General features: G+C 63.1%; 1 protein-coding gene across 1 annotated transcript; it reads right to left on the bottom strand.

Annotated features, from left to right (window-relative positions):
* Window positions 1-32,305: 32,305 nt before the first annotated feature.
* LOC144676885 (uncharacterized) lies at window positions 32,306-54,320 on the bottom strand (the record flags this gene model as incomplete). The annotated part of the gene is made up of 7 exons (XM_078537203.1): window positions 32,306-32,371; window positions 36,253-36,373; window positions 46,873-46,940; window positions 47,451-47,541; window positions 50,573-50,656; window positions 50,857-50,912; window positions 54,192-54,320. Coding segments are annotated over 7 exons (615 nt in total), but the record flags the coding sequence as incomplete, so codon positions are not given.
* Between the last annotated feature and the right edge of the window lie 3,860 nt (window positions 54,321-58,180).

Below are 58,180 nucleotides of genomic sequence, written 5' to 3'. Positions count from 1 at the left end.
CCTTGATCCCCCGACCTCCCCTTGATCCCCCGACCGCCCCTTGAACCCCGACCTCCCCATGATCCCCCGACCTCCCCTTGATCCCCCGACCGCCCCTTGATCCCACGACATCCACTTGAACCCCCGATCTCCCCTTGAACCCCCGTCTATCACTTGATCCCCCGACTTCCCTTTGATCCTCCGAACTCCCCATGAGCCAGCGACTTCCCTTGGATCCCCCTAACTCACCTTGAAACCCCAACCTCCCCTTGATCCCACGACCTACCCTTGATCCCCCGACCTCCCCTTGATCCCCCGACCTCCCCTTGATCCCCCGAACTCCCCGTTATCCCCCGACCTCCCATTGATCCCCCGAACTCCCCTTGATCCCCCAACCTCCCCTTGATCCCCCGACCACCCCTTGATCCCCCGTCCACCCCTTCAAACCCCGACCGCCACTTGATCCCCCGACCACCCCTTGATCCCCCGCCCACCCCTTGATGCCCCGACGTCCCCTTGATCCCCCGACCTCCCCTTGATCCCCCGACCTCCCCTTGATCCCCCAACCTCCCCTTGATACTCCGACCTCCCCTTGATCCCCCAACCTCCCCTTCATTCCCCGTCCTCCCCTTCAACACCGACCACCCCTTCATCCCCCGACATCCCCTTCATCCCCCGACCTCCCCTTCATCCCGAGACCTCCCCTTGATCCCTTGACATCCACTTCAACCCCAACCACACCTTGAAACACCCGACCTTCCTTGATGCCCCGACATCCGCTTCATCTGCCGACCTCCCCTTGATCCTCCGTTCTCCCCTTGATCCTTCCGACATCCCCTTGACAAACGACATCCCCTTGACCCCCGACCTCCCATCGAACCCCAATCACCACTTGAATCCCCCGACCACCCCTTGAATCCCCTGACTGCCCGTTGATCCCCCGACATCTCATTGATCCCCCGACCTCTCCATGTTCCCCCGACCACCCCTTGATCACCCGACCACCCCTTGATCACCCGACCTTCCCTTGATCACGCGAACTCCCCTTGATCCCCCGACCTCCACTTGATGCCCCGACCTACCCTTGATGCCCCAAACTACCATTGATGCCCCGACTTCCCCTTGATCCCCCGCCCTCCCCTTGATGCACCGACCTCCCCTTGATGCCCCGACATCCCCTTGATGCCCCGAGCTCCCCTTGATGCCACGACCGCCCCTTGATGCCCCGAGCTACCCTTGATCCACCGACCACCCCTTGATCCCCCGACCACCCCTTGATCCCCCGACCTCCCCTTGATCTCCCGACCTCCGCTTGATCCCCCTGACCTCCCCTTGATCCCCCGAACTCCTCTTGATCCCCCGACCACCCCTTGATACCCCGACCTCCCCTTGATCCCCCGAACTCCCCTTGACCCACGACCTCCCATTGAACCCCAATCACCCCTTGAAACGCCCGACCTCCCCTTGAATCCCCCGACCGCCCATTGATCTCCCGACATCTCCTTGATCCCCCGACCTCCACTTGATCCCCCGACCACCCCTTGATCCCCCGAACTCCCCTTGATCGCCCGACCTCCCCTTGATCCCCCGAACTCCCCGTTATCCCCCGACCTCCCCTTGATCCCCCGACCTCCCCTTGATCCCCCGAACTCCCCTTGATCCCCCGACCACCCCTTGATCCCCCGACCACCCCTTGATCCCCCGACCTCCTCTTGATCCCCCGACCACCCCTTGATCCCCCGACCTCCCCTTGATCCCCCGACCTCCCCTTGACCCACGACCTCCCATTGAACCCCAATCACCCCTTGAAACGCCCGACCTCCCCTTGAATCCCCCGACCGCCCATTGATCTCCCGACATCTCCTTGATCCCCCGACCTCCACTTGATCCCCCTACCACCCCTTGATCCCCCGAACACCCCTTGATCCCCCGACCTCCCCTTGATCCCCCGAACTCCCCGTTATCCCCCGACATCCCCTTGATCCCCCGACCTCCGCTTGATCCCCCGAACTCCCCTTGATCCCCCGACCACCCCTTGATCCCCCGACCTCCCCTTGCTCCCCCGACCTCCCCTTGACCCACGACCTCCCATTGACCCACGACCTCCCATTGAACCCCAATCACCCCTTGAAACCCCCGACCTCCCCTTAAATCCCCCGTCCGCCCGTTGATCACCCGACATCTTGATCCCCCGACATCTCGATGTTCCACCGACCTCCCCATGGTCACCCGACCACCCCTTGATCACCCAACCTCCCCTTGATCATCCGACCAACCGTTGATCCCTCGACCTCCCCTTGATCCTCCGACCTCCCCTTGATCCCCCGACCACCCCTTGATCTCCCGACCTCCCCTTGATCTCCCGATCTCCCCTTGATCGCCCGACCTCCCCTTGATCCCCCGACCTCCCCTTGATCCCCCGACCTCCCCTTGATCCCCCGACCTCCCCTTGATCCCCCGACCTCCCCTTGATCCCCCGACCACCCCTTGATCCCCAGACATCCCCTTGATCCTCCGACCTCCCATTGATCCCCCGACCTCACCTTGATCCCCCGACCTCACCTTGATCTCCCGACCTCCCCTTGATCCCCCGAACTCCCCTTGACCCACGACCTCCCATTGACCCACGACCTCCCATTGAACCCCAATCACCCTTTGAAACCCCCGACCTCCCCTTGAATACCCCGTCCGCCCGTTGATCCCCCGACATCTTGATCCCCCGACCTCTCGATGTTCCCCCGACCTCCCCATGATCACCCGACCACCCCTTGATCACCCAACCTCCCCTTGATCATCCGACCAACCGTTGATCCCTCGACCTCCCCTTGATCCCCCGACCTCCCCTTGATCCCCCGACCACCCCTTGATCTCCCGACCTCCACTTGATCTCCCGATCTCCCCTTGAACCCCCGACCTCCCCTTGATCCCCCGACCTCCCCTTGATCCCCCGACCTCCCCTTGATCCCCGACCACCCCTTGATCCCCCGACATCCACTTGAACCCCCGATCTCCCCTTGATCCCCAGACATCCCCTTGATCCTCCGACCACCCATTGATCCCCCGACCTCACCTTGATCCCCCGACCTCACCTTGATCTCCCGACCTCCCCTTGATCCCCCGACCACCCCTTCATCCCCCGACCTCCTCTTGATCCCCCGACCTCCCCTTGATCCCCCGACCTCCCCTTGATCCCCCGACCTCCCCTTGATCCCCCGACCTCCCCTTGATCCCCCGACCTCCCCTTGATACCCCGACCTCCCCTGCATTCCCCGACCTTCCCTTGATCCCCCGACCTCCCCTTGATCCCCCAACCTCCCTTTGATACTCCGACCTCCCCTTGATCCCCCAACCTCCTCTTCATTCCCCGACCTCCCCTTCAACACCGACCACCCCTTCATCCCCCGACATCCCCTTCATCCCCCGACCTCCCCTTCATCCCGAGACCTCCCCTTGATCCCTTGACATCCACTTCAACCCCAACCACCCCTTGAAACACCCGACCTTCCCTTGATGCCCCGACATCCGCTTCATCTGCCGACCTCCCCTTGATCCTCCGTTCTCCCCTTGATCCTTCCGACATCCCCTTGACAAACGACATCCCCTTGACCCCCGACCTCCACTTGACCCACGACCTCCCATTGAACCCCAATCACCACTTGAATCCCCCGACCTCCCCTTGAATCCCCTGACTGCCCGTTGATCCCCCGACATCTCCTTGATCCCCCGACCTCTCCATGTTCCCCCGACCACCCCTTGATCACCCGACCACCCCTTGATCACCCGACCTTCCCTTGATTACCCGAACTCCCCTTGATCCCCCGACCTCCACTTGATGCCCCGACCTACCCTTGATGCCCCAAACTACCATTGATGCCCCGACTTCCCCTTGATCCCCCGCCCTCCCCTTGATGCACCGACCTCCCCTTGATGCCCCGACATCCCCTTGATGCCCCGAGCTCACCTTGATGCCCCGACCGCCCCTTGATGCCCCGAGCTACCCTTGATCCACCGACCACCCCTTGATCCCCCGACCACCCCTTGATCCCCCGACCTCCCCTTGATCTCCCGACCTCCCCTTGATCCCCTGATCTCCCCTTCATCCCCCGAACTCCTATTGATCCCCCGACCACCCCTTGATCCCCCGACCTCCCCTTGATCCCCCGACCGCCCCTTGACCCACGACCTCCCATTGAACCCCAATCACCCCTTGAAACGCCCGACCTCTCCTTGAATCCCCCGACCGCCCAATGATCTCCCGACATCTCCTTGATCCCCCGACCTCCACTTGATCCCCCGACCACCCCTTGATCCCCCGAACTCCCCTTGATCCCCCGACCTCCCCTTGATCCCCCGAACTCCCCGTTATCCCCCGACCTCCCCTTGATCCCCCGACCTCCCCTTGATCCCCCGAACTCCCCTTGATCCCCCGACCACCCCTTGATCCCCCGACCACCCCTTGATCCCCCGAACTCCTCTTGATCCCCCGACCACCCCTTGATCCCCCGACCTCCCCTTGATCCCCCGACCTCCCCTTGACCCACGACCTCCCATTGAACCCCAATCACCCCTTGAAACCCCCGACCTCCCCTTGAATCCCCCGTCCGCCCGTTGATCCCCCGACATCTTGATCCCCCGACATCTCGATGTTCCCCCGACCTCCCCATGGTCACCCGACCACCCCTTGATCACCCAACCTCCCCTTGATCATCCGACCAACCGTTGATCCCTCGACCTCCCCTTGATCCTCCGACCTCCCCTTGATCCCCCGACCACCCCTTGATCTCCCGACCTCCCCTTGATCTCCCGATCTCCCCTTGATCCCCCGACCTCCCCTTGATCCCCCGACCTCCCCTTGATCCCCCGACCACCCCTTGAACCCCCGACCTCCCCTTGATCCCCCGACCACCCCTTGATCCCCAGACATCCCCTTGATCCTCCGACCTCCCATTGATCCACCGACCTCACCTTGATCCCCCGACCTCACCTTGATCTCCCGACCTCCCCTTGATCCCCCGACCACCCCTTCATCCCCCGACCTCCTCTTGATCCCCCGACCTCCACTTGATCCCCCGACCTCCCCTTGATCCCCCGACCTCCCCTTGATCCCCCGACCTCCCCTTGATACCCCGACCTCCCCTTCATTCTCCGTCCACCCCTTCAAACCCCGACCTCCCCTTGATCCCCCGACCTCCCCTTGATCCCCCAACCTCCCTTTGATCCTCCGACCTCCCCTTGATCCCCCGACCACTCCTTGATCCCCCGACCTCCCCTTGATCTCCCGACCACCCCTTGATCCCCCGAACTCCCCTTGACCCACGACCTCCCATTGACCCACGACCTCCCATTGAACCCCAATCACCCCTTGAAACCCCCGACCTCCCCTTGAATACCCCGTCCGCCCGTTGATCCCCCGACATCTTGATCCCCCGACCTCTCGATGTTCCCCCGACCTCCCCATGATCACCCGACCACCCCTTGATCACCCAACCTCCCCTTGATCATCCGACCAACCGTTGATCCCTCGACCTCCCCTTGATCCCCCGACCTCCCCTTGATCCCCCGACCACACCTTGATCTCCCGACCTCCACTTGATCTCCCGATCTCCCCTTGAACCCCCGACCTCCCCTTGATCCGCCGACCTCCCCTTGATCCCCCGACCTCCCCTTGATCCCCGACCACCCCTTGATCCCCCGACATCCACTTGAACCCCCGATCTCCCCTTGATCCCCAGACATCCCCTTGATCCTCCGACCACCCATTGATCCCCCGACCTCACCTTGATCCCCCGACCTCACCTTGATCTCCCGACCTCCCCTTGATCCCCCGACCACCCCTTCATCCCCCGACCTCCTCTTGATCCCCCGACCTCCCCTTGATCCCCCGACCTCCCCTTGATCCCCCGACATCCCCTTGATCCCCCGACCTCCCCTTGATCCCCCGACCTCCCCTTGATACCCCGACCTCCCCTTCATTCCCCGACCTCCCCTTGATCCCCCGACCTCCCCTTGATCCCCCAACCTCCCTTTGATACTCCGACCTCCCCTTGATCCCCCAACCTCCCCTTCATTCCCCGACCTCCCCTTCAACACCGACCACCCCTTCATCCCCCGACATCCCCTTCATCCCCCGACCTCCCCTTCATCCCGAGACCTCCCCTTGATCCCTTGACATCCACTTCAACCCCAACCACCCCTTGAAACCCCCGACCTTCCCTTGATGCCCTGACATCCGCTTCATCTGCCGACCTCCCCTTGATCCTCCGTTCTCCCCTTGATCCTTCCGACATCCCCTTGACAAACGACATCCCCTTGACCCCCGACCTCCACTTGACCCACGACCTCCCATTGAACCCCAATCACCACTTGAATCCCCCGACCTCCCCTTGAATCCCCTGACTGCCCGTTGATCCCCCGACATCTCCTTGATCCCCCGACCTCTCCATGTTCCCCCGACCACCCCTTGATCACCCGACCACCCCTTGATCACCCGACCTTCCCTTGATCACCCGAACTCCCCTTGATCCCCCGACCTCCACTTGATGCCCCGACCTACCCTTGATGCCCCAAACTACCATTGATGCCCCGACTTCCCCTTGATCCCCCGCCCTCCCCTTGATGCACCGACCTCCCCTTGATGCCCCGACATCCCCTTGATGCCCCGAGCTCCCCTTGATGCCCCGACCGCCCCTTGATGCCCCGAGCTACCCTTGATCCACCGACCACCCCTTGATCCCCCGACCACCCTTTGATCCCCCGACCTCCCCTTGATCTCCCGACCTCCCCTTGATCCCCTGATCTCCCCTTGATCCCCCGAACTCCTCTTGATCCCCCGACCACCCCTTGATCCCCCGACCTCCCCTTGATCCCCCGACCTCCCCTTGACCCACGACCTCCCATTGAACCCCAATCACCCCTTGAAACGCCCGACCTCTCCTTGAATCCCCCGACCGCCCATTGATCTCCCGACATCTCCTTGATCCCCCGACCTCCACTTGATCCCCCGACCACCCCTTGATCCCCCGAACTCCCCTTGATCCCCCGACCTCCCCATGATCCCCCGAACTCCCCGTTATCCCCCGACCTCCCCTTGATCCCCCGACCTCCCCTTGATCCCCCGAACTCCCCTTGATCCCCCGACCACCCCGTGATCCCCCGACCACCCCTTGATCCCCCGAACTCCTCTTGATCCCCCGACCACCCCTTGATCCCCCGACCTCCCCTTGATCCCCCGACCTCCCCTTGACCCACGACCTCCCATTGAACCCCAATCACCCCTTGAAACGCCCGACCTCCCCTTGAATCCCCCGACCTCCCCTTGATCCCCCAACCTCCCCTTCATTCCCCGACCTCCCCTTCAACACCGACCACCCCTTCATCCCCCGACATCCCCTTCATCCCCCTACCTCCCCTTCATCCCGCGACCTCCCCTTGATCGCTTGACATCCACTTCAACCCCAACCACCCCTTGAAACCCCCGACCTTCCCTTGATGCCCTGACATCCGCTTCATCTGCCGACCTCCCCTTGATCCTCCGTTCTCCCCTTGATCCTTCCGACATCCCCTTGACAAACGACATCCCCTTGACCCCCGACCTCCACGTGACCCACGACCTCCCATTGAACCCCAATCACCACTTGAATCCCCCGACCTCCCCTTGAATCCCCTGACTTCCCGTTGGTCCCCCGACATCTCCTTGATCCCCCGACCTCTCCATGTTCCCCCGACCACCCCTTGATCACCCGACCTCCCCTTGATCACCCAACCTCCCCTTGATCATCCGACCAACAGTTGATCCCCCGACCTCCCCTTGATCCCCCGACCTCCCCTTGATCCCCCGACCTCCCCTTGATCCCACGACCTCCCCTTGACCCACGACCTCCCATTGAACCCCAATCACCCCTTGAAACACCCGACCTCCCCTTGAATCCCCCGACCGCCCATTGATCTCCCGACATCTCCTTGATCCCCCGACCTCCACTTGATCCCCCTACCACCCCTTGATCCCCCGAACACCCCTTGATCCCCCGACTTCCCCTTGATCCCCCGAACTCCCCGTTATCCCCCGACCTCCCCTTGATCCCCCGACCTCCCCTTGATCCCCCGAACTCCCCTTGATCCCCCGACCACCCCTTGATCCCCCGACCTCCCCTTGCTCCCCCGACCTCCCCTTGACCCACGACCTCCCATTGACCCACGACCTCCCATTGAACCCCAATCACCCCTTGAAACCCCCGACCTCCCCTTGAATCCCCCGTCCGCCCGTTGATCCCCCGACATCTTGATCCCCCGACATCTCGATGTTCCCCCGACCTCCCCATGGTCACCCGACCACCCCTTGATCACCCAACCTCCCCTTGATCATCCGACCAACCGTTGATCCCTCGACCTCCCCTTGATCCTCCGACCTCCCCTTGATCCCCCGACCACCCCTTGATCTCCCGACCTCCCCTTGATCTCCCGATCACCCCTTGATCCCCCGACCTCCCCTTGATCCCCCGACCTCCCCTTGATCCCCCGACCTCCCCTTGATCCCCGACCACCCCTTGATCCCCCGACATCCACTTGAACCCCCGATCTCCCCTTGATCCCCAGACATCCCCTTGATCCTCCGACCTCCCATTGATCCCCCGACCTCACCTTGATCCCCCGACCTCACCTTGATCTCCCGACCTCCCCTTGATCCCCCGACCACCCCTTCATCCCCCGACCTCCTCTTGATCCCCCGACCTCCCCTTGATCCCCCGACCACCCCTTGATCCCCCGACCTCCCCTTGATCCCCCGACCTCCCCTTGATACCCCGACCTCCCCTTCATTCTCCGTCCACCCCTTCAATCCCCGACCTCCTCTTGATCCCCCGACCTCCCCTTGATCCCCCAACCTCCCTTTGATACTCCGACCTCCCCTTGATCCCCCAACCTCCCCTTCATTCCCCGACCTCCCCTTCAACACCGACCACCCCTTCATCCCCCGACATCCCCTTCATCCCCCTACCTCCCCTTCATCCCGCGACCTCCCCTTGATCGCTTGACATCCACTTCAACCCCAACCACCCCTTGAAACCCCCGACCTTCCCTTGATGCCCTGACATCCGCTTCATCTGCCGACCTCCCCTTGATCCTCCGTTCTCCCCTTGATCCTTCCGACATCCCCTTGACAAACGACATCCCCTTGACCCCCGACCTCCACGTGACCCACGACCTCCCATTGAACCCCAATCACCACTTGAATCCCCCGACCTCCCCTTGAATCCCCTGACTGCCCGTTGGTCCCCCGACATCTCCTTGATCCCCCGACCTCTCCATGTTCCCCCGACCACCCCTTGATCACCCGACCTCCCCTTGATCACCCAACCTCCCCTTGATCATCCGACCAACAGTTGATGCCCCGACCTCCCCTTGATCCCCCGACCTCCCCTTGATCTCCCGACCTCCCCTTGATCCCCCGACCTCCCCTTGATCCCCCGACCTACCCTTGATCCCCCGACCTCCCCTTGATCCCCTGACCACCCCTTGATTCCCCGACAAAAACTTGAACCCGCGATCTCCCCTTGAACCCCCGATCTCCCCTTGAACCCCCGACTGCCCTTTGATCCTCCGAACTCCCCATGAGCCATCGACTTCCCTTGGATCCCCCTAACTCACCTTGAACCCCCAACCTCCCCTTGATCCCCCAACCTACCCTTGATCCCCCGACCTCCCCTTGATCCCCCGACCTCCAATTGATCCCCCGACCTCCACTTGATCCCCCGACCTCCCCTTGATCCCCCGACCTACCCTTGATCCCCCGACCGCCCCTTGATCCCCCGACCTCCCCATGATCCCCCGACCTACCCTTGATCCCCCGACCACCCCTTGATCCCACGACATCCACTTGAACCCCCGATCTCCCCTTGAACCCCCGTCTATCCCTTGATCCCCCGACTTCCCTTTGATCCTCCGAACTCCCCATGAGCCACCGACTTCCCTTGGATCCCCCTAACTCACCTTGAAACCCCAACCTCCCCTTGATCCCATGACCTACCCTTGATCCCCCGACCTCCCCTTGATCCCCCGACCTCCCCTTGATCCCCCGAACTCCCCGTTATCCCCCGACCTCCCCTTGATCCCCCGAACTCCCCTTGATCCCCCAACCTCCCCTTGATCCCCCGACCACCCCTTGATCCCCCGACCACCCCTTGATCCCCCGACCTCCCCTTGACCCCCGACCTCCCCTTGACCCACGACCTCCCATTGATCCCCAATCACCCCTTGAAACCCCCGACCTCCCCTTGAATCCCCCGACCGCCCGTTGATCCCCCGACATCTTGATCCCCCGACCTCTCGATGTTCCCCCGACCACCCCATGATCACCCGACCACCCCTTGATCACCCAACCTCCCCTTGATCATCCGACCAACCGTTGATCCCCCGACCTCCCCTTGATCCCACGACCTCCCCTTGATCTCTCGACCTCCCCTTGATCTCCCGACCTCCCCTTGATCTCCCGATCTCCCCTTGATCCCCCGACCTCCCCTTGATCCCCCGACCTCCCCTTGAACCCCCGACCTCCCCTTGATCCCCCGACCTCCCCGTGATCCCCCGACCACCCCTTGATCCCCCGACATCCACTTGAACCCCCGATCTCCCCTTGATCCCCCGTACTCCCCTCAATACCCCGACCTCCCCTTGACCTCCGACCTCCTATTGATCCCCCGACCTCTCTATGTTCCCCCCACCACCCCATGATCACCCGACCTCCCCTTGATCACCCAACCACCCCATTATCATCCGACCAACCGTTGATCCCCCGACCTCCCCTTGATCCCCCGACCACCCCTTGAATCCCCTGACTGCCCGTTGATCCCCCGACATCTCCTTGATCCCCCGACCTCTCCATGTTCCCCCGACCACCCCTTGATCACCCGACCGCCCCTTGATCACCCGACCTCCCCTTGATCACCCGACCAAATCTTGATGCCCTGACCTCCCCTTGATGCTACGAGCTCGCCTTGGTGCCCCGACTTCCCCTTGATCCCCCGCCATCCCCTTGATGCCCCGACGTCCCATTGATGCCCCGACCTCCCCTTGATGCCCCGACTTCCCCTTGATGACCCGACCTCCCCTTGATGCCCCGACCTCCCCTTGATGCCCCGACCTCCCCTTGATCCCCCGAGCACCCCTTGATCCCCTGAACTCCCCTTGATCCCCCGACCACCCCTTGATCCCCCGACACCCCTTGATCCCCCGACCTCCCCTTGACCCACGACCTCCCATTGAACCCCAATCATCCCTTGAAACGCCCGACCTCCCCTTGAATCCCCCGACCGCCCGTTGATCCCCCGACATCTCCTTGATCCCCCGACCTCTCCTTGATCCCCCGACCTCCCCTTGAACCCCCGACCTCCCCTTGATCCCCCGACCTCCCCTTGATCCCCCGACCAACCGTTGATCCCCCGACCACCCCTTCATCCCCCAACATCCTCTTGATCCCCCGACCACCCCTTGATCCCCCGACCTCCCCTTGATCCCCCGACCTCCCATTGATCCCCCGACCTCCCCTTGATCCCCCGACCTCCCCTTGATCCCCCGACCTCCCCTTGATACCCCGACCTCCCCTTGATACCCCGACCTCCCCTTCATTCCCCGTCCACCCCTTCAAACCCCGACCGCCCCTTGATCCCCCGACCACCCCTTGATCCCCCGCCCACTCCTTGATGCCCCGACGTCCCCTTGATCCCCCGACCTCCCCTTGATCCCCCGACCTCCCGTTGATCCCCCAACCTCCCCTTGATACTCCGACCACCCCTTGATCCCCCAACCTCCCCTTCATTCCCCGTCCTCCCCTTCAACACCGACCAACCCTTCATCCCCCGACATCCCCTTCATCCCCCGACCTCCCCTTCATCCCGAGACCTCCCCTTGATCCCTTGACATCCACTTCAACCCCAACCATCCCTTGATGCCCCGACATCCGCTTCATCTGCCGACCTCCCCTTGATTCTCCGTTCTCCCCTTGATCCTTCCGACATCCCCTTGACAAACGACATCCCCTTGACCCCCGACCTCCACTTGACCCACGACCTCCCATTGAACCCCAATCACCACTTGAATCCCCCGTCCTCCCCTTGAATCCCCTGACTGCCCGTTGATCCCCCGACATCTCCTTGATCCCCCGACCTCTCCATGTTCCCCCGACCACCCCTTGATCACCCGACCACCCCTTGATCACCCGACCTTCCCTTGATCACCCGAACTCCCCTTGATCCCCCGACCTCCACTTGATGCCCCGACCTACCCTTGATGATCCGACCTACCCTTGATGCCCCGACTTCCCCTTGATCCCCCGCCCTCCCCTTGATGCACCGACCTCCCCTTGATGCCCCGACATCCCCTTGATGCCCCGACCTCCACTTGATGCCCCGACCACCCCTTGATGCGCCGAGCTCCCCTTGATGCCCCGAGCTACCCTTGATCCACCGACCACCCCTTGATCCCCCGACATCTCCTTGATCCCCCGACCTCTCCTTGATCCCCCGACCTCCACTTGATCCCCCGACCACCCCTTGATCCCCGACCTCCCCTTGATCCCCCGACCTCCCCTTGATCCCCCGAACTCCCCGTTATCCCCCGACCTCCCCTTGATCCCCCGACCTCCCCTTGATCCCCCGAACTCCCCTTGATCCCCCGACCTCCCTTTGCTCCCCCGACCTCCCCTTGACCCACGACCTCCCATTGACCTACGACCTCCCATTGAACCCCAATCACCCCTTGAAACCCCCGACCTCCCCTTGAATCCACCGACCGCCCGTTGATCCCCCGACATCTTGATCCCCCGACCTCTCGATGTTCCCCCGACCTCCCCATGATCACCCGACCACCCCTTGATCACCCAACCTCCCATTGATCATCCGACCAACCGTTGATCCCTCGACCTCCCCTTGATCCCCCGACCTCCCCTTGAACCCCGACCTCCCCTTGATCTCCCGACCTCCCCTTGATCTCCCGATCTCCCCTTGATCCCCCGACCTCCCCTTGATCCCCCGACCTCCCCTTGATCCCCCGACCTCCCCTTGATCCCCCGACCACCCCTTGATCCCACGACATCCACTTGAACCCCCGATCTCCCCTTGATCCCCCGACATCCCATTGATCCTCCGACCTCCCATTGATCCCCCGACCTCACCTTGATCCCCCGACCTCACCTTGAACTCCCGACCTCCCCTTGATCCCCCGACCTCCCCTTGATCCCCCGACCTCCCCTTGATCCCCCGACCTCCCCTTGAGCCCCCGAACTCCACTTCATACCCCGACCTCCCCTTGACCTCCGACCTCACCTTGATCCCCCGACCTCTCTATGTTCCCCCCACCACCCCATGATCACCCGACCTCCCCTTGATCACCCAAGCTCCCCTTGTTCAGCCGACCAACCGTTGATCCCCCGACCTCCCCTTGATCCCCCGACCTCCCCTTGATCTCCCGACCTCCCCTTGATCCCCCGACCACCCCTTGATCCCCCGACCTATCCTTGATCCCGGACATCCACTTGAACCGCAACCACCCGTTGAAAACACCGACCACCCCTTGAAACTCCCGACCTACCTTGAAACCCCCGACCTCCGCTGGATCCCACGAACTCCCCTTGATGCCCCGATCTCCCATTGATCCCCCGACCTCACCTTGATCACCCGACCACACCTTGATCCCCCGACCTCCCCTTGATCCCCCGACCACCCCTTGATCCCCCGACCACCCCTTTATCCCCAGAACTCCCCTTCATACCCCGACCACCCCTTGACCTCCGACCTACCCTTGATCCCCCAACCTCTCTATGTTCCCCCCACTACCCCATGATCACCCGACCTCCCCTTGATCACCCAACCTCCCCTTGATCATCCGACCAACCATTGATCCCCCGACCTCCCCTTGATGCCCCGACCTCCCCTTGATGCCCCGACCTCCCCTTGATGCCCCGACATCCACTTGATGCCCCGACCACCCCTTGATGCCCCGCCCTCCCCTTGATCCAACGACCTCCCCTTGATCCCCCGACCACCCCTTGATCCCCCGACCTCCCCTTGATCTCCCGACCTCCCCTTGATCCCCCGACCTCCCCTTGATCTCCCGACCTCCCCTTGATCCCCCGACCACCCCTTGATACCCCAAACTCCTCTTGATCCCCCGACCTCTCCTTGATCCCCCGACCACCCCTTGATCACCCGACCTTCCCTTGATCACCCGACCTTCCCTTGATCACCCGACCAACCCTTGATCCCCCGACCTCCCCTTGATGCCCCGACCTCCCCTTGATGCCCCGACATCCACTTGATGCCCCGACCTCCACTTGATGCCCCGACCTCCCCTTGATGCCCCGACCACCCCTTGATGCCCCGCCCTCCCCTTGATCCCACGACCTCCCCTTGATCCCCCGACCACCCCTTGATCCCCCGACCTCCCCTTGATCTCCCGACCTCCCCTTGATCCCCCGACCACCCCTTGATACCCCAAACTCCTCTTGATCCCCCGACCTCTCCTTGATCCCCCGACCTATCTATGTTCCCCCCACCACCCCATGATCACCCGACCTCCCCTTGATCACCCAACCTCCCCTTGATCAGCCGACCAACCGTTGATCCCCCGACCTCCCCTTGATCCCCCGACCTCCCCTTGATCCCCCGACCTCCCCTTGATCTCCCGACCTCCCCTTGATCCCCCGACCACCCCTTGATCCCCCGACCTACCCTTGATCCCGGACATCCACTTGAACCGCAACCACCCATTGAAAACACCGACCACCCCCTGAAACTCCCGACCTACCTTGAAACCCCCGAACTCCGCTGGATCCCACGAACTCCCCTTGATGCCCCGATCTCCCATTGATCCCCCGACCTCACCTTGATCCCCCGACCACACCTTGATCCCCCGACCTCCCCTTGATCCCTCGACCACCCCTTGATCCCCCGACCTCCCCTTGATCCCCAGAACTCCCCTTCATACCCCGACCTCCCCTTGACCTCCGACCTCCCCTTGATCCCCCAACCTCTCTATGTTCCCCCCACTACCCCATGATCACCCGACCTCCTCTTGATCACCCAACCTCCCCTTGATCATCCGACCAACCATTGATCCCCCGACCTCCCCTTGATCCCCCAACCTCCCCTTGATCTCCCGACGACCCCTTGATCCCCCGACCACCCCTTGATCCCCCGACATACCCTTAATCCCGGACATCCACTTGAACCGCAACCACCCATTGAAAACCCCGACCACCCCTTGAAACTCCCGACCTACCTTGAAACCCCCGACCACCCCTGGAACCCTGAAATGCCCTTGATGCCCCGATCTCCCCTTCATCCCCCGACCTCCCCTTGATCCCCCGAACTCCCCGTTATCCCCTGACCTCCCCTTGATCCCCCGACCTCCCCTTGATCCCCCGAACCCCCCTTGATCCCCCGACCTCCCCTTGATCCCCCGACCACCCCTTGATCCCCCGACCTCCCCTTGATCCCCCGACCACCCCTTGATCCCCCGACCTCCCCTTGCTCCCCCGACCTCCCCCTGAACCACGACCTCCCATTGACCCACGACCTCCCATTGAACCCCAATCATCCCTTGAAACCCCCGACCTCCCCTTGAATCCCCCGACCGCCCTTTGATCCCGCGGCATCTTGATCCCCCGACCTCTCGATGTTCCCCCGACCTCCTCATGATCACCCGACCACCCCTTGATCACCCAACCTCCCCTTGATCATCCGACCAACCGTTGATCTCTCGACCTCCCCTTGATCCCCCGACCTGCCCTTGATCCCCCGACCTCCCCTTGATCTCCCGACCTCACCTTGATCTCCCGATCTCCCCTTGATCCCCCGACCTCCCCTTGATCCCCCGACCTCCCCTTGATCCCCCGACCTCCCCTTGATCCCCCGACCACCCCTTGATCCCCCGACATCCACTTGAACCCCCGATCTCCCCTTGATCCCCCGACATCCCATTGATCCTCCGACCTCCCATTGATCCCCCGACCTCACCTTGATCCCCCGACCTCACCTTGATCTCCCGACCTCCCCTTGATCCCCCGACCTCGCCTTGATCCCCCGACCTCCCCTTGATCCCCCGAACTCCCCTTCATACCCCGACCTCCCCTTGACCTCCGACCTCCCCTTGATCCCCCGACCTCGCTATGTTCCCCCCACCACCCCATGATCACCCGACCTCCCCTTGATCACCCAACCACCCCTTGATCGTCCGACCAACCGTTGATCCCCCGACCTCCCCTTGATCCCCCGACCTCCCCTTGATCTCCCGACCTCCCCTTGATCCCCCGACCACTCCTTGATCCCCCGACCTACCCTTTATCCCGGACATCCACTTGAACCGCAACCACCCATTGAAAACCCCGACCTCACCTTGAAACTCCCGACCTACCTTGAAACCCCCGACCTCCCCTGGATCCCTCGAACTCCCCTTGATGCCCCGATCTCCCATTGATCCCCCGACCTCACCTTGATGCCCCGACCACCCCTTGATCCCCCGACCTCCCCTTGATCCCCCGACCACCCCTTGATCCCCCGACCTCCCCTTGATCCCCAGAACTCCCCTTCATACCCCGACCTCCCCTTGACCTCCGACCTCCCCTTGATCCCCCAACCTCTCTATGTTCCCCCCACCACCCCATGATCACCCGACCTCCCCTTGATCACCCAACCTCTCCTTGATCATCCGACCAACCGTTGATCCCCCGACCTCCCCTTGATCCCCCGACCTCCCCTTGATCTCCCGACCTTCCATTTATCCCCCGACCACCCCTTGATCCCCCGACCTACCCTTTATCCCGGACATCCACTTGAACCGCAACCACCCATTGAAAACCCCGACCTCCCCTTGAAACTCCCGACCTACCTTGAAACCCCCGACCACCCCTGGATCCCCCGAACTCCCCTTGATCTCCCGACCTCCCCTTGATCCCCCGACCACCCCTTGATACCCCAAACTCCTCTTGATCCCCCGACCTCTCCTTGATCCCCCGAGCACCCCTTGATGCCCCGATCTCCCCTTCATCCCCCGACCTCCACTTGATCCCCCGACCTCCCCTTCAACCCCCGACCTCCCCTTGATCCCCCGACCACCCCTTGAACGCCCGACCTCCCCTTCATCCCCCGACCTGCCCTTCAACCCCCGACCTCCTATTGATCCCCCGACCACCCCTTGATCCACCGACCACCCCTTGATCCACCGACCACCCCTTGATCCCCCGACCTCCCCTTGATCCCCCGACCACCCCTTGATACCCCAACCACCCCTTGATCCCCAGACCTCCCCTTGATCCCCCGACCTCCCCTTGATCCCCCGACCTCCCCTTGATACCCTGACCACCCCATGATCCCCCGACCTACCCTTGATCCCCCGACCTCCCCTTGATCACCCGAACTCCCCTTCATACCCCGACCTCACCTTCAACCCCCGACCTCCCCTTCATCACGCGACCGCCCCTTCAACCTCCGACCTCCACTTGATCCCTTGACATCCACTTCAACCCCACCCACCCCTTGAAACCCCCGACCTTCCCTTGATGCCCCGACATCCACTTGATCAGCCGACCTCCACTTGATCCTTCGTTCTCCCCTTGATCCTTCCGACAACCCCTTGACAAGCGACCGCCCCTTGACCCCCGACCTCCCCTTGACCCACGACCTCCCATTGAACCCCAATCACCACTTGAAACCCCCGACCTCCCCTTGATCCCCCGACCTCCCCTTGATACCCTGACCACCCCATGATCCCCCGACCTACCCTTGATCCCCCGACCACCCCTTGATACCCCAAACTCCTCTTGATCCCCCGACCTCTCCTTGATCCCCCGACCACCCCTTGATGCCCCGATCTCCCCTTCATCCCCCGACCTCCACTTGATCCCCCGACCTCCCCTTCAACCCCCGACCTCCCCTTGATCCCCCGACCACCCCTTGAACGCCCGACCTCCCCTTCATCCCCCGACCTGCCCTTCAACCCCCGACCTCCTATTGATCCCCCGACCACCCCTTGATCCCCCGACCTCCCCTTGATCCCCCGACCACCCCTTGATCCCCCGACCTCCCCTTGATCCCCAGAACTCCCCTTCATACCCCGACCTCCCCTTGACCTCCGACCTCCCCTTGATCCCCCAACCTCTCTATTTTCCCCCCACCACCCCATGATCACCCGACCTCCCCTTGATCACCCAACCTCCCCTTGATCATCCGACCAACCGTTGATCCCCCGACCTCCCCTTGATCCCCCGACCTCCCCTTGATCTCCCGACCTTCCCTTTATCCCCCGACCACCCCTTGATCCCCCGACCTACCCTTTATCCCGGACATCCACTTGAACCGCAACCACCCATTGAAAACCCCGACCTCCCCTTGAAACTCCCGACCTACCTTGAAACCCCCGACCACCCCTGGATCCCCCGAACTCCCCTTGATGCCCCGATCTCCCCTTCATCCCCCGACCTCAACTTGATCCCCCGACCTCCCCTTCAACCCCCGACCTCCCCTTGATCCCCCGACCACCCCTTGAACGCCCGACCTCCCCTTCATCCCCCGACCTGCACTTCAACCCCCGACCTCCTATTGATCCCCCGACCACCCCTTGATCCACCGACCACCCCTTGATCCACCGACCACCCCTTGATCCACCGACCACCCCTTGATCCCCCGACCACCCCTTGATCCCCCGACCACCCCTTGATACCCCAACCACCCCTTGATCCCCAGACCTCCCCTTGAACCCCCGACCTCCCCTTGATCCCCCGACCTCCCCTTGATACCCTGACCACCCCATGATCCCCCGACCTACCCTTGATCCCCCGACCTCCCCTTGATCACCCGAACTCCCCTTCATACCCCGACCTCACCTTCAACCCCCGACCTCCCCTTCATCACGCGACCGCCCCTTCAACCTCCGACCTCCACTTGATCCCTTGACATCCACTTCAACCCCAACCACCCCTTGAAACCCCCGACCTTCCCTTGATGCCCCGACATCCACTTGATCAGCCGACCTCCCCTTGATCCTTCGTTCTCCCCTTGATCCTTCCGACAACCCCTTGACAAACGACCGCCCCTTGACCCCCGACCTCCCCTTGACCCACGACCTCCCATTGAACCCCAATCACCACTTGAAACCCCCGACCGTCCCTTGATGCCCCGACATCCACTTGATCCCCCGACCTCCCCTTGATCTCCCGACCTCCCCTTGAACCCCCGCCCTCCCCTTGATGCCCGGACCTCCCCTTGATGCCCCAACCTCCCCTTGATCCCCCGACCTCCCTTTGATCCCCCGACCTCCCCTTCAGCCCCCGACCTCCCCTTCAACCCCCGACCTGCTCTTGATCCCCCGACCTCCCCTTCAACTCCCGACCTCCCATTCATCCCCCGACCGCCCCTTCAACCCCCGACCTCCCCTTGATCCCTTGACATCCACTTCAACCGCAACCACCCCTTGAAACCCCCGACCTTCCCTTGATGCCCCGACATCCACTTGATCTGCCGACCTCTCCTTGATCCTTCGTTCTCCCCTTGATCCTTCCGACATCCCCTTGACAAACGACCGCCCCTTGACCCCCGACCTCCCCTTGACCCACGACATCCCATTGAACCCCAATCACCACTTGAAACCCCCGACCACCCCTTGAATCCCCTGACCGCCCGTTGATCCCCCGACCTCTCCATGTTCCCCCGACCACCCCTTGATCACCCGACCTTCCCTTGATCACCCGACCTTCCCTTGATCACCCGACCAACCCTTGATCCCCCGACCTCCCCTTGATGCCCCGACCTCCCCTTGATGCCCCGACATCCACTTGATGCCCCGACCTCCACTTGATGCCCCGACCTCCCCTTGATGCCCCGACCTCCCCTTGATGCCCCGCCCTCCCCTTGATCCCACGACCTCCCCTTGATCCCCCGACCACCCCTTGATCCCCCGACCTCCCCTTGATCTCCCGACCTCCCCTTGATCCCCCGACCACCCCTGATACCCCAAACTCCTCTTGATCCCCCGACCTCTCCTTGATCCCCCGACCACCCCTTGATCCCCCGACCTCCCCTTGATCCCCCGACCTCCCCTTGACCCACGACCTCCCATTGAACCCCAATCACCCCTTGAAACGCCCGACAACCCCTTGAATCCCCCGCCCTCCCCTTGATAACCCGACCTCCCCTTCATCCCCTGTCCACCCCTTCAAACCCCGACCTCCCGTTCATCCCCCAACCTCCCCTTGTTATTCCGACCTCCCCTTGATCCCCCGACCACCCCTTGATCCCCCGACCTACCCTTGATCCCGGACATCCACTTGAACCGCAACCACCCATTGAAAACCCGGACCTCCCCTTGAAACTCCCGACCTACCTTGAAACCCCCGACCTCCCCTGGATCCCCCGAACTCCCCTTGATGCCCCGATCTCCCATTGATCCCCCGACCTCACCTTGATCCCCCGACCACCCCTTGATCCCCAGACCTCACCTTGATCCCCCGACCACCCCTTGATCCCCCGACCTCCCCTTGATCACCAGAACTCCCCTTCATACCCCGACCTCCCCTTGACCTCCGACCTCCCCTTGATCCCCCAACCTCTCTATGTTCCCCCCACCACCCCATGATCACCCGACCTCCCCTTGATCACCCAACCTCTCCTTGATCATCCGACCAACCGTTGATCCCCCGACCTCCACTTGATACCCCGACCACCCCTTGATCTCCCGAACTCCCCTTGATCCCCCGACCACCCCTTGATCCCCCGACCTACCCTTTATCCCGGACATCCACTTGAACCGCAACCACCCATTGAAAACCCCGACCTCCCCTTGAAAGTCCCGACCTACCTTGAAACCCCCGACCACCCCTGGATCCCCCGAACTCCCCTTGATGCACCGATCTCCCCTTCATCCCCCGACCTCCACTTGATCCCCCGACCCCCCCTTCAACCCCCGACCTCCCCTTGATCCCCCGACCACCCCTTGATCCCCCGACATCCCCTTGATCACCCGACCACCCCTTCATCCACCGACCTCCTCTTGATCCCCCGACCTCCCCTTGATCCCCCGACATCCCCTTGATCCCCCGACCACCCCTTGATCACCCGACCACCCCTTGAACGCCCGACCTCCCCTTCATCCCCCGACCTGCCCTTCAACCCCCGACCTCCTCTTGATCCCCCGACCACCCATTGATCCCCCGACCACCCCTTGATCCCCCGACCTCCCCTTGATACACAGACCACCCCTTGATCCCCAGACCTCCCCTTGAACCCCCGACCTCCCCTTGATCCCCCGACCTCCCCTTGATCCCCTGACCATCCCATGATCCCCCGACCTCCCCTTGATCCCCCGACCTCCCCTTGATCACCCGAACTCCCCTTCATACCCCGACCTCACCTTCAACCCCCGACCTCCCCTTCATCACGCGACCGCCCCTTCAACCTCCGACCTCCACTTGATCCCTTGACATCCACTTCAACCCCAACCACCCCTTGAAACCCCCGACCTTCCCTTGATGCCCCGACATCCACTTGATCAGCCGACCTCCCCTTGATCCTTCATTCTCCCCTTGATCCTTCCGACAACCCCTCGACAAACGACCGACCCTTCACCCCCGACCTCCCCTTGACCCACGACCTCCCATTGAACCCCAATCACCACTTGAAACCCCCGACCACCCCTTGAATCCCCTGACCGCCCCTTGATCCCCCGACATCTCCTTGATCCCCCGACCACCCCTTGATACCCCGACCACCCCTTCATCACCCGACCTACTCTTGATCGCCCGACCTCCCCTTGATCCCCCGACCACCCCTTGATCCCCCGACCTCCCCTTGATCCCCCGCCCTCCCCTTGATGCCCGGACCTCCCCTTGATGCCCCGACCTCCCCTTGATCGCCCGACCTCCCTTTGATCCCCCGACCTCCCCTGCATCCCCCGACCTCCCCTTCATCCCCCGACCTCCCCTTCAACCCCCGACCTGCTCTTGATCCCCCGACCACCCCGTGATCCCCCGACCTCCCTTTCATCCCCGACCTCCCCTTGATCCTCCGACCTCACCTTGATCCCCCGACCTCACCATGATCCCCCGAATTCCCCTTGAACCCCCGAACTCCCCTTCATAACCCGACATCCCCTTCAACCCCCGACCACCCCTTCATCCCCCGACCGCCCCTTCAACCCCCGACCTCCCCTTGATCCCTTGACATCCACTTCACCCGCAACGACCCCTTGAAACCCCCGACCTTCCCTTGATGCCCCGACATCCACTTGATCTGCCGACCGCCCCTTGATCCTTCGTTCTCCCCTTGATCCTTCCGACAACCCCTTGACAAACGACCGCCCCTTGACCCCCGACCTCCCCTTGACCCACGACCTCCCATTGAACCCCAATCACCACTTGAAACCCCCGACCTACCCTTGAATCCCCTGACCGCCCGTTGATCCCCCGACATCTCCTTGATCCCCCGACCTCTCCATGTTCCCCCGTCCACCCCTTGATCACCTGACCTTCCCTTGATCACCCGACCTTCCCTTGATCACCCGACCAACCCTTGATCCCCCGACCTCCCCTTGATGCCCCGACCTCCCCTTGATACCCCGACTTCCCCTTGATCCCCCGCCCTCCCCTTGATGCCCCGACATCCCCTTGATGCCCCGACATCCCGTTGATGCCCCGACCTCCACTTGAAGCCCCGACCACCCCTTGATGCCCCGACTTCCCCTTGATGCCCCGCCCTCCCCTTGATCCCCCGACCTCCCCTTGATCCCCCGACCTCCCCATGAACCCCCGACCTCCCCTTGTTCCCCCGACCTCCCCTTGATCCCCCGACCACCCCTTCAACCCCCGACCTACCCTTGATCCCCCGACCTCCCCTTGATCCCCCGATCTCCCCTTGATCCTCCGACCTCACCTTGATCCCCCGACCTCACCTTGATCGCCTGACCTCCCCTTGATCCCCCGAACACCCCTTCATCACCCGACCGCCCCTTCAACCTCCGACCTCCCCTTGAACCCTTGACATCCACTTCAACCCCGACCACCCCTTGAAACCCCCGACCTTCCCTTGATACCCCGACATCCACTTGATCACCCGACCTCCCCTTGATCTCCCGACCTCCCCTTGATCACCCGCCCACCCCTTGATGCCCGGACCTCCACTTGATGCCCCGACCTCCCCTTGATCCCCCGACCTCCCTTTGATCCCCCGACCTCCCCTTCATCCCCCGACCACCCCTTCAACCCCCGACCTGCTCTTGATCCCCCGACCTCCCATTGATCCCCCGACCTCCCCGTCATCCCACGACCTCCCCTTCAACCCACGACCTCCCCTTGATCCTCCGACCTCACCTTGATCCCCCGACATCAACTTGATCCCCCAAATTCCCCTTGATCCCCCGAACGCCCCTTCATAGCCCGACCTCCCCTTCAACCCCCGACCTCCCATTCATCCCCCGACCGCCCCTTCAACCCCCGACCTCCCATTGATCCCTTGACATCCACTTGAACCCCAACCACCCCTTGAAACCCCCGACCTTCCCTTGATGCCCCGACATCCACTTGATCTGCCGACCTCTCCTTGATCCTTCGTTCTGCCCTTGATCCTTCCGACAACCCCTTGACAAACGACCGCCCCTTGTCCACCGACCTCCCCTTGACCCACGACCTCCCATTGAACCCCAATCACCACTTGAAACCCCCGACCTACCCTTGAATCCCCTGACCGCCCGTTGATCCCCCGACATCTCCTTGATCCCCCGACCTCTCCATGTACCCCCGTCCACCCCTTGATCACCCGACCTTCCCTTGATCACCCGACCTTCCCTTGATCACCCGACCAACCCTTGATCCCCCGACCTCCCCTTGATGCCCCGACCTCCCCTTGATGCCCCGAAATCCCTTTGATCCCCCGCCCTCCCCTTGTTGCCCCGACCTCCCCTTGATGCCCCGACATCCCGTTGATGCCCCGTCCTCCCCTTGATCCCCCGACCTCCCCTTGATCCCCCGACCTCCCCATGATCCCCCGACCTCCCCTTGATCCCCCGACCACCCCTTCAACCCCCGAACTCCCCTTAATCCCCCGACCTCCCCTTGATCCCCCGACCTCCCCTTGATCCCCCGACCACCCCATGATCCCCCGACCTCCCTTTGATCCCCCGACCACCCCTTCAACCCCCGACCTCCCCTTGATCCCCCGACCTCCCCTTGATCCCCCGACCTCCCCTTGATCGCCCGACCTCCCCTTGATCCTCCGACCTCACCTTGATCCCCTGACCTCACCTTGATCGCCTGACCTCCCCTTGATCCCCCGACCTCCCCTTCATCACCCGACCGCCCCTTCAACCTCCGACCTCCCCTTGAGCCCTTGACATCCACTTCAACCCCGACCACCCCTTGAAACCCCCGACCTTCCCTTGATGCCCCGACATCCACTTGATCCCCCGACCTCCCCTTGATCTCCCGACCTCCCCTTGATCCCCCGCCCACCCCTTGATGCCCGGACCTCCCCTTGATGCCCCGACCTCCCCTTGATCCCCCGACCTCCCTTTGATCCCCCGACCTCCCCTTCATCCCCCGACCTCCCCTTCAACCCCCGACCTGCTCTTGATCCCCCGACCTCCCCTTGATCCTCCGACCTCACCTTGATCCCCCGACCTCAACTTGATCCCCCGAATTCCCCTTGATCCCCCGAACACCCCTTCATACCCCGACCTCCCCTTCAACCCCCGACCTCCCATTCATCCCCCGACCGCCCCTTCAACCCCCGACCTCCCCTTGATCCCTTGACATCCACTTCAATCGCAACCACCCCTTGAAACCCCCGACCTTCCCTTGATGCCCCGACATCCACTTGATCTGCCGACCTCTCCTTGATCCTTCGTTCTCCCCTTGATCTTTCCGACATCCCCTTGACAAACGACTGCCCCTTGACCACCGACCTCCCCTTGACCCACGACATCCCATTGAACCCCAATCACCACTTGAAACCCCCGACCTCCCCTTGAATCCCCTGACCGACCGTTGATCCCCCGACATCTCCATGATCCCCCGACCTCTCCATGTTCCCCCGACCACCCCTTGATCACCCGACCTTCCCTTGATGACACGACCTTCCCTTGATCACCCGACCAACCCTTGATCCCCCGACCTCTCCTTGATGCCCCGACCTCCCCTTGATGCCCCGACTACCCCTTGATCCCCCGCCCTCCCCTTGATGCCCCGACCTCCCCTTGATGCCCCGACATCCCCTTGATGCCCCGACCCCCACTTGATGCCCCGACCTCCCCTTGATGCCCCGACCTCCCCTTGATGCCCCGCCCTCCCCTTGATCCCACGAGCTCCCCTTGATCCCCCGACCACCCCTTGATCCCCCGACCTCCCCATGATCTCCCGACCTCCCCTTGATCCCCCGACCTCCCCTTGATACCCCAAACTCCTCTTGATCCCCCGACCTCTCCTTGATCCCCCGACCACCCCTTGATCCCCCGACCTCCCCTTGATCCCCCGACCTCCCCTTGACCCACGACCTCCCATTGAACCCCAATCACCCCTTCAAACGCCCGACCTCCCCTTGAATCCCCCGACCACCCCTTGATCCCCCGACCACCCCTTGATCCCCCGACCTCCACTTCATCCCCCGACCTCCTCTTGATCCCCCGACCTCCCCTTGATCCCCCGACCTCCCATTGATCCCCCGACCTCCCCTTGATCCCCCGACCTCCCCTTGATGCCCCGACCTCCCATTGATACCCCGACCTCCCCTTCATCCCCCATCCACCCCTTCAAACCCCGACCTCCCGTTCATCCCCCAACCTCCCCTTGATATTCCGACCTCCCCTTGATCCCCCGACCTCCCCTTGATCCCCCGACCTCCCCTTGCTCCCCCAACCTCCCCTTCATTCCCCGACCTCCCCTTCAACACCGACCACCCCTTCATCCCCCGACATCCCCTTCATCCCCCGACCTCCCCTTCAACCCCCGACCTCCCCTTGATCACTTGACATCCACTTCAACCCCAACCACCCCTTGAAACCCCCGACCTTCCCTTGATCCCCCGACCACCCCTTGATCCCCCGACCTACCCTTGATCCCGGACATCCACTTGAACCGCAACCACCCATTGAAAACCCGGACCTCACCTTGAAACTCCCGACCTACCTTGAAAACCCCGACCTCCCCTGGATCCCCCGAACTCCCCTTGATGCCCCGATCTCCCATTGATCCCCCGACCTCACCTTGATCCCCCGACCACCCCTTGATCCCCCGACCTCCCCTTGATCCCCCGACCACCCCTTGATCCCCCGACCTCCCCTTGATCCCCCGAACTCCCCTTCATACCCCGACCTCCCCTTGACCTCCGACCTCCCCTTGATCCCCCAACCTCTCTATGTTCCCCCCACCACCCCATGATCACCCGACCTCCCCTTGATCACCCAACCTCCCCTTGATCATCCGACCAACCGTTGATCCCCCGACCTCCCCTTGATCCCCCGACCACCCCTTGATCTCCCGACCTCCCCTTGATCCCCCGACCACCCCTTGATCCCCCAACCAACCCTTTATCCCGGACATCCACTTGAACCGCAACCACCCATTGAAAACCTTACCTCCCGTTGAAACTCCCGACCTACCTTGATACCCCCGACCACCCCTGGATCCACCGAACTACCCTTGATGCCCCGATCTCCCCTTCATCCCCCGACCTCCACTTGATCCCCCGACCTCCCCTTCAACCCCCAACCTCCCCTTGATCCCCCGACCACCCCTTGATCCCCCGACCTCCCCTTGATCACCCGACAACCCCTTCATCCACCGACCTCCTCTTGATCCCCCGACCTCCCCTTGATCCCCCGACCTCCCCTTGATCCCCCGACCACCCCTTGATCACCCGACCACCCCTTGAACGCCCGACCTCCCCTTCATCCCCCGACCTGCCCTTCACCCCCGACCTCCTCTTGATCCCCCGACCACCCCTTGATCCCCCGACCACCCCTTGATCCCCCGACCTCCCCTTGATACCCCGACCACCCCTTGATCCCCCGACCTCCCCTTGAACCCCCGACCTCCCCTTGATCCCCCGACCTCCCCTTGATCCCCCGACCTCCCCATGATCCCCCGACCTCCCCTTCATCCCCCGACCTCCCCTTGATCACCCGAACTCCCCTTCATACCCCGACCTCACCTTCAACCCCCGACCTCCCCTTCATCACGCGACCGCCCCTTCAACCTCCGACCTCCACTTGATCCCTTGACATCCACTTCAACCCCAACCACCCCTTGAAACCCCCGACCTTCCCTTGATGCCCCGACATCCACTTGATCAGCCGACCTCCCCTTGATCCTTCGTTCTCCCCTTGATCCTTCCGACAACCCCTTGACAAACGACCGCCCCTTCACCCCCGACCTCCCCTTGACCCACGACCTCCCATTGAACCCCAATCACCACTTGAAACCCCCGACCTCCCCTTGAATCCCCTGACCGCCCCTTGATCCCCCGACATCTCCTTGATCCCCCGACCACCCCTTGATCCCCCGACCACCCCTTGATGCCCCGACCTCCCCTTGATCCCCCGCCCTCCCCTTGATGCCCGGACCTCCCCTTGATGCCCCGACCTCCCCTTGATCCCCCGACCACCCCTTGATGCCCCGACCTCCCCTTGATCCCCCGCCCTCCCCTTGATGCCCGGACCTCCCCTTGATGCCCCGACCTCCCCTTGATCCCCCGACCTCCCTTTGATCCCCCGACCACCCCTGCATCCCCCGACCACCCCTTCATCCCCCGACCTTCCTTTCAACCCCCGACCTGCTCTTGATCCCCCGACCACCCCTTGATCCCCCGACCTCCCCTTGATTCCCCGACCTCCCCGTGATCCCCCGACCTCCTCTTCATCCCCCGACCTCCCCTTGATCCTCCGACCTCACCTTGATCCCCCGACCTCACCATGATCCCCCGAAATCCCCTTCAACCCCCGAACTCCCCTTCATAACCCGACATCCCCTTCAACCCCCGACCTCCCATTCATCCCTCGACCGCCCCTTGAACCCCCGACATCCCCTTGATCCCTTGACATCCACTTCACCCGCAACGACCCCTTGAAACCCCCGACCTTCCCTTGATGCCCCGACATCCACTTGATCTGCCGACCTCCACTTGATCCTTCGTTCTCCCCTTGATCCTTCCGACAACCCCTTGACAAACGACCGCCCCTTGAACCCCGACCTCCCCATGACCCACGACCTCCCATTGAACCCCAATCACCACTTGAAACCCCCGACCTACCCTTGAATCCCCAGACCGCCCGTTGATCCCCCGACATCTCCTTGATCCCCCGACCTCTCCATGTTCCCCCGTCCACCCCTTGATCACCCGACCTTCCCTTGATCACCCGACCTTCCCTTGATCACCCGACCAACCCTTGATCCCCCGACATCCCCTTGATGCCTCGACCTCCCCTTGATGCCCCGACTTCCCCTTGATCCCCCGCCCTCCCCTTGATGCCCCGACCTCCCCTAGATGCCGCGACATCCCGTTGATGCCCCGACCTCCACTTGAAGCCCCGACCACCCCTTGATGCCCCGACTTCCCCTTGATGCCCCGCACTCCCCTTGATCCCCCGACCTCCCCTTGATCGACCGAAATCCCCATGATCCCCCGACCTCCCCTTGATCCCCCGACCTCCCCTTGATCCCCCGACCACCCCTTCAACCCCCGACCTCCCCTTGATCCCCCGACCTCCCCTTGATCCCCCGACCTCCCCTTGATCCTCCGACCTCACCTTGATCCCCCGACCTCAACTTGATCGCCTGACCTCCCCTTGATCCCCCGAACTCCCCTTCATACCCCGACCTCAGCTTCAACCCCCGACCTCCCCTTCATCACCCGACCGCCCCTTCAACCTCCGACCTCCCCTTGAGCCCTTGACATCCACTTCAACCCCGACCACCCCTTGAAACCCCCGACCTTCCCTTGATGCCCCGACATCCACTTGATCACCCGACCTCCCCTTGATCTCCCGACCTCCCCTTGATCCCCCGCCCTCCCCTTGATGCCCGGACCTCCCCTTGATGCCCCGACCTCCCCTTGATCCCCCGACCTCCCTTTGATTCCCCGACCTCCCCTTCATCCCCCGACCACTCCTTCAACCCCCGACCTGCTCTTGATCCCCCGACCTCCCCTTGATTCCCCGACCTCCCCGTCATCCCACGACCTCCCCTTCATCCCCCGACCTCCCCTTGATCCTCCGACCTCACCTTGATCCCCCGACCTCAACTTGATCCCCCGAATTCCCCTTGATCCCCCGAAACCCCCTTCATACCCCGACCTCCCCTTCAACCCCCGACCTCCCATTCATCCCCCGACCGCCCCTTCAACCCCCGACCTCCCCTTGATCCCTTGACATCCACTTCAACCCCAACCACCCCTTGAAACCCCCGACCTTCCCTTGATGCCCCGACATCCACTTGATCTGCCGACCTCCCCTTGATCCTTCGTTCTCCCCTTGATCCTTCCGACATCCCCTTGACAAACGACCGCCCCTTGACCCCCGACCTCCCCTTGACCCACGACCTCCCATTGAATCCCAATCACCACTTGAAACCCCCGACCTACCCTAGAATCCCCTGACCGCCCGTTGATCCCCCGACATCTCCATGATCCCCCGACCTCTCCATGTTCCCCCGACCACCCCTTGATCACCCGACCTTCCCTTGATCACCCGACCTTCCCTTGATCACCCGACCAACCCTTGATCCCCCGACCTCCCCTTGATGCCCCGACCTCCCCTTGATGCCCCGACTTCCCCTTGATCCCCCGCCCTCCCCTTGATGCCCCGACATCCCCTTGATGCCCCGACATCCCCTTGATCCCCCGACCACCCCTTGATCCCCCGACCTCCCCTTGATCTCCCGACCTCCCCTTGATCCCCCGACCTCCCCTTGATACCCCAAACTCCTCTTGATCCCCCGACCTCTCCTTGATCCCCCGACCACCCCTTGATCCCCCGACCTCCCCTTGATCCCCCGACCTCCCCTTGACCCACGACCTCCCATTGAACCCCAATCACCCCTTGAAATGCCCGACCTCCCCTTGAATCCCCCGAATATCCCTTGATCCCCCGACCTCCCCTTGATCCCCCGACCTCCACTTCATCCCCCGACCTCCTCTTGATCCCCCGACCTCCCCTTGATCCCCCGACATCCCATTGATCCCCCGACCTCCCCTTGATCCCCCGACCTCCCCTTCGTTCCCCGACCTCCCCTTCAACACCGACCACCCCTTCATCCCCCGACATCCCCTTCATCCCCCGACCTCCCCTTCATCCCCCGACCTCCCCTTGATCCCTTGACATCCACTTCAACCCCAACCACCCCTTGAAACCCCCGACCTTCCCTTGATGCCCCGACATCCGCTTGATCTGCCGACCTCCCCTTGATCCTCCGTTCTCCCCTTGATCCTTCCGACATCCCCTAGACAAACGACATCCCCTTGACCCCCGACCTCCACTTGACCCACGACCTCCCATTGAACCCCAATCACCACTTGAATCCCCCGACCTCCCCTTGAATCCCCTGACTGCCCCTTGATCCCCCGACATCTCCTTGATCCCCCGACCTCTCCATGTTCCCCCGACCACCCCTTGATCACCCGACCTCCCCTTGATCACCCGACCTCCCCTTGATCACCCGACCAACTCTTGATGCCCTGACCTCCCCTTGATGCCCCGACCTCCCCTTGGTGCCCCGACTTCCCCTTGATCCCCCGCCCTCCCCTTGATGCCCCCACCACACCTTGATGCCCCGACCTCCCCTTGATGCCCCGACCTCCCCTTGATGCCCCGACCTCCCCTTGATGCCCCGACCTCCCCTTGATGCCCCGACCTCCCCTTGATGCCCCGACCTCCCCTTGATCCCCCGACCTCCCCTTGATCCCCCGACCTCCCCTTGACCCCCCGACATCCCCTTGATCCCCCGACCACCCCTTGATCCCCCGACCTCCCCTTGATCCCCCGACCTCCCCTTGATCCCCCGACCTCCCCTTGATCCCCCGACCACCCCTTGATCCTCCGACCTCCCCTTCATCCCCCGACCTCCCCTTTCTCCCCCGACCTCCCCTTCATCCCCCGACCTCCCCTTCATCCCAGGACCTCCCCTGCATCCCCCGACCACCCCTTCATCCCCCGACCTCCCCTTCATCCCTTGACATCCACTTCAAACCCAACCACCCCTTGAAACCCCCAACCTTCCCTTGATGCCCCGACATCCGCTTGATCTGCCAACTTCCCCTTGATCCTTCGTTCTCCCCTTGATCCTTCCGACATCCCCTTGACAAACGACCTCCCCTTGACCCCCGACCTCCCCTTGACCCACGACCTCCTATTGAACCCCAATCACCCCCAGAAACCCCCGACCTCCCCTTGAATGCCCCGACAGCCCGTTGATCCCCCGACATCTCCTTGATCCCCCGACCTCTCGATGTTCCCCCGACCACCCCACGATCACCCAACCACCCCTTGGTCATCCGACCAATGGTTGATCCCCCGACCTCCCCTTGATCCCCCAACCGCCCCTTGATCTCCCGACCTCAGCTTGATCCCCCGACATCCCCTTGATCCCCCGACCCCCCTTGATCCCCCGACCTCCCCTTGATCCCCCGACCTCCCCTTGATCCCCCGACTTCCACTTGAACCCCCGATCTCCCCTTGAACCCCCGTCTATCCCTTGATCCCCCGACTTCCCTTTGATTTCCGAACTCCCCATGAGCCCCCGACTTCCCTTGGAACCCTCTAACTCACATTGAACCCCCAACCTAACCTTGATCCCCGACCTCCCCTTGATCCCCCGACCTCCCCTTGATCCCCCGACCTCCCCTTGATCCCCCGACCTCCCTTTCAGCCCCCGACCTCCTCTTGATCCCCCGACCACCCCTTGATCCCCCGACCACCCCTTGATGCCCCGACCTCCCCTTGATGCCCCGACCTCCCCTTGATGCCCCGACTTCCCCTTGATCCCCCGCCCTCCCCTTGATGCCCCGACGTCCCCTTGATGCCCCGACATCCCCTTGATGCCCCGACCTCCACTTGAAGCCCCGACCTCCCCTTGATGCCCCGACTTCCCCTTGATGCCCCGCCCTCCCCTTGATCCCCCGACCTCCCCTTGATCCCCCGACCTCCCCATGATCACCCGACCTCCCCTTGATCCCCCGACCTCCCCTTGATCCCCCGACCACCCCTTCAACCCCCGACCTCCCCTTGATCCCCCGACCTCCCCTTGATTCCCCGACCTCCTCTTGATCCCCCGACCACCCCTTGATCCCCCGACCACCCCTTGATGCCCCGCCCTCCCCTTAATCCCCCGACCACCCCTTGATCCCCCGACGACCCCTTGATCTCCCGCCCTCCCCTTGACCCCTCGACCACCCCTTGATACACCAAACTCCTCTTGATCACCCGACCACTCCTTGATCCCCCGACCACCCCTTGATCCCCCGACCTCCCTTTGATCCCCGAACTCCCCTTGACCCACGACCTCCCATTGAACCCCAATCACCCCTTGAAACGCCCGACCTCCCCTTGAATCCACCGACCGCCCGTTGATCCCCCGACATCTCCTTGATCCCCCGACCTCTCCTTGATCCCCCGACCGCCCCTTAATCCCCCGACCACCCCTTGATGCCCCCACCACCCCTTGATGCCCTGAATTCCCCTTGATGCCCCGGCCTCCCCTTGATGCCCCAACCTCCCCTTGATGCACCGACCTCCCCTTGATGCCCCGACCTCCCCTTGAACCCCCGACCACCCCTTGAACCCCGGAACTCCCCTTGATCCCCCGACCTCCCCTTGATTCCCCGACCTCCTCTTGATCCCCCGACCGCCCCTTGATCCCCCGACCACCCCTTGATGCCCCGACCTCCCCTTGATGCCCCGACCTCCCCTTGATGCCCCGACTTCCCCTTGATCCCCCGCCCACCCCTTGATGCCCCGACGTCCCCTTGATGCCCCGACATCCCCTTGATGCCCCGACCTCCACTTGAAGCCCCGACCTTCCCTTGATGCCCCGACTTCCCCTTGATGCCCCGCCCTCCCCTTGATCCCCCGACCTCCCCTTGATCCCCCGACCTCCCCATGATCACCCGACCTCCCCTTCATCCCCCGACTTCCTCTTGATCCCCAGACCTCCCCTTGATCCCCCGACCTCCCATTGATCCCCCGACCTCCCCTTGATCCCCCGACCACCCCTCGATACCCCGACCACCCCTTCATCCCGCGTCCACCCCTTCAAACCCCGACCTCCCGTTCATCCCCCAACCTCCCCTTGATACTCCGACCTCCCCTTGATCCCCCGACCTCCCCTTGATCCCCCGACCTCCCCTTGCTCCCCCAATCTCCCCTTCATTCCTCGACCTCCCCTTCAACACCGACCACCCCTTTATACCCCGACATCCCCTTCATCCCCCGACCTCCCCTTCATCCCCCGACCTCCCCTTGATCCGTTGACATCCACTTCTACCCCAACCACCCCTTGAAACCCCCGACCTTCCCTTGATGCCGCGACATTCGCTTGATCTGCCGACCTCCCCTTGATCCTCCGTTCTCCCCTTGATCCTTCCGACATCCCCTTGACAAACGACATCCCCTTGACCCCCGACCTCCACTTGACCCACGACCTCCCATTGAACCCCAATCACCACTTGAAACCCCCGACCTACCCTTGAATCCCCTGACCGCCCGTTGATCCCCCGACATCTCCTTGATCCCCCGACCTCTCCATGTTCCCCCGTCCACCCCTTGATCACCCGACCTTCCCTTGATCACCCGACCTTCCCTTGATCACCCGACCAACCCTTGATCCCCCGACATCCCCTTGATGCCTCGACCTCCCCTTGATGCCCCGACTTCCCCTTGATCCCCCGCCCTCCCCTTGATGCCCGGACCTCCCCTAGATGCCGCGACATCCCGTTGATGCCCCGACCTCCACTTGAAGCCCCGACGACCCCTTGATGCCCCGACTTCCCCTTGATGCCCCGCACTCCCCTTGATCCCCCGACCTCCCCTTGATCCCCCGAAATCCCCATGATCCCCCGACCTCCCCTTGATCCCCCGACCTCCCCTTGATCCCCCGACCACCCCTTCAACCCCCGACCTCCCCTTGATCCCCCGACCTCCCCTTGATCCCCCGACCTCCCCTTGATCCTCCGACCTCACCTTGATCGCCCGACCTCAACTTGATCGCCTGACCGCCCCTTGATCCCCCGAACTCCCCTTCATACCCCGACCTCAGCTTCAACCCCCGACCTCCCCTTCATCACCCGACCGCCCCTTCAACCTCCGACCTCCCCTTGAGCCCTTGACATACACTTCAACCCCGACCACCCCTTGAAACCCCCGACCTTCCCTTGATGCCCCGACATCCACTTGATCACCCGACCTCCCCTTGATCTCCCGACCTCCCCTTGACCCCCGCCCTCCCCTTGATGCCCGGACCTCCCCTTGATGCCCCGACCTCCCCTTGATCCCCCGACCTCCCTTTGATTCCCCGACCTCCCCTTCATCCCCCGACCACTCCTTCAACCCCCGACCTGCTCTTGATCCCCCGACCTCCCCTTGATCCCCCGACCTCCCCGTCATCCCACGACCTCCCCTTCATCCCCCGACCTCCCCTTGATCCTCCGACCTCACCTTGATCCCCCGACCTCAACTTGATCCCCCGAATTCCCCTTGATCCCCCGAACTCCCCTTCATACCCCGACCTCCCCTTCAACCCCCGACCTCCCATTCATCCCCCGACCGCCCCTTCAACCCCCGACCTCCCCTTGATCCCTTGACATCCACTTCAACCCCAACCACCCCTTGAAACCCCCGACCTTCCCTTGATGCCCCGACATCCACTTGATCTGCCGACCTCCCCTTGATCCTTCGTTCTCCCCTTGATCCTTCCGACATCCCCTTGACAAACGACTGCCCCTTGACCCCCGACCTCCCCTTGACCCACGACCTCCCATTGAATCCCAACCACCACTTGAAACCCCCGACCTACCCTAGAATCCCCTGACCGCCCGTTGATCCCCCGACATCTCCATGATCCCCCGACCTCTCCATGTTCCCCCGACCACCCCTTGATCACCCGACCTTCCCTTGATCACCCGACCTTCCCTTGATCACCCGACCAACCCTTGATCCCCCGACCTCCTCTTGATGCCCCGACCTCCCCTTGATGCCCCGACTTCCCCTTGATCCCACGCCCTCCCCTTGATGCCCCGACATCCCCTTGATGCCCCGACATCCCCTTGATCCCCCGACCACCCCTTGATCCCCAGACCACCCCTTGATCTCCCGACCTCCCCTTGATCCCCCGACCTCCCCTTGATACCCCAAACTCCTCTTGATCCCCCGACCTCTCCTTGATCCCCCGACCACCCCTTGATCCCCCGACCTCCCCTTGATCCCCCGACCTCCCCTTGACCCACGACCTCCCATTGAACCCCAATCACCCCTTGAAATGCCCGACCTCCCCTTGAATCCCCCGAATACCCCTTGATCCCCCGACCTCCCCTTGATCCCCCGACCTCCACTTCATCCCCCGACCTCCTCTTGATCTCCCGACCTCCCCTTGATCCCCCGACATCCCATTGATCCCCCGACCTCCCCTTGATCCCCCGACCTCCCCTTCGTTCCCCGACCTCCCCTTCAACACCGACCACCCCTTCATCCCCCGACATCCCCTTCATCCCCCGACCTCCCCTTCATCCCCCGACCTCCCCTTCATCCCCCGACCTCCCCTTGACCCCTTGACATCCACTTCAACCCCAACCACCCCTTGAAACCCCCGACCTTCCCTTGATGCCCCGACATCCGCTTGATCTGCCGACCTCCCCTTGATCCTCCGTTCTCCCCTTGATCCTTCCGACATCCCCTAGACAAACGACATCCCCTTGACCCCCGACCTCCACTTGACCCACGACCTCCCATTGAACCCCAATCACCACTTGAATCCCCCGACCTCCCCTTGAATCCCCTGACTGCCCCTTGATCCCCCGACATCTCCTTGATCCCCCGACCTCTCCATGTTCCCCCGACCACCCCTTGATCACCCGACCTCCCCTTGATCACCCGACATCCCCTTGATCACCCGACCAACTCTTGATGCCCTGACCTCCCCTTGATGCCCCGACCTCCCCTTGGTGCCCCGACTTCCCCTTGATCCCCCGCCCTCCCCTTGATGCCCCCACCACACCTTGATGCCCCGACCTCCCCTTGATGCCCCGACCTCCCCTTGATGCCCCGACCTCCCCTTGATGCCCCGACCTCCCCTTGATGCCCCGACCTCCCCTTGATGCCCCGACCTCCCCTTGAACCCCCGACCACCCCTTGAACCCCGGAACTCCCCTTGATCCCCCGACCTCCCCTTGATTCCCCGACCTCCTCTTGATCCCCCGACCGCCCCTTGATCCCCCGACCACCCCTTGATGCCCCGACCTCCCCTTGATGCCCCGACCTCCCCTTGATGCCCCGACTTCCCCTTGATCCCCCGCCCACCCCTTGATGCCCCGACGTCCCCTTGATGCCCCGACATCCCCTTGATGCCCCGACCTCCACTTGAAGCCCCGACCTTCCCTTGATGCCCCGACTTCCCCTTGATGCCCCGCCCTCCCCTTGATCCCCCGACCTCCCCTTGATCCCCCGACCTCCCCATGATCACCCGACCTCCCCTTCATCCCCCGACTTCCTCTTGATCCCCAGACCTCCCCTTGATCCCCCGACCTCCCATTGATCCCCCGACCTCCCCTTGATCCCCCGACCACCCCTCGATACCCCGACCACCCCTTCATCCCGCGTCCACCCCTTCAAACCCCGACCTCCCGTTCATCCCCCAACCTCCCCTTGATACTCCGACCTCCCCTTGATCCCCCGACCTCCCCTTGATCCCCCGACCTCCCCTTGCTCCCCCAATCTCCCCTTCATTCCTCGACCTCCCCTTCAACACCGACCACCCCTTTATACCCCGACATCCCCTTCATCCCCCGACCTCCCCTTCATCCCCCGACCTCCCCTTGATCCGTTGACATCCACTTCTACCCCAACCACCCCTTGAAACCCCCGACCTTCCCTTGATGCCGCGACATTCGCTTGATCTGCCGACCTCCCCTTGATCCTCCGTTCTCCCCTTGATCCTTCCGACATCCCCTTGACAAACGACATCCCCTTGACCCCCGACCTCCACTTGACCCACGACCTCCCATTGAACCCCAATCACCACTTGAAACCCCCGACCTACCCTTGAATCCCCTGACCGCCCGTTGATCCCCCGACATCTCCTTGATCCCCCGACCTCTCCATGTTCCCCCGTCCACCCCTTGATCACCCGACCTTCCCTTGATCACCCGACCTTCCCTTGATCACCCGACCAACCCTTGATCCCCCGACATCCCCTTGATGCCTCGACCTCCCCTTGATGCCCCGACTTCCCCTTGATCCCCCGCCCTCCCCTTGATGCCGGACCTCCCCTAGATGCCGCGACATCCCGTTGATGCCCCGACCTCCACTTGAAGCCCCGACGACCCCTTGATGCCCCGACTTCCCCTTGATGCCCCGCACTCCCCTTGATCCCCCGACCTCCCATTGATCCCCCGAAATCCCCATGATCCCCCGACCTCCCCTTGATCCCCCGACCTCCCCTTGATCCCCCGACCACCCCTTCAACCCCCGACCTCCCCTTGATCCCCCGACCTCCCCTTGATCCCCCGACCTCCCCTTGATCCTCCGACCTCACCTTGATCGCCCGACCTCAACTTGATCGCCTGACCGCCCCTTGATCCCCCGAACTCCCCTTCATACCCCGACCTCAGCTTCAACCCCCGACCTCCCCTTCATCACCCGACCGCCCCTTCAACCTCCGACCTCCCCTTGAGCCCTTGACATACACTTCAACCCCGACCACCCCTTGAAACCCCCGACCTTCCCTTGATGCCCCGACATCCACTTGATCACCCGACCTCCCCTTGATCTCCCGACCTCCCCTTGACCCCCGCCCTCCCCTTGATGCCCGGACCTCCCCTTGATGCCCCGACCTCCCCTTGATCCCCCGACCTCCCTTTGATTCCCCGACCTCCCCTTCATCCCCCGACCACTCCTTCAACCCCCGACCTGCTCTTGATCCCCCGACCTCCCCTTGATCCCCCGACCTCCCCGTCATCCCACGACCTCCCCTTCATCCCCCGACCTCCCCTTGATCCTCCGACCTCACCTTGATCCCCCGACCTCAACTTGATCCCCCGAATTCCCCTTGATCCCCCGAACTCCCCTTCATACCCCGACCTCCCCTTCAACCCCCGACCTCCCATTCATCCCCCGACCGCCCCTTCAACCCCCGACCTCCCCTTGATCCCTTGACATCCACTTCAACCCCAACCACCCCTTGAAACCCCCGACCTTCCCTTGATGCCCCGACATCCACTTGATCTGCCGACCTCCCCTTGATCCTTCGTTCTCCCCTTGATCCTTCCGACATCCCCTTGACAAACGACTGCCCCTTGACCCCCGACCTCCCCTTGACCCACGACCTCCCATTGAATCCCAATCACCACTTGAAACCCCCGACCTACCCTAGAATCCCCTGACCGCCCGTTGATCCCCCGACATCTCCATGATCCCCCGACCTCTCCATGTTCCCCCGACCACCCCTTGATCACCCGACCTTCCCTTGATCACCCGACCTTCCCTTGATCACCCGACCAACCCTTGATCCCCCGACCTCCTCTTGATGCCCCGACCTCCCCTTGATGCCCCGACTTCCCCTTGATCCCACGCCCTCCCCTTGATGCCCCGACATCCCCTTGATGCCCCGACATCCCCTTGATCCCCCGACCACCCCTTGATCCCCCGACCACCCCTTGATCTCCCGACCTCCCCTTGATCCCCCGACCTCCCCTTGATACCCCAAACTCCTCTTGATCCCCCGACCTCTCCTTGATCCCCCGACCACCCCTTGATCCCCCGACCTCCCCTTGATCCCCCGACCTCCCCTTGACCCACGACCTCCCATTGAACCCCAATCACCCCTTGAAATGCCCGACCTCCCCTTGAATCCCCCGAATACCCCTTGATCCCCCGACCTCCCCTTGATCCCCCGACCTCCACTTCATCCCCCGACCTCCTCTTGATCTCCCGACCTCCCCTTGATCCCCCGACATCCCATTGATCCCCCGACCTCCCCTTGATCCCCCGACCTCCCCTTCGTTCCCCGAACTCCCCTTCAACACCGACCACCCCTTCATCCCCCGACATCCCCTTCATCCCCCGACCTCCCCTTCATCCCCCGACCTCCCCTTCATCCCCCGACCTCCCCTTGACCCCTTGACATCCACTTCAACCCCAACCACCCCTTGAAACCCCCGACCTTCCCTTGATGCCCCGACATCCGCTTGATCTGCCGACCTCCCCTTGATCCTCCGTTCTCCCCTTGATCCTTCCGACATCCCCTAGACAAACGACATCCCCTTGACCCCCGACCTCCACTTGACCCACGACCTCCCATTGAACCCCAATCACCACTTGAATCCCCCGACCTCCCCTTGAATCCCCTGACTGCCCCTTGATCCCCCGACATCTCCTTGATCCCCCGACCTCTCCATGTTCCCCCGACCACCCCTTGATCACCCGACCTCCCCTTGATCACCCGACCTCCCCTTGATCACCCGACCAACTCTTGATGCCCTGACCTCCCCTTGATGCCCCGACCTCCCCTTGGTGCCCCGACTTCCCCTTGATCCCCCGCCCTCCCCTTGATGCCCCCACCACACCTTGATGCCCCGACCTCCCCTTGATGCCCCGACCTCCCCTTGATGCCCCGACCTCCCCTTGATGCCCCGACCTCCCCTTGATGCCCCGACCTCCCCTTGATGCCCCGACCTCCCCTTGATCCACCGACCTCCCCTTGATCCCCCGACCTCCCCTTGACCCCCCGACATCCCCTTGATCCCCCGACCACCCCTTGATCCCCCGACCGCCCCTTGATCCCCCGACCTCCCCTTGATCCCCCGACCTCCCCTTGATCCCCCGACCACCCCTTGATCCTCCGACCTCCCCTTCATCCCCCGACCTCCCCTTTCTCCCCCGACCTCCCCTTCATCCCCCGACCTCCCCTTCATCCCAGGACCTCCCCTGCATCCCCCGACCACCCCTTCATCCCCCGACCTCCCCTTCATCCCTTGACATCCACTTCAAACCCAACCACCCCTTGAAACCCCCAACCTTCCCTTGATGCCCCGACATCCGCTTGATCTGCCAACTTCCCCTTGATCCTTCGTTCTCCCCTTGATCCTTCCGACATCCCCTTGACAAACGACCTCCCCTTGACCCCCGACCTCCCCTTGACCCACGACCTCCCATTGAACCCCAATCACCCCCAGAAACCCCCGACCTCCCCTTGAATGCCCCGACAGCCCGTTGATCCCCCGACATCTCCTTGATCCCCCGACCTCTCGATGTTCCCCCGACCACCCCACGATCACCCAACCACCCCTTGGTCATCCGACCAATGGTTGATCCCCCGACCTCCCCTTGATCCCCCAACCGCCCCTTGATCTCCCGACCTCAGCTTGATCCCCCGACATCCCCTTGATCCCCCGACCCCCCTTGATCCCCCGACCTCCCCTTGATCCCCCGACCTCCCCTTGATCCCCCGACTTCCACTTGAACCCCCGATCTCCCCTTGAACCCCCGTCTATCCCTTGATCCCCCGACTTCCCTTTGATTTCCGAACTCCCCATGAGCCCCCGACTTCCCTTGGAACCCTCTAACTCACATTGAACCCCCAACCTAACCTTGATCCCCGACCTCCCCTTGATCCCCCGACCTCCCCTTGATCCCCCGACCTCCCCTTGATCCCCCGACCTCCCTTTCAGCCCCCGACCTCCTCTTGATCCCCCGACCACCCCTTGATCCCCCGACCACCCCTTGATGCCCCGACCTCCCCTTGATGCCCCGACCTCCCCTTGATGCCCCGACTTCCCCTTGATCCCCCGCCCTCCCCTTGATGCCCCGACGTCCCCTTGATGCCCCGACATCCCCTTGATGCCCCGACCTCCACTTGAAGCCCCGACCTCCCCTTGATGCCCCGACTTCCCCTTGATGCCCCGCCCTCCCCTTGATCCCCCGACCTCCCCTTGATCCCCCGACCTCCCCATGATCACCCGACCTCCCCTTGATCCCCCGACCTCCCCTTGATCCCCCGACCACCCCTTCAACCCCCGACCTCCCCTTGATCCCCCGACCTCCCCTTGATTCCCCGACCTCCTCTTGATCCCCCGACCACCCCTTGATCCCCCGACCACCCCTTGATGCCCCGCCCTCCCCTTAATCCCCCGACCACCCCTTGATCCCCCGACGACCCCTTGATCTCCCGCCCTCCCCTTGACCCCTCGACCACCCCTTGATACACCAAACTCCTCTTGATCACCCGACCACTCCTTGATCCCCCGACCACCCCTTGATCCCCCGACCTCCCTTTGATCCCCGAACTCCCCTTGACCCACGACCTCCCATTGAACCCCAATCACCCCTTGAAACGCCCGACCTCCCCTTGAATCCACCGACCGCCCGTTGATCCCCCGACATCTCCTTGATCCCCCGACCTCTCCTTGATCCCCCGACCGCCCCTTAATCCCCCGACCACCCCTTGATGCCCCCACCACCCCTTGATGCCCTGAATTCCCCTTGATGCCCCGGCCTCCCCTTGATGCCCCAACCTCCCCTTGATGCACCGACCTCCCCTTGATGCCCCGACCTCCCCTTGAACCCCCGACCACCCCTTGAACCCCGGAACTCCCCTTGATCCCCCGACCTCCCCTTGATTCCCCGACCTCCTCTTGATCCCCCGACCGCCCCTTGATCCCCCGACCACCCCTTGATGCCCCGACCTCCCCTTGATGCCCCGACCTCCCCTTGATGCCCCGACTTCCCCTTGATCCCCCGCCCACCCCTTGATGCCCCGACGTCCCCTTGATGCCCCGACATTCCCTTGATGCCCCGACCTCCACTTGAAGCCCCGACCTTCCCTTGATGCCCCGACTTCCCCTTGATGCCCCGCCCTCCCCTTGATCCCCCGACCTCCCCTTGATCCCCCGACCTCCCCATGATCACCCGACCTCCCCTTCATCCCCCGACTTCCTCTTGATCCCCAGACCTCCCCTTGATCCCCCGACCTCCCATTGATCCCCCGACCTCCCCTTGATCCCCCGACCACCCCTCGATACCCCGACCACCCCTTCATCCCGCGTCCACCCCTTCAAACCCCGACCTCCCGTTCATCCCCCAACCTCCCCTTGATACTCCGACCTCCCCTTGATCCCCCGACCTCCCCTTGATCCCCCGACCTCCCCTTGCTCCCCCAATCTCCCCTTCATTCCTCGACCTCCCCTTCAACACCGACCACCCCTTTATACCCCGACATCCCCTTCATCCCCCGACCTCCCCTTCATCCCCCGACCTCCCCTTGATCCGTTGACATCCACTTCTACCCCAACCACCCCTTGAAACCCCCGACCTTCCCTTGATGCCGCGACATTCGCTTGATCTGCCGACCTCCCCTTGATCCTCCGTTCTCCCCTTGATCCTTCCGACATCCCCTTGACAAACGACATCCCCTTGACCCCCGACCTCCACTTGACCCACGACCTCCCATTGAACCCCAATCACCACTTGAAACCCCCGACCTACCCTTGAATCCCCTGACCGCCCGTTGATCCCCCGACATCTCCTTGATCCCCCGACCTCTCCATGTTCCCCCGTCCACCCCTTGATCACCCGACCTTCCCTTGATCACCCGACCTTCCCTTGATCACCCGACCAACCCTTGATCCCCCGACATCCCCTTGATGCCTCGACCTCCCCTTGATGCCCCGACTTCCCCTTGATCCCCCGCCCTCCCCTTGATGCCCGGACCTCCCCTAGATGCCGCGACATCCCGTTGATGCCCCGACCTCCACTTGAAGCCCCGACGACCCCTTGATGCCCCGACTTCCCCTTGATGCCCCGCACTCCCCTTGATCCCCCGACCTCCCCTTGATCCCCCGAAATCCCCATGATCCCCCGACCTCCCCTTGATCCCCCGACCTCCCCTTGATCCCCCGACCACCCCTTCAACCCCCGACCTCCCCTTGATCCCCCGACCTCCCCTTGATCCCCCGACCTCCCCTTGATCCTCCGACCTCACCTTGATCGCCCGACCTCAACTTGATCGCCTGACCGCCCCTTGATCCCCCGAACTCCCCTTCATACCCCGACCTCAGCTTCAACCCCCGACCTCCCCTTCATCACCCGACCGCCCCTTCAACCTCCGACCTCCCCTTGAGCCCTTGACATACACTTCAACCCCGACCACCCCTTGAAACCCCCGACCTTCCCTTGATGCCCCGACATCCACTTGATCACCCGACCTCCCCTTGATCTCCCGACCTCCGCTTGACCCCCGCCCTCCCCTTGATGCCCGGACCTCCCCTTGATGCCCCGACCTCCCCTTGATCCCCCGACCTCCCTTTGATTCCCCGACCTCCCCTTCATCCCCCGACCACTCCTTCAACCCCCGACCTGCTCTTGATCCCCCGACCTCCCCTTGATCCCCCGACCTCCCCGTCATCCCACGACCTCCCCTTCATCCCCCGACCTCCCCTTGATCCTCCGACCTCACCTTGATCCCCCGACCTCAACTTGATCCCCCGAATTCCCCTTGATCCCCCGAACTCCCCTTCATACCCCGACCTCCCCTTCAACCCCCGACCTCCCATTCATCCCCCGACCGCCCCTTCAACCCCCGACCTCCCCTTGATCCCTTGACATCCACTTCAACCCCAACCACCCCTTGAAACCCCCGACCTTCCCTTGATGCCCCGACATCCACTTGATCTGCCGACCTCCCCTTGATCCTTCGTTCTCCCCTTGATCCTTCCGACATCCCCTTGACAAACGACTGCCCCTTGACCCCCGACCTCCCCTTGACCCACGACCTCCCATTGAATCCCAATCACCACTTGAAACCCCCGACCTACCCTAGAATCCCCTGACCGCCCGTTGATCCCCCGACATCTCCATGATCCCCCGACCTCTCCATGTTCCCCCGACCACCCCTTGATCACCCGACCTTCCCTTGATCACCCGACCTTCCCTTGATCACCCGACCAACCCTTGATCCCCCGACCTCCTCTTGATGCCCCGACCTCCCCTTGATGCCCCGACATCCCCTTGATCCCCCGACCACCCCTTGATCCCCCGACCACCCCTTGATCTCCCGACCTCCCCTTGATCCCCCGACCTCCCCTTGATACCCCAAACTCCTCTTGATCCCCCGACCTCTCCTTGATCCCCCGACCACCCCTTGATCCCCCGACCTCCCCTTGATCCCCCGACCTCCCCTTGACCCACGACCTCCCATTGAACCCCAATCACCCCTTGAAATGCCCGACCTCCCCTTGAATCCCCCGAATACCCCTTGATCCCCCGACCTCCCCTTGATCCCCCGACCTCCACTTCATCCCCCGACCTCCTCTTGATCTCCCGACCTCCCCTTGATCCCCCGACATCCCATTGATCCCCCGACCTCCCCTTGATCCCCCGACCTCCCCTTCGTTCCCCGAACTCCCCTTCAACACCGACCACCCCTTCATCCCCCGACATCCCCTTCATCCCCCGACCTCCCCTTCATCCCCCGACCTCCCCTTCATCCCCCGACCTCCCCTTGACCCCTTGACATCCACTTCAACCCCAACCACCCCTTGAAACCCCCGACCTTCCCTTGATGCCCCGACATCCGCTTGATCTGCCGACCTCCCCTTGATCCTCCGTTCTCCCCTTGATCCTTCCGACATCCCCTAGACAAACGACATCCCCTTGACCCCCGACCTCCACTTGACCCACGACCTCCCATTGAACCCCAATCACCACTTGAATCCCCCGACCTCCCCTTGAATCCCCTGACTGCCCCTTGATCCCCCGACATCTCCTTGATCCCCCGACCTCTCCATGTTCCCCCGACCACCCCTTGATCACCCGACCTCCCCTTCATCACCCGACCACCCCTTGATCACCCGACCAACTCTTGATGCCCTGACCTCCCCTTGATGCCCCGACCTCCCCTTGGTGCCCCGACTTCCCCTTGATCCCCCGCCCTCCCCTTGATGCCCCCACCACACCTTGATGCCCCCACCACACCTTGATGCCCCGACCTCCCCTTGATGCCCCGACCTCCCCTTGATGCCCCGACCTCCCCTTGATGCCCCGACCTCCCCTTGATGCCCCGACCTCCCCTTGATCCCCCGACCTCCCCTTGATCCCCCGAACTCCCCTTGATCCCCCGACATCCCCTTGATCCCCCGACCACCCCTTGATCCCCCGACCTCCCCTTGATCCCCCGACCTCCCCTTGATCCCCCGACCTCCCCTTGATCCCCCGACCACCCCTTGATCCTCCGACCTCCCCTTCATCCCCCGACCTCCCCTTTCTCCCCCGACCTCCCCTTCATCCCCCGACCTCCCCTTCATCCCACGACCACCCCTGCATCCCCCGACCACCCCTTCATCCCCCGACCTCCCCTTCATCCCTTGACATCCACTTCAAACCCAACCACCCCTTGAAACCCCCAAGCTTCCCTTGATGCCCCGACATCCGCTTGATCTGCCAACTTCCCCTTGATCCTCCGTTCTCCCCTTGATCCTTCCGACATCCCCTTGACAAACGACCTCCCCTTGACCCCCGACCTCCCCTTGACCCACGACCTCCCATTGAACCCCAATCACCCCCAGAAACCCCCGACCTCCCCTTGAATGCCCCGACAGCCCGTTGATCCCCCGACATCTCCTTGATCCCCCGACCTCTCGATGTTCCCCCGACCACCCCACGATCACCCAACCACCCCTTGGTCATCCGACCAATGGTTGATCCCCCGACCTCCCCTTGATCCCCCAACCGCCCCTTGATCTCCCGACCTCAGCTTGATCCCCCGACATCCCCTTGATCCCCCGACCTCCCTTGATCCCCCGACCTCCCCTTGATCCCCCGACCTCCCCTTGATCCCCCGACTTCCACTTGAACCCCCGATCTCCCCTTGAACCCCCGTCTATCCCTTGATCCCCCGACTTCCCTTTGATTTCCGAACTCCCCATGAGCCCCCGACTTCCCTTGGAACCCTCTAACTCACATTGAACCCCCAACCTAACCTTGATCCCCGACCTCCCCTTGATCCCCCGACCTCCCCTTGATCCCCCGACCTCCCCTTGATCCCCCGACCTCCCTTTCATCCCCCGACCTCCTCTTGATCCCCCGACCACCCCTTGATCCCCCGACCACCCCTTGATGCCACGACCTCCCCTTGATGCCCCGACCTCCCCTTGATGCCCCGACCTCCCCTTGATGCCCCGACTTCCCCTTGATCCCCCGCCCTCCCCTTGATGCCCCGACGTCCCCTTGATGCCCCGACATCCCCTTGATGCCCCGACCTCCACTTGAAGCCCCGACCTCCCCTTGATGCCCCGACTTCCCCTTGATGCCCCGCCCTCCCCTTGATCCCCCGACCTCCCCTTGATCCCCCGACCTCCCCATGATCACCCGACCTCCCCTTGATCCCCCGACCTCCCCTTGATCCCCCGACCTCCCCTTGATCCCCCGACCACCCCTTCAACCCCCGACCTCCCCTTGATCCCCCGACCACCCCTTGATCACCCGACCAACTCTTGATGCCCTGACCACCCCTTGATGCCCCGACCTCCCCTTGGTGCCCCGACTTCCCCTTGATCCCCCACCCTCCCCTTGATGCCCCCACCACCCCTTGATGCCCCGACCTCCCCTTGATGCCCCGGCCTCCCCTTGATGCCCCAACCTCCCCTTGATGCACCGACCTCCCCTTGATCCCCCGACCTCCCCTTGAACCCCCGACCACCCCTTGAACCACGGAACTCCCCTTGATCCCCCGACCTCCCCTTGATTCCCCGACCTCCTCTTGATCCCCCGACCACCCCTTGATCCCCCGACCACCCCTTGATGCCCCGCCCTCCCCTTAATCCCCCGACCACCCCTTGATCCCCCGACGACCCCTTGATCTCCCGCCCTCCCCTTGACCCCTCGACCACCCCTTGATACACCAAACTCCTCTTGATCACCCGACCACTCCTTGATTCCCCGACCACCCCTTGATCCCCCGACCTCCCTTTGATCCCCGAACTACCCTTGACCCACGACCTCCCATTGAACACCAATCACCCCTTGAAACGCCCGACCTCCCCTTGAATCCACCGACCGCCCGTTGATCCCCCGACATCTCCTTGATCCCCCGACCTCTCCTTGATCCCCCGACCTCCCCATAATCCCCCGACCACCCCTTGATGCCCCCACCACCCCTTGATGCCCTGAATTCCCCTTGATGCCCCGGCCTCCCCTTGATGCCCCAACCTCCCCTTGATGCACCGACCTCCCCTTGATGCCCCGACCTCCCCTTGAACCCCCGACCACCCCTTGAACCCCGGAACTCCCTTTGATCCCCCGACCTCCCCTTGATTCCCCGACCTCCTCTTGATCCCCCGACCACCCCTTGATCCCCCGACCACCCCTTGATGCCCCGACCTCCCCTTGATGCCCCGACCTCCCCTTGATGCCCCGACTTCCCCTTGATCCCCCGCCCACCCCTTGATGCCCCGACGTCCCCTTGATGCCCCGACATCCCCTTGATGCCCCGACCTCCACTTGAAGCCCCGACCTCCCCTTGATGCCCCGACTTCCCCTTGATGCCCCGCCCTCCCCTTGATCCCCCGACCTCCCCTTGATCCCCCGACCTCCCCATGATCACCCGACCTCCCCTTCATCCCCCGACTTCCTCTTGATCCCCAGACCTCCCCTTGATCCCCCGACCTCCCATTGATCCCCCGACCTCCCCTTGATCCCCCGACCTCCCCTCGATACCCCGACCTCCCCTTCATCCCGCGTCCACCCTTCAAACCCCGACCTCCCGTTCATCCCCCAACCTCCCCTTGATACTCCGACCTCCCCTTGATCCCCCGACCTCCCCTTGATCCCCCGACCTCCCCTTGCTCCCCCAATCTCCCCTTCATTCCTCGACCTCCCCTTCAACACCGACCACCCCTTTATCCCCCGACATCCCCTTCATCCCCCGACCTCCCCTTCATCCCCCGACCTCCCCTTGATCCGTTGACATCCACTTCTACCCCAACAACCCCTTGAAACCCCCGACCTTCCCTTGATGCCGCGACATTCGCTTGATCTGCCGACCTCCCCTTGATCCTCCGTTCTCCCCTTGATCCTTCCGACATCCCCTTGACAAACGACATCCCCTTGACCCCCGACCTCCACTTGACCCACGACCTCCCATTGAACCCCAATCACCACTTGAATCCCCCGATCTCCCCTTGAATCCCCTGACTGCCCGTTGATCCCCCGACATCTCCTTGATCCCCCGACCTCTCCATGTTTCCCCGACCACCCCTTGATCACCCGACCTCCCCTTCATCACCCGACCTCCGCTTGATCACCCGACCAACTCTTGATGCCCTGACCACCCCTTGATGCCCCGACCTCCCCTTGGTGCCCCGACTTCCCCTTGATCCCCCGCCCTCCCCTTGATGCCCCCACCACCCCTTGATGCCCCGACCACCCCTTGATGCCCCGGCCTCCCCTTGATGCCCCAACCTCCCCTTGATGCCCCGACCTCCCCTTGATGCCCCGACCTCCCCTTGAACCCCCGACCACCCCTTGAACCCCGGAACTCCCCTTGATCCCCCGACCTCCCCTTGATTCCCCGACCTCCTCTTGATCCCCCGACCACCCCTTGATCCCCCTACCACCCCTTGATGCCCCGCCCTCCCCTTAATCCCCCGACCACCCCTTGATCCCCCGACGACCCCTTGATCTCCCGCCCTCCCCTTGACCCCTCGACCACCCCTTGATACACCAAACTCCTCTTGATCACCCGACCACTCCTTGATCCCCCGACCACCCCTTGATCCCCCGACCCCCATTGATCCCCCGAACTCCCCTTGACCCACGACCTCCCATTGAACCCCAATCACGCCTTGAAACGCCCGACCTCCCCTTGAATCCACCGACCGCCCGTTGATCCCCCGACATCTCCTTGATCCCCCGACCTCTCCTTGATCCCCCGACCTCCCCGTAATCCCCCGACCACCCCTTGATCCCCCGACTTCCCCTTGATCCCCCGACCTCCCCTTCATCCCCCGACCTCCTCTTGATCCCCAGACCTCCCATTGATCCCCCGAACTCCCATTGATCCCCCGACCTCCCCTTGATCCCCCGACCTCCCCTCGATACCCCGACCTCCACTTGACCCACGACCACCCATTGAACCCCAATCACCACTTGAATCCCCCGATCTCCCCTTGAATCCCCTGACTGCCCGTTGATCCCCCGACATCTCCTTGATCCCCCGACCTCTCCATGTTCCCCCGACCACCACTTGATCACCCGACCTCCCCTTGATCACCCGACCTCCCCTTGATCACCCGACCAACTCTTGATGCCCTGACCACCCCTTGATGCCTTGACCTCCCCTTGGTGCCCCGACTTCCCCTTGATCCCCCGCCCTCCCCTTGATGCCCCCACCACCCCTTGATGCCCCGACCTCCCCTTGATGCCCCGGCCTCCCCTTGATGCCCCAACCTCCCCTTGATGCACCGACCTCCCCTTGATGCCCCGACCTCCCCTTGAACCCCCGACCACCCCTTGAACCCCGGAACTCCCCTTGATCCCCCGACCTCCCCTTGATTCCCCGACCTCCTCTTGATCCCCCGACCACCCCTTGATCCCCCGACCACCCCTTGATGCCCCGCCCTCCCCTTAATCCCCCGACCACCCCTTGATCCCCCGACGACCCCTTGATCTCCCGCCCACCCCTTGACCCCTCGACCACCCCTTGATACACCAAACTCCTCTTGATCACCCGACCACTCCTTGATCCCCCGACCACCCCTTGATCCCCCGACCTCCCTTTGATCCCCCGAACTCCCCTTGACCCACGACCTCCCATTGAACCCCAATCACCACTTGAAACGCCCGACCTCCCCTTGAAACCACCGACCGCCCGTTGATCCCCCGACATCTCCTTGATCCCCCGACCTCTCCTTGATCCCCCGACCTCCCCTTGATGCCCCGACCTCCCCTTGGTGCCCCGACTTCCCCTTGATCCCCCGCCCTCCCCTTGATGCCCCCACCACCCCTTGATGCCCCGACCTCCCCTTGATGCCCCGGCCTCCCCTTGATGCCTCAACCTCCCCTTGATGCACCGACCTCCCCTTGATGCCCCGACCTCCCCTTGAACCCCCGACCACCCCTTGAACCCCGGAACTCCCCTTGATCCCCCGACCTCCCCTTGATTCCCCGACCTCCTCTTGATCCCCCGACCTCCCCTTGATCCCCCGACCTCCCCTTGATCCCCCGAACTCCCCTTGATCCCCCGACATCCCCTTGATACCCCGACCTCCCCTTGATCCCCCGACCTCCCCTTGATCCCCCGACCTCCCCTTGATCCCCCGAATTCCCCTTGAACCCCCGAACTCCCCTTGATCCCCCGAACTCCCCTTGATCCCCCGACCACCCCTTGATCCCCCGACCTCCCCTTGATCCCCCGACCTCCCCTTGAACCCCCGACCTCCCCTTGATCCCCCGAATTCCCCTTGAACCCCCGAACTCCCCTTGATCCCCCGACCTCCCTTGATGCCCCGACCTCCCCTTGATCCCCCGACCTCCACTTGATCCCCCGACATCCCCTTGATCTCTCGACCTCCCCTTGATCCCCCAACCTCCCCTTGATCCCCCGAACACCCCTTGATCCCCCGACCTCCCCTTGATCCCCCGACCTCCCCTTGATCCCCCGACCTCCCCTTCATCCCCCAACCGCCCCTTGATCTCCTGACCTCCCCTTGATCCCCCGACATCCCCTTGATCCCCCGACCCCCCTTGATCCCCCGACCTCCCCTTGATCCCCCGACCACCCCTTGATCCCCCGACTTCCACTTGAACCCCCGATCTCCCCTTGAACCCCCGTCTATCCCTTGATCACCCGACTTCCCTTTGATCCTCCGAACTCCCCATGAGCACCCGACTTCCCTTGGAACCCTCTAACTCACCTTGAACCCGCAACCTACACTTGATCCCCGACCTCCCCTTGATCCCCCGACCTCCCCTTGATCCCCCGACCTCCTCTTGATCCCCCGACCACCCCTTGAGCCGCCGACCTCCCCTTGATGCCCCATCCTCCCCTTGATGCCCCGACATCCCCTTGATGCCCCAACATCCCCTTGATGCCCCGACATCCCCTTGATCCCCCGACTTCCACTTGCACCCCCTATCTCCCCTTGAACACCCGTCTATCCCTTGATCCCCCCACTTCCCTTTGTTCCTCCGAACTCCCCATGAGCCCCCGACTTCCGTTGGAAACCCCTAACTCACCTAGAACCCCCAACCTACCCTTGATCCCCGACCTCCCCTTGATCCCCCGACCTCCCCTTGATCCCCCGACCTCCCCTTGATCACCCGACCTCCCCTTCATCCCCCGACCTCCTCTTGATCCCCCGACCACCCCTTGATCCCCCGACCTCCCCTTCATCCCCCGACCACCCCTTGATCCCCCGACCTACCCTTAATCCCCCGTCCGCCCCTTGAAACCCCGACCTCCCCTTGATCCCCCGACCTCCCCTTGATCCCCCGAACTCCCCTTGATCCTCCGTCCTCACCTTGATCCCCCGACCTCACCTTGATCCCCCGACCTCCCCTTGATCCCCCGAAGACCCCTTCATTACCCGACCTCCCCTTCAACCCCCGACCTCCCCTTCATCCCCCGACCGCCCCTTCAACCGCCGACCTCCCCTTGATCCCTTGACATCCACTTCAACCCCAACCACCCCTTGAAGCCCCCGACCTTCCCTTGATGCCCCGACATCCACTTGATCTGCCGACCTCGCCTTGATCCTTCGTTCTCCCATTTATCCTTCCGACAACCCCTTGACAAATGACCGTCCCTTGACCCCCGACCTCCCCTTGACCCACGACATCCCATTGAACCCCAATCACCACTTGAAACCCCCGACCTCCCCTTGAATCCCCTGACCGCCCGTTGATCCCCCGACATCTCCTTGATCCCCCGACCTCTCCATGTTCCCCCAACCACCCCTTGATCACCCGACCTCCCCTTCATCACCCGACCAACCCTTGATCCCCCGACCTCCCCTTGATGCCCCGAACTCCCCTTGATGCCCCGACCTCCCCTTGATGCCCCGACCTCCCCTTGATGCCCCGACATCCCCTTGATGCCCCGACCTCCCCTTGATGCCCCGACCTCCCCTTGATGCCCCGACATCCCCTTGATGCCCCGACCTCCCCTTGATCCCCCGACCTCCCATTGATCCCCCGACCACCCATTGATCCCCCGACCTCCCATTGATCCCCCGACCTCCCCTTGATCTCCCGACCTCCCCTTGATCCCCCGACCTCCCCTTGAACCCCCGAACTCCCCTTGATCCCCCGACCTCCCCTTGATCCCCCGACCACCCCTTGACCCCCGGTCACCCCTTGACCCACGACCTCCCATTGAACCCCAATCACCCCTTGAAACGCCCGACCTCCCCTTGAATCCCCCGCCCGCCCGTTGATCCCCCGACATCTCCTTGATCCCCCGACCTCTCGATGTTCCCCCGACCACCCCATGATCACCCGATCTCCCCTTGATCACTCAACCACCCCTTGATCATCCGACCAACCGTTGATCCCCCGACCTTCCCTTGATCCCCCAACTACCCATTGATCCCCCGACCTCGCCTTGATGCCCCGTCCACCCCTTGATGCCCCGACATTCCCTTGATGCCCCGACCACCCCTTGATGCCCCAACCACCCCTTGATGCCCCGACCTCCCCTTGATGCCCCGACCACCCCATGATGCCCCGACCTCCCCTTGTTGCCCCGACCTCCCCTTGTTGCCCCGACCTCCCCTTGTTGCCCCGACCTCCCCTTGATCCCCCGACCTCCCCTTGATCCCCCGACCTCCCCTTGATGCCCCGACATCCCCTTGATCTCTCGACCTCCCCTTGATCCCCCAACCTCCCCTTGATCCCCCGAACACCCCTTGATCCCCCGAACTCCCCTTGATCCCCCGAACTCCCCTTGATCCCCCGACCTACCCTTGATCCCCCGAACTCCCCTTGATCCCCCGACATCCCCTTGATCCCCCGACCACCCCTTGATCCCCCGACCACCCCTTGATCCCCCGACCTCCCCTTGATCCCCCGACCTCCCCTTGATCCCCCGACATCCCCTTGATCCCCCGACCTCCCCTTGATCCTCCGGCCTCACCTTAATCCCCCGACCTCCCCTTTCTCCCCCGACCTCCCCTTCATCCCCCGACCTCCCCTTCATCCCCCGACCTCCCCTTGATCCCTTGACATCCACTTCAACCCAAACCACCCCTAGAAACCCCCGACCTTCCCTTGATGCCCCGACATCCGCTTGATCTGCCGACCTCGCCTTGATCCTTCGTTCTCCCCTTTATCCTTCCGACAACCACTTGACAAATGACCACCCCTTGACCCCCGACCTCCCCTTGACCCACGACATCCCATTGAACCCCAATCACCACTTGAAACCCCCGACCTCCCCTTGAATCCCCTGACCGCCCGTTGATCCCCCGACATCTCCTTGATCCCCCGACCTCTCCATGTTCCCCCGACCACCCCTTGATCACCCGACCTCCCCTTCATCACCCGACCAACCCTTGATCCCCCGACCTCCCCTTGATGCCTTGACCTCCCCTTGATGCCCCGACCTCCCCTTGATCCCCCGACCTCCCCTTGATCCCCCGACCTCCCCTTGATCCCCCGACCTCCCCTTGACCCCCCGACCCCCCCTTGATCCCCCGAATTCCCCTTGATCCCCCGAACTCCCCTTGATCCCCCGAACTCCCCTTGATCCCCCGACCACCCCATGATCCCCCGACCTGCCCTTGATCCCCCGACCTCCACTTGATGCCCCAACCTCCCCTTGATGCCCCGACCTCCCTTGATGCCCCGACCTCCCCTTGATCCCCCGACCTCCCCTTGATCCCCCAACCGCCCCTTGATCTCCTGACCTCCCCTTGATCCCCCGACATCCCCTTGATCCACCGACCCCCCTTGATCCCCCGACCCCCCTTGATCCCCCGACCTCCCCTTGATCCCCCGACCACCCCTTGATCCCCCGACTTCCACTTGAACCCCCGATCTCCCCTTGAACCCCCGTCTATCCCTTGATCACCCGACTTCCCTTTGATCCTCCGAACTCCCCATGAGCACCCGACTTCCCTTGGAACCCTCTAACTCACCTTGAACCCGCAACCTACACTTGATCCCCGACCTCCCCTTGATCCCCCGACCTCCCCTTGATCCCCCGACCTCCTCTTGATCCCCCGACCACCCCTTGAGCAGCCGACCTCCCCTTGATGCCCCAACCTCCCCTTGATGCCCCGACATCCCCTTGATGCCCCGACATCCCCTTGATGCCCCGACATCCCCTTGATCCCCCGACTTCCACTTGCACCCCCTATCTCCCCTTGAACACCCGTCTATCCCTTGATCCCCCCACTTCCCTTTGTTCCTCCGAACTCCCCATGAGCCCCCGACTTCCGTTGGAAACCCCTAACTCACCTAGAACCCCCAACCTACCCTTGATCCCCGACCTCCCCTTCATCCCCCGACCTCCCCTTCATCCCCCGACCTCCCCTTGATCCCTTGACATCCACTTCAACCCAAACCACCCCTAGAAACCCCCGACCTTCCCTTGATGCCCCGACATCCGCTTGATCTGCCGACCTCGCCTTGATCCTTCGTTCTCCCCTTTATCCTTCCGACAACCACTTGACAAATGACCACCCCTTGACCCCCGACCTCCCCTTGACCCACGACATCCCATTGAACCCCAATCACCACTTGAAACCCCCGACCTCCCCTTGAATCCCCTGACCGCCCGTTGATCCCCCGACATCTCCTTGATCCCCCGACCTCCCCTTGATCCCCCGAATTCCCCTTGAACCCCCGAATTCCCCTTGATCCCCCGAACTCCCCTTGATCCCCCGACCACCCCTTGATCCCCCGACCTCCCCTTGATCCCCCGACCTCCCCTTGAACCCCCGACCTCCCCTTGATCCCCCGAATTCCCCTTGAACCCCCGAACTCCCCTTGATCCCCCGACCTCCCTTGATGCCCCGACCTCCCCTTGATCCCCCGACCTCCACTTGATCCCCCGACATCCCCTTGATCTCTCGACCTCCCCTTGATCCCCCAACCTCCCCTTGATCCCCCGAACACCCCTTGATCCCCCGACCTCCCCTTGATCCCCCGACCTCCCCTTGATCCCCCGACCTCCCCTTCATCCCCCAACCGCCCCTTGATCTCCTGACCTCCCCTTGATCGCCCGACATCCCCTTGATCCCCCGACCCCCCTTGATCCCCCGACCTCCCCTTGATCCCCCGACCACCCCTTGATCCCCCGACTTCCACTTGAACCCCCGATCTCCCCTTGAACCCCCGTCTATCCCTTGATCACCCGACTTCCCTTTGATCCTCCGAACTCCCCATGAGCACCCGACTTCCCTTGGAACCCTCTAACTCACCTTGAACCCGCAACCTACACTTGATCCCCGACCTCCCCTTGATCCCCCGACCTCCCCTTGATCCCCCGACCTCCTCTTGATCCCCCGACCACCCCTTGAGCAGCCGACCTCCCCTTGATGCCCCAACCTCCCCTTGATGCCCCGACATCCCCTTGATGCCCCGACATCCCCTTGATGCCCCGACATCCCCTTGATCCCCCGACTTCCACTTGCACCCCCTATCTCCCCTTGAACACCCGTCTATCCCTTGATCCCCCCACTTCCCTTTGTTCCTCCGAACTCCCCATGAGCCCCCGACTTCCGTTGGAAACCCCTAACTCACCTAGAACCCCCAACCTACCCTTGATCCCCGACCTCCCCTTGATCCCCCGACCTCCCCTTGATCCCCCGACATCCCCTTGATCACCCGACCTCCCCTTCATCCCCCGACCTCCTCTTGATCCCCCGACCACCCCTTGATCCCCCGACCTCCCCTTCATCCCCCGACCACCCCTTGATCCCCCGACCTACCCTTAATCCCCCGTCCGCCCCTTGAAACCCCGACCTCCCCTTGATCCCCCGACCTCCCCTTGATCCCCCGAACTCCCCTTGATCCTCCGTCCTCACATTGATCCCCCGACCTCACCTTGATCCCCCGACCTCCCCTTGATCCCCCGAAGACCCCTTCATTACCCGACCTCCCCTTCAACCCCCGACCTCCCCTTCATCCCCCGACCGCCCCTTCAACCGCCGACCTCCCCTTGATCCCTTGACATCCACTTCAACCCCAACCACCCCTTGAAGCCCCCGACCTTCCCTTGATGCCCCGACATCCACTTGATCTGCCGACCTCGCCTTGATCCTTCGTTCTCCCATTTATCCTTCCGACAACCCCTTGACAAATGACCGTCCCTTGACCCCCGACCTCCCCTTGACCCACGACATCCCATTGAACCCCAATCACCACTTGAAACCCCCGACCTCCCCTTGAATCCCCTGACCGCCCGTTGATCCCCCGACATCTCCTTGATCCCCCGACCTCTCCATGTTCCCCCAACCACCCCTTGATCACCCGACCTCCCCTTCATCACCCGACCAACCCTTGATCCCCCGACCTCCCCTTGATGCCCCGAACTCCCCTTGATGCCCCGACCTCCCCTTGATGCCCCGACCTCCCCTTGATGCCCCGACATCCCCTTGATGCCCCGACCTCCCCTTGATGCCCCGACCTCCCCTTGATGCCCCGACATCCCCTTGATGCCCCGACCTCCCCTTGATCCCCCGACCTCCCATTGATCCCCCGACCACCCATTGATCCCCCGACCTCCCATTGATCCCCCGACCTCCCCTTGATCTCCCGACCTCCCCTTGATCCCCCGACCTCCCCTTGAACCCCCGAACTCCCCTTGATCCCCCGACCTCCCCTTGATCCCCCGACCACCCCTTGACCCCCGGTCACCCCTTGACCCACGACCTCCCATTGAACCCCAATCACCCCTTGAAACGCCCGACCTCCCCTTGAATCCCCCGCCCGCCCGTTGATCCCCCGACATCTCCTTGATCCCCCGACCTCTCGATGTTCCCCCGACCACCCCATGATCACCCGATCTCCCCTTGATCACTCAACCACCCCTTGATCATCCGACCAACCGTTGATCCCCCGACCTTCCCTTGATCCCCCAACTACCCATTGATCCCCCGACCTCGCCTTGATGCCCCGTCCACCCCTTGATGCCCCGACATTCCCTTGATGCCCCGACCACCCCTTGATGCCCCAACCACCCCTTGATGCCCCGACCTCCCCTTGATGCCCCGACCACCCCATGATGCCCCGACCTCCCCTTGTTGCCCCGACCTCCCCTTGTTGCCCCGACCTCCCCTTGTTGCCCCGACCTCCCCTTGATCCCCCGACCTCCCCTTGATCCCCCGACCTCCCCTTGATGCCCCGACATCCCCTTGATCTCTCGACCTCCCCTTGATCCCCCAACCTCCCCTTGATCCCCCGAACACCCCTTGATCCCCCGAACTCCCCTTGATCCCCCGAACTCCCCTTGATCCCCCGACCTACCCTTGATCCCCCGAACTCCCCTTGATCCCCCGACATCCCCTTGATCCCCCGACCACCCCTTGATCCCCCGACCACCCCTTGATCCCCCGACCTCCCCTTGATCCCCCGACCTCCCCTTGATCCCCCGACATCCCCTTGATCCCCCGACCTCCCCTTGATCCTCCGGCCTCACCTTAATCCCCCGACCTCCCCTTTCTCCCCCGACCTCCCCTTCATCCCCCGACCTCCCCTTCATCCCCCGACCTCCCCTTGATCCCTTGACATCCACTTCAACCCAAACCACCCCTAGAAACCCCCGACCTTCCCTTGATGCCCCGACATCCGCTTGATCTGCCGACCTCGCCTTGATCCTTCGTTCTCCCCTTTATCCTTCCGACAACCACTTGACAAATGACCACCCCTTGACCCCCGACCTCCCCTTGACCCACGACATCCCATTGAACCCCAATCACCACTTGAAACCCCCGACCTCCCCTTGAATCCCCTGACCGCCCGTTGATCCCCCGACATCTCCTTG

This window comes from Cetorhinus maximus, unplaced genomic scaffold, assembly GCF_964194155.1.
Source record: "Cetorhinus maximus unplaced genomic scaffold, sCetMax3.hap1.1 HAP1_SCAFFOLD_2047, whole genome shotgun sequence".
NCBI classification, from domain to species: Eukaryota; Metazoa; Chordata; class Chondrichthyes; order Lamniformes; family Cetorhinidae; genus Cetorhinus; species Cetorhinus maximus.
This window is presented reverse-complemented; position numbering and strand designations above follow the sequence as displayed.